General features: G+C 48.4%; 2 protein-coding genes across 7 annotated transcripts; both read left to right on the top strand.

Annotated features, from left to right (window-relative positions):
* Positions 1–10429: 10429 nt before the first annotated feature.
* On the top strand, positions 10430–17261 carry LOC112586910. 2 transcript variants are annotated; one of them, XM_044948672.2, is made up of 3 exons: positions 10430–10868; positions 16489–16618; positions 16807–17261. In XM_044948672.2, exons 1-3 carry the CDS (start codon positions 10813–10815, stop codon positions 16996–16998), a joined length of 378 nt encoding a protein of 125 aa, XP_044804607.2. In that variant the 5' UTR covers positions 10430–10812; the 3' UTR covers positions 16999–17261. The 2 variants fall into 2 exon arrangements, with proteins under 2 accessions (XP_044804607.2, XP_044804608.2); XM_044948673.2 differs by having other exon boundaries at positions 16489–17261.
* Positions 17262–24617: 7356 nt separating this feature from the next.
* Positions 24618–68433, top strand: SLC25A48 (solute carrier family 25 member 48). 5 transcript variants are annotated; one of them, XM_006078284.4, is made up of 8 exons: positions 24622–24904; positions 27978–28021; positions 32920–32991; positions 35215–35473; positions 50819–51076; positions 53756–53889; positions 65011–65140; positions 67679–68433. In XM_006078284.4, exons 1-7 carry the CDS (start codon positions 24811–24813, stop codon positions 65131–65133), a joined length of 984 nt encoding a protein of 327 aa, XP_006078346.2. In that variant the 5' UTR covers positions 24622–24810; the 3' UTR covers positions 65134–65140; positions 67679–68433. The 5 variants fall into 5 exon arrangements, with proteins under 5 accessions (XP_006078347.2, XP_006078346.2, XP_044803569.2 ...); XM_044947634.2 differs by having other exon boundaries at positions 24628–24904; positions 27921–28021; XM_025292658.3 differs by lacking the exon at positions 24622–24904 and adding an exon at positions 25300–25564.
* The last annotated feature ends 1958 nt before the right edge of the window (positions 68434–70391 follow it).

Below are 70391 nucleotides of genomic sequence, written 5' to 3'. Positions count from 1 at the left end.
TTGTGTATTATTTTTAGTAGGACTAAAATTTTTAAATTAGCAAAAAAGAGAGATGATAACATATACAAGTACACCAAAACATACGCATTCTGCATAATTTATTTCATAACCAAGCTGTCTTTCAGTTATTATATTATGACTCTTTTTCCATAGCAATGAACACATTTCTAATTTTAAACTAATTCATAGTATTTACCTGTGTGGATATAATATCCTTTATCTGACCAATCTCCCATTGTTCAGGTCAAATATTTGGTCAAATTTTTAGAGACTTTTTAAATTTTATTTTTCATAGAACTTATTTTGTTATAAACAACACTGTGATAAGTACCTTAAAGCCATATCTCTGAAAATATCTTCCAATTATTTTCTTAGGAAAAACTTTTTGAGTAAATAGCTGTTATCTTCTAGACTCTTATGTTTTCCTGAACTTAGATAGAGATCCAGTTCCCAGAACTGAAGATGTTTGTTTATTTGCTTGAAAGAGGGTTGAGCATCAACCATTTTTACCTCTGGCTTGCCTTCCATCCCTGTTTATCCTCTTGGAATGCCCCCCCCCTCCCTCCATCTCAGGCTTGGATTGGAGGGGGGAACAGATGAGAGATCCAAGTTCTCCACAACTCTCTGCTCTTAATATCTTCTCTGAGGCTCTTGCTGTAGTTCAGAGCTCTGTGTCCTATTTCTAACCCCAGATGTAAACCAGATGGGAAACGGATCCTGTGCCTTTCTCTTAGATTTCCCCCACACCCCTGCATTTGCCCAGTGAGTCTCTAAAGGTGGTTCTGCCTTTCTGGAAAAAGGTGCACAGGGACTCATGGGCCCCCCTTCCACCTCCATTGTCACTTATAAGCCTCTTCCCCCAGCCCAGAGTAGCCTGTGACTGTTTTCAGAAAATTCTTTATGGGCTTCAAAGAGTAATAGGATAGTTTTCTGGGATGCTTGCTAAAATTCTTGAATATATTTAAGGGATTTACATTTTCAAAGAGAGAATGTTTTCTGTTTGATGTTGAGAAGTTTCTTTTTTTTTTTCTTTCCTGTGAATTTAAATAATTTGGTTGACTTTCTAGTGGAAAGACCACAGAGTTCTTACATTCTGGATGTGGCATTTGTTAGACTCTTTAATGATTGACTGTGGGGAGTGTGTGTGTGTGTAAATGATTTTGAAATATGTTTTCAAACCAGTGGCCATCTGTAAGTTGTCAGCTTAAAAGAAAAAAGATGTCTTGCATGAATAGAAGTTTCATTTCTTTGAAAGAAATAGTCACACACACACAAATCAGAAATAATAGTTTAAAATGATCTTTAATGATGACCCAAAATGTGCCTTCCATAAGAAATGGAATCAGTCTTCCCCCTTGTGGATAACAAGTAAAGTACCTATTTTCCCCACTGAAAGTTACATGAAAGAGTTCTGAGGGAACTGTAGCGCATACGATTTTTCTTCCTTCTCATTTAAAAGTAATAGTCAGTACATTTTACGTAAAATTTGTGTTGAAGTAATAGAATATCTCCATAATATCTGATTGGCTTTATGACTGGTATTTTAAAATACACACACAAAATAAGTACAAAGGTTAATGTCAGATTATATGTATAATTTACACAATATTCCTTCCTATCTATCTGTTGGAGAAGGCGATGGCACCCCACTCCAGTACTCTTGCCTGGAAAATCCCATGAACAGAGGAGCCTGGTAGGCTGCAGTCCATGGGGTCACTAAGAGTCGGATGCAACTGAGTGACTTCACTTTCACTTTTCACTTTCATGCATTGGAGGAGGAAATGGCAACCCACTCCAGGGTTCTTGCCCGGAGAATCCCAGGGACGGGGGAGCCTGGTGGGCTGCCGCCTATGGGGTCGCACAGATCTATCTGTCACTTTAGAGATTCCTGACCCATGTCCTCAGAGCCCTGGCAGCCCTGTGGGAGAGGTCACTCTTCATGTCCCCATCTAGGTCTTGTGAGCTGAGAGGTTTGGGGTACTCTGAGAATGTGGACAAGGAGCCTGGGGACCCATGGGAGAGGTAACGGTAATAATTACTGTCACCTGGTAGGGAGGTTACTGTGTTCCAGGCACTCTTCTTATCATTTATGACTGTTCTCTACATTAATTCTTGTCACAAGCTTAGGCTGCTATTATCCCCACTTCACAGCTGAGGACTCTGAGACTCAGAGAGGGCTAGTGGCAAAGTCCCTGCAGAGGACAGGGGAGCACAGGAGCGGCTCTGGGAATCTGGGGAGGCAGAAGGAGGCCATTCTATCTGTGCACAGTCCAAGAAAGGGGGACAGAAGAGGGATGAGGACCTGTTATGAACCCAATTGTATCCCCCTAAATTCACATGTTACAGCCTAACATCTAGTACCTTCAAATGTAATTTGGAGATAAGTTCTTTTTTTTAATTTAAATTTATTTATTTTTAATTGGAAGATAATTGCTTTACAATATTGTGTTGGTTTCTGCCATATATCAACATGAATCCGTCATAGAGTCTTTAAAGAGACAGTGAAGGCAGAACGAGGCCATTAGGAGGGGCCCTAATCCATGATGTCCTTATGTGTATGCGTGCTCAGTCATGTCTGACTCTTTGTGACCCCGTGGACTGTAGCCCGCCAGGCTCCTCTGTCCATGGAATTCTCCAGGCAAGAATACTGGAGCGGGTAGCTATTTCCTTTTCCAGGACATCTTCCTGACCCAGGGGTCAAACCTGCATCTCCTGAATTGGCAGATTCTTTACCACTGGAAGCCCGTAGAGGCACATGACAGTCCTTATAAGAAGAGGAGACTAGGACATGGACAAGCACATGGGATGACACAGAGAGAAGGCACCATCTATAAGGGAAGGAGCAAGGCCTCAAAAGAGATCAGCCCTGCCTGGACCTTGACCTCAGACTTCTGGCCTCCAGGACTGTGAGAAAATAAATTTGAGTGTTTACATCACCCAGTCTGTGGGATTGTATTATGGCAGCCCTAGCAGATTAATACAGCCTCTGGGGTCACCTAGGAGGTTTCTCGGAGGAAGGCTGCTGGCTTGCTTGGGTGGGAGTAGAGCTGCCATGAGACAGCGACACAGAGGGCAGTGTGCCAGGTCTGTTAGGGGCGTCGCAAGTTCAGTTTCCCAGGGGGCACTTGGTTAGTGGAGAGAGGAGCTAGATGGTGAAGGGCCTAGAATGCCAAGTCAAAGAATTTGGATTTGGTTTCCTAAGCAAGAGGGAGCCATCCAAGGTATTTCAGCAAAAATAGTGATAGGATAAAATCAGAATTTTAGCAAGAGAGGTCTGGGAGCCGGTTGGGTTGGCAGGGGAGTATCTGAAGGTTGGGACCAGCTGAAAGAGGGTGCAGTTGTCTGGGTGAGAATTTTAAGGGTCTAAGTGAGCACGACTGGGAAACAGGTCAGAAGTAGATCCCCAGAAGGAACAGTTCATGGGTGACATGGCAGCCAAACAGTAGGGCTCCACATGGCACTGTCTGAGGCAAGAGGTGTAGGGGGAGGCCAGGGTCGGAGGAAGAGGAGGGCTTGGGTAAGAGTGATAGCACCCCTAGTGGTGCCTGTCCATTACTGTGACTGGTGTGTATAAAAGTTTATCTTTGATTTGACACTGAGCCATGTTAGGGTCTTGAGATCGGCCAGCTGAGAGTGTTTATACCAAGGAACCATCAGAGCTCGGTCGTGTTGTTTGCTTTTGAGAGCTGGTTTACTAGAACACCACTGAGCAAAGGGGATTTTAGGGGGATAATCAAACTGTTCTCTACTTTTTATTGACATATAGGTGATTTACAATGTTGTGCTAGTTTCAGGAGTACAGCACAGTGTTTCAGTTATACATATACACATATACATATTTTTTAAAAATTCTTTTTCCTTATAGGTTATTACAAAATATTGAGTATTTTGTAATGTTGCCTGTGCTATACTGTAGGTCCTTGTTGGTTACCTATTTTATATATAGTAAAGTGTATATGTTAATCCCAAACTCCTAATTTATCCTTCTCTACCCTCCTTTCCCCTTTGGTAAGCATAAGTCGGTTTTTCTATGTCTGTGGGTCTATTTCTGTCTTCTAAATAAGTTCATCTGTGTCTTACTCTTTTTTAGATCCCACATGTTAGCAATATTATGTATTTGTCTTTGCCTGGTTTACTTCACTTGTATGATAATCTCTAGGTTCCTCTTTGTTGCTGCAAATGGCATTATTTCCTTCTTTTTCATGGCTGAGTAATATTCTATTGTATTTATGTACATCTTCTTTATCTATTCATCTGTTGATGGACATTTAGGTTGCTTCCATGTCTTGGCTATTATAAATAGTGCTGCAATGAACATTGGGGTGCATGTATCTTTTTGAATTGTAGTTTTCTCTGTACATATATGTCCAGGAGTGGGATTGCTGGATCATGTGATAACTCTATTTTTAGTGTTTTAAGGAACCTCTATACTGTTCTTCCTAGTGGTGATACCAATTTGCACTCCCATAAACAACATAGGAGGTTGAACGGTTCTATAGTTTGATTAAGGTCAGATTAAATGTTGGTTTGTGTTTGTCAAAATTTGTAGATCTGTACACTCAATAGGGTACATTTTATTAACTAAAAGAGAGAGAGAGATACCTTAAAATATTTATAAATTAACATAAATTTATATGAAAATGCAAAGGACATACAATATGTTGATTTTTATATTTTAAAACTGTAAAATATTTTTTTCAAGACTAAAGCTGACAGACCCCCATAGCTTATTTCAAGGCATATAATACATTCATAGCAGTGGTTCACAGCTGAAGACTATTTCCCCCTCCCCAGGGACACTTGGCAATGTCTGTGGACATTTTTGGTTGTCACAACTCAGGAGGGATGGGCACTACAGGTATCTAGAGAGTCGTGAAGTCATGAAGTCGCTCAGTCATGTCTGACTCTTAGCGACCCCATGGACTGCAGCCTACCAGGCTCCTCCATCCATGGGATTTTCTAGGCAAGAGTACTGGAGTGGGTTGCCATTTCCTTCTCCAGGGGAATCTTCCCAACCCAGGGATCGAACCCGGGTCTCCCGCAGTGCGGGTGGACGCTTTACTGTCTGAGCCACCAGGGAATCTAGAGAGTAGATGCTGTTAAACATCCTACGGTGCGCAGAAGAACCCCCACAACAAAGAATCATCTGGCTCAAAATGTCAGTAGTGCCAGGATCTAGAAACTCTGATCACAGTAGTCGAGGCAGTGTGGTAAGTATGGATCAACAAAACAGAGCAGAGAGTCCAGGAAGTATGGACCTACTCATCTATGATTCATGTCTCACAAAGATGCTAAAGTATTTCAATGAGGGAAAGGAAAGTCTTTCCAACCAGTAGTGTTGGCATAATGAATATCCAAATGGAAAAATAAATCTTGATTCCTATCTCAAATCATATCCATTAACTCAAAAGGATCACAGACCTAATATAAAAGCTAAGGCTATAGAGCTTCCAGAAGATAACACAGAAATATATATTCACAGACTTGGGGTGGGCAGAGATTTCTAAGGATACCAAAAGCACAAATGAAAAAAAAAAAATGTATTTCATCAAATTTTAAAATTTCTGTCCCCTAGAAAGATGTTGTTAAGAAAATGAAAAGGTGAGGCACAGCTTGGTAGAAAATATTCACAATTCCTATTTCTGACAAAAGACTTGCATCCAGCACGTATAAAAGCTCTTACAACATAACAGTAAGACAACCTTACAAAAATATATATATTTCAAAAAGGAGGTTCCTGTGCGTGCATAATAGCATGAGTTTACTATAGTTCATTCCTCCCATTGACTGTAATTCAAGATTCTGAACAAGATACAAAAACCAACTACCTAAGAACTCTAAACAGTAGAAACAGATTGTGAGGAGAGTCCAAACTTGGACAAGTGATCCACGCAGGGATGGTTTTACCAGGCTCTTTTCTTTTCTCGATGTGTCTGTCTCTCTGCTTTGCATAGAGGGCCAGCTACAGTAGTATAGTAGCAAAAGCCTCAGTGGCAGGAGGTGGACCCTGGAAGGACAGAGAACATGGAGGAAATCCAGGAGGAGAGAGGGCCAGAAAAGAGGTCCTTTAAAAAAAAAAATAATAATTTTAATTAGAATATCGCTGCTTTACAATGTTGTGTTAGTTTCTTGCTGTACAGCAAAGTGAATCAGTCATACGTATACACGTAGCCCCTCTTTTCTGGATTTCCTTCCCATTTAGGGCACCAGAGAGCACTGAGTAGAGTGCCCTGTGCTCTACAGCAGGTCCTCATTGGTTTTCTGTTTTATATATAGTAGTGTATTTAGTGTTAAGTCTTGACCTAACCCCTGAGCTACACATGAGTGGGACAGACCCAAATCAGCACAGCCAAGCTTTGGGGCCAAACTCAGGTTTAAACCAGGTACATGAAAGCTTTTTAAAATGAGTTTTATGCTTTCAGGGACCCATCTTTTTAGCCTGTTCACTAAATAATGTAAGCACAGGATAGACCCAAACCACCACTGCAACACAACAAAGGCTTAGAAAACTGAACTCAGATTTGAACCACTGCATACAGAAGGTAAGACAGAACTTGCAGCTTGAACCTGAATTGATTGCCTTCTAAAACAAAAGCATCAGCTGTCTCCAGAGGATTCTATACAGGACCCAAATCTACAACATAATATTCATAACGTCCAGGACATTTCAAAATTACCTAGCATATAAAGAACCAGAAAAATGTGGCCAGTTCTCAAGGGAAAACAGATGCTAGTTCCAAGGTAACCCAGGTGGCAGTAGTGGTAAAGAAACCGCCCGCCACTGCAGGAGACATAAGAGACGTGGCTTCAATCCCTGGGTCAGGAAGATCCCCTCAGAAGGGCATGCCAACTCCAGTATTCTTGCCTGAAGAATCCCATGGACAGAGGAGCCTGGCGGGCTTCAGTCGATAGGGTCGCAGAATTGGACATGACTGAAGCAACTTACGAACCAAGGTAATCCATGTGTTGGAATTATCAAAGACTTCAAAAGATGTGATAACTGTGTTCCAGCAGGTTAAAAAAATATTGGAAATGATTAAAAGGATAGAAGTTCTCAACAGAGAAATAAAACTATAAAAAAGAACCAGATGGAAATGTTAGAACAGAAAAATTCAAAATCTGAAATTAAAAAGTTCACTGGATGATTTCAGTAGCAGATTGGTGATGGCCAGAGGAAAAACCTGTAAACTTGGAGAAATCAATAGAAATTAAGCAATCTGAGGAACAGAGAAAAAATAAAATTAGAAAAAATGAACAGAGCTCCAGGGATCTGTGGGAAAATGTATTTTTAAAAAATAACATGTGTGTTATTGGAGTCCCAGAAGGAGAGGAGAAGCAAGCTGGGAAGAAAATATTTAACAAATATTTGGCCTAAAGCTTCCCAAATTTGGTGAAGGAAAGAAACTGACATATTCAAGAGGCTCTACCAATTCCCAAAAGGATAAACTATGAAAAATAATCTATTGTGACAGAGAGCAAGTCAGTTGCCTGGGGATGGACCTGAGGGAGGGACAGAACAGAAGTGCAGGAGGAAATTTGGGGGGATGATAAAAGTATTTGTTAACCTGATTGTGGTGATGGTTTCTCAAGTGTGGATATAAGTGAAAACTTGTCAAATTGTACACTTCACTTTGAATAGATGCAGTTTACATTAATTTTTTTTTATTGCCATGCTGAACTTGTGGGGTCTTAGTTTCCTGACCAGGGATCAAATCCGGGTCCCTGGCACTGAAAGCCCATGTCCTAACCACTGGGCTGCCAGGGAAGTCCCAACCAGGACTTTAACAATAACAATAGAGTTGTTAGAGTTGGCAGAAGATTTGGAGAGATGAAGATAACACAAATTGACAACATGCCCGTGTTTGTTGTTCAGTCTCCAGGTCGGGTCCGACTCTGCAACCCTATGGACTGCAGCACACCAGACCTCCCTGTCCCTCACCATCACCTGGAGTTTGCCCAAGTTCATGTCCATTGAAACAGTGATGCCATCCAACCATTTCATCCTCTCTCGCCCTCTTCTCCTGCCTTCAATCTTTCCCAGAATTAGGAAAAGACCATGCACGTGAAAAGATGCTAAATATCATTAGTAATTTATGCAAATTAAAGCCATAAGGATATACCACTACATACCCACTAGAATGGCAAAATTTTTAAGTGATGGTGAGAACGTGGGATGGGCTTCCCTGGTGGCTCAGGCTTTAAAGAATCTGCCTGCAATTCAGGAGCCTTGGGTTTGATCTCTGGGTTGGGAAGATACCCTTTGAGAAGGGAGCAGCAACCCACTCCAGTACTCTTGCCTGGAGAATTCCATGGACAGAGGAGCCTGGCAGGCTACTGTTATAGTCCATGGGTTCGCAGAGTCGAACACGACTGAGCGACTAACACACACACAACACACAGGAATGTGAAGCAACTAGAACCTTCATACATTGCTGTTGGGAATGGAAAGATGGTATAACCACTTTGGAAACAGTTTGGCAGTTTCTTATTTAAATATGCACTTGCTATGTGACCAAGTTGGGTTTTTTTTTCATTCATTTGGTTTTATTTATTTATTTTTGGCTGTCTGGGTCTTCACTGCCGTGCAGGCTTTTTTCTAGGAGCAAGCAGGGGCTACTCTTTAGTTGTGGTGCGCAGGCTTCTTTTGTTGCGGAGCACAGGCCCTAGGGCACAAGGGCTCAGGTAGTTGTGGTTCCTGGGGTCCAGAGCACAGGCTCAATAGTTGTGTCACTATTGAGCTTAGTTGCTTTGCAGCATGTGGAATCTTCCCAGACCAGGGATTGAACCTGTGCTTCCTGCATTAGCAGGCAGATTCTTTAGCACTGAGCCACCAGGGAAGCCTGTGATCAAGCTATTTGAATTCAAAATATTTACCTGAGAGAATTGAAGACTATGCCCATGTTAAGTCCTGTATATAACTATTCAGAGCAGCTTTTTATTTATAATGGAAACAATGGAAATGCCTCTACACAGATGAATGGATAAACACATTGCCATACCATACAATGTTATACTGCTCACCGATAAACAGGAGCAAACTGTGCCACAGTACGAATGAGTCTTAAAATGTGGAACTAAAAGTCACATGTTAAAGAATACATATTGTGTGGTTCCATTTATTCTAGAATGTATCTTTACCATCAAAAAGCAAATCAGTGGTTGCTTGGAGTTGGGAAGCAGAGAGAGGATTACCTGAAAAGAGGTATTTCTGTATATTAATTTTGGGGTTGTCACATGGGTGTATAGATTTGTTACTGTTGTTCAGTCATGTCTGACTCTGCAACCCCATGGACTGCAGCCCGCCAGGCTTCCCTGTCCTTCACCATCTCCTGGAGCTTGCTCACACTCATGCCCACTGAGTTGGTGATGCCATCCCACCATCTCATCCTCTGTCTCTCCCTTCTCCTCCTCCTCAATCTTTTCCAGCATCAGGGTCTTTTCCAATGAGTTGGCTTTTTGCGTCAGTGGCCAAAGTATTGGAGCTTCAGCTTCAGCCTCAGTCCTTCCAATGAGCATTCAGGGTTGATTTTCTTTAGGATTGACGGGTTTGATCTCCTTGCTGTCCAAGGGATTCTCAAGAGTCTTCTCCAGCATCACAATTTGAAAGCATCAACTCTTTAGCATTCAGCCTTCTTTACGGTCCAACTCTCACATCCATACATGACTACTGGAAAAACTATAACTCTGACTATGTGGGCCTTTGTCAGCAAAGTAATGTCTCTGCTTTTTAATATGCTGTTTAGGTTTGTCATAACCTTTTTTCCAAAGGGACTTCCATGGTGGCTCAGACCCAAAGAGCAAGCGTCTTTTAATTTCATGGCTGCAGTCACCATCTGCAGTGATTTTGGAGCCCCTCCAAATAAAATCTGTCACTGTTTCCATTGTTCCCCACCTATCTGCCGTGAAGTGATGGGACAAGCTGCCATGATCTTAGATTTTTGGTGGACCATGTACTTTACAGTGTATATAAATTAGACCTTGATTTTTTTAAAGATGATTATATAACATGAATTAAAATTATTATCAAACTAAAGAGATCAAAATAATATGGCATTGGTACCAAGCAAGTCAAAAGAGAGGGACAAAACAATAATTTCAAGAAACTAAATTGAGTTTGAAACAGTTAAGAACTTAGAATGTGGGTTATGATTTGGTATTTTAAATCAGGTTGAGAGAGAAATGATGTATCCATAAATGATGTTGAGTCAACTGACTAACCATTCAACGTATAAAAATTAGACCTTATCTGTTACCACTTACAAAAAATAAATTCCATATGGATTCAGGAATTGAGTCTATTAAAAGATAAAAGCTGACAGAGAGATGGGGGAGCCCTGCCTAGGCCTAGGGGTCCACTGAGTCACACTTTGCTTGGAATCTCCCATTGGGTAAACCTGTGGTCCTGGAGACACCCAGGCCTTGTGCCCCTCACCTCCACTCCATGGTGGGCTGGGGATCTCCTGTCTTGAGCCCTTAGGCTAAAGACTAACTCTGAAGTCTGCTTCTCCAGGCTGTCCTAGTACTGAGGCTCAAGTCTACAATCTGTACAGTAGCCTAATAGTGATGCACTTTGCAGCTTGAAAGTCTGTAGAGAGGACTGTGTGGGAATCATTCAGTGGGGTAAGAAACTAGGCAAATGATGACAAATGCCTGTCTCTTTTCTCTGAGCAGGAGCACCAGGCCTGGGAGAGAAGCTGAGGCTGCTGGCTCCGTGGGAGAAGGTAGACGTTTGGCACAATCAGTCCTTGCACAGCCATCTCACTTCGTGCTCACTAGTGACCAGGGAAGAACAATATAAGAGGAGCCACAGAGATGGAGACCAGAGATTCAGGCCTTGGCTGCATTCCCAAGGAGCCTGAGGCATCCAGGTAAGGAGAGGTCCAGATGGTCCCAGGCAGCAGAATAGATACTTTAGATCCCTCCTCACCTTTTGCTGGAGGCCCTGGGGGACTCTGTGAGTCTCCGGGCACAAGTCTCCCAGTGAGTTCACTGGACCCGTCATGGAGAACTGATCTGATTTCCGGAAGATGCCTGCCTGCCCTTTGTCCCCCTGAGCCTCTGGGAAGGCTCTGGATTCAGCTGAATTAAGAGGCAGGTGAAGATCACAGGTGTTGGGTGCTTGGGCAGGAGTCTCCATGGTAACAGAGCCATCTGGCTTTCTTGCCTGGCACCAGGCCTTGTGACTTCATGACGGAATCTTCTCTGCCAGGCACAGAGGTTTCCCAGGGGGAAGAGGAGGCCAGGAGGAAGGGACCTTCTGAGGAGGCTTTGTCTTTTCACCCAGAGTTTGAAGATGAAGCTTGATCTTATCATGACTCAGGGCTGCTGCTGACTCTCCAACGGCCGCTGGAGGTAGCATCCGGGGGGAGATAGTGTAAACAGCATTGTGCACTGGCCACCTTTGGCTGAGCCCCTTGGAGAGTTAGTGGAGGCAGCTCTGACCTCCTTCAGTCCAGGCTGGCTGGTGGAGTGGAGCCAGGACCCAGGTGGGAAAGGCTGAGGTCTGGGAGAGCTGTTGGCCCACCACTGGGAGGTCCACACTGGGCCAGCACCACCACATGGCAGGAAGGGTAAGGCCTAGGTGAGCCCAGCCCACAGAGGGGCCCGTGGTCATGGCGATGGGCCTCTCCCCACAAGCTGCTCGCCAGAAGAGCCCTGCCAGTCTTCTGTGTCAGAGCCCTTCATGCACACAACCAGCCATCCAACCAACCCGTGTGAGGTAGTGTCCTAGGCCGCTGAAATAAGTCAGTGCACGCCGGGTGGTTCACACAGTACACACTGATTCTCTCACAGTTCTGGAGGTCAGGGGCCAAAGTCAAGGTGTGGGCGGGGTCCTTCTTCAGGGCTTAGAAAGAGAGTCTGTTCCTTGCCCCTCTCCTAGCTTCTGCTGGTTGCTGGCGATCCTTGGCATTTCTTGGCTTGTGTCAGCATTGCTTTGATCTCTGCCTCCATTGTCACGTGGCATTCTCCCTGTGTCTGTGTCCAAGTGTTCTTCATCTTATAAGGACACCAGTCATTGGATTTGGAGTCCACTCTAATCTAGGATGACCTCATCTTGACTCGGTTCCATTTGCAAAGGGCCCGTTTCTAAGTAAGGACTCATTCACAGCTACCAGGGGTTAGGACCCTCCTATCTTACAGGGGACGTGGTTCAACTCTCGATGCCATGTAAGTCACGGTGAAAAGGCTTCAGAGCAGGGCAGGCTCAGGCTCAAACCCCGGCACCACTGCTAGTCGGTCCTGTTTTCTTGACCCAGCAAAGCTGGAAAGGCGAGTCTGTCCTCATGTGCTTCTAAGGACTCCCAGAGAGAGAGGACTCTCTGGGAGTGCCCATGGGGTGTCTGGGGAGTGGCAGAAACTCAGCAAAAGTGGCTTGAGTGGGGCATGTGTGACTCAGAGGAGGGCCTGGTCCCCTGTCTCCAGGAGCTCATGGTCAGCAGGGTAGCAGGCACTGACCAAGGGTTAAGACTTGGGATGGGGACCTTGTGCTCAAGCTGTACACAGGAGTTGGGGCAAGCATGGACCACATGGCCTGTGGCAGAAGGTGGCACTCCAGGCCCAGAGGCCCCATCAAGGATCAAGAAGGCCAGGGTCAGAACACAGTAGGTCCCTCCTGTGTGACCCAGAAGCCACGTGCGCAACCCACAGACCCCACTATATACCCATGGTCCTGACAAACAAAGGTGGAACATGGGCTGGCCTTTCACTGACAGGTGCTCTGGGTACCTCTGTCCCCTCAGGGCCTGGACAGCAATTCCTCATTCTCCACCCCACCCTGCCCTAAGACATGGCTTCTCCCTCCTGGTGACATTGAGTCTGGAAAGGACTTTTTCCTGGCCAAGCCCAGTTCAGCATTCTTTCTTTTTCCCTCTTTCTTTCACTTCAACCTTCCTTTTATTCTTTCATTATTTGGTATCTGCTGTGTGTCAGGGCTGTTGTAGACTCCAAGGATATAGAAGACAGATGGGCCTTGCCTGCTGCTGCTTCTGCCTAGGTGGAATTTATAAACAGTGAGATGAAAGGCATTAATCAAGTAATCATGCAGATAAATGTTTCACATCAGAGGAATGGGTGCTCTGAAATGAGACGTTCCAGGGTGGTGGGAGTCAATGGTAGAGTGACACAACCAAGCCAGGAGTTAGGGAAGAGACCCTAAGCCAGGAGCTGGAGAAGTTGTCAACTAGGAGAAAGGAGAGGGGAGAGAGTCCAGGCAGAAGCGTTAGCACATGCAAAGGCCCTGTGGCAAGAGGATAGTTGGCAAGTAAGAAGGACCTAGAGAAGGTCTGCATGGCTGGAGTGGACAGAGTGTAGGGCATGTGCACGTGTGCTAAGTCTCTTCAGTCAAGTCCAGCTCTTTGCGACCCCATGGACCATAGCCCACCAGGCTCCTCTGTCCATGGAGCTTCTCCAGGCAAGAATACTGGAGTGGGTTGCCATGCCCTCCTTCAGGGGATCTTCCCAACCCAGGGATCAACCCCACCTGTGTCTCCTGTGGCTCCTGCATTGCAGGCAGATTTTTTTTTACCACTGAGCCACTGGGAAGTCCGTAGGGCATTCTAGATGCACTGAAAGTCAGCAAGTTAGACCCATCACTTGTTGGAAAAGTATCAGTTGAGTGAGAAAAGACTGCTCACACATGGAGCAGGCAGACCTCTGATCAAAAAAACTCTTTCAGTGTAGAAGTGAAGGGCGAGGTGATCCAGAGTCAGCTGGGGGAGGTGGGGGTTGGAAATGCTCCTCTTTGCTGAGAGGCTAAGAGCAGGTTTGGGCACAGGCTCTGGAGCAGGACCTACTTGTTATGACTGTAGGAAGGACAGAAGGCTGACTGGTGTCTCCAGGAGGGAGAAGGAGGCACTGTGAGACTGCGGGTCCAGCAGGCTGGGTGCCCTGGGGCTTGTGGGTAACCTGACCCTGGCTGGGAGCCACCCTGGGTTTAACCAAGCAGAGCCGCATTTGGAAAACCCCTCTAGCCTCCAGCGTTGGCAAGAGCAGGGGAGGGAAAGCTGGAGGGGCTGAGGGAGTTGGGTGCCATGACAGATGGAACACCCTTCTCTTCCCAGATGTCCCAGGAGAGCTGCAAGGCTGAGCCCAGAGTCTTGTCCTCTCCAAGGCTCCTGGAGGAAGACAGCCCAGAGCCCCCATCCCAGCAACTGCAGGCCACCAGTTCAGGGGGCAGCGAGTCCCTCGGCAACCTTGACCTCTCCCATGGGCCCCTGGTGGCCCTGGAGTACCTGCCCTTCTTCCGCACCTACGGGCAACTCCTGGCTGAGGAGGAGTTGGCCCCACGGCCTGAGGTCTTCAGGGACCAAGGAGGAGACCAGAGTGTCAGAGAGGAGGACTCAGAGCTGCCCAGCGGCTTCTTCCCCTACTATCGCTCCAAGGAGGAGAGCTTTCCCAGCCTGGCCCTCCCTGGCAGGTCACGTGCAGGCTCCCGGGGCCCTCCTACCAGGAGAGAGGCGCAGGTCTGCCGCTGCTGCACAAGGACAATCAGCGGCGACGGCTCTGTGAGTCAGGGAGACACAGAGGGTGTGCGGGGCAGCACTGGGCACCCTGGGCCCTTCAAGTCAGGGAGACTACAGAGGGTGTGCAGGGCAGCACTGGGCACCCTGGGCCCAGGGAGACACAGAGGGTGTGTGAGGCAGCACTGGGTGCCCTGGGGCCCTTCAGACCTCTCCCAGGGCCCTGACCCCAGCAGGCTTGGCCAGGCCCCCCAGGGCCAGCTGGAGCAGTGTGTCATTTGTTAAGAGCACAGAATCTGGAGACAGACTGCCTCACTCAATCCTAGCTCGGCCACTTACTCGGAAAGTAGCCTGGGAAATGTGTTTTAAGCTTCATGATTCTCAGTTTCCTTATAAAGACAGATAATAGTGGTAGCTACTATTTGTTTAGTTCTTAGGCTCCCAGACAAATGATTCATGTGTGCCATTTCATTTTTCCTAATAAGACTCCTATGGGGTAGGTGTTATTATTCCCATTTTATGGAATGAGACTTGGAGAAGTTAAGCAACTTGGCCAGAGATGCTGCTATCAAGAGCAGTCCTGGGATTTGACCTAAAGCCCATGCCCCACAGAATCCCTAATAGCCACTTCCAGCACCATGAAGCTGGCACCGATCTCTGTGCCTGCAAGATGGAGGTGGTGGGATGAGTGGGTTCTAATCCCATTTGGGAGCCCTGGGCGGGGGGTGGAGGGGGTGACCTGCACCACTGAGAGCTTCCCTTCTGTAGATCAGGCACGCCTCTCCCTTCTGCTCCTAGTGCTACTGTGGAGTGGAGGCCCAGGCCAGCCCTGGGTGTCAGGCAGAACCTGGAAGCCTGGCTGACCTTCTTGTCTCCCCCTGGCCCAGGCTGGCCCAGCAGACCTCACCGCTGGGCGCTCTCACTCAGCCGCCTGCTGCCCTATCCTGCTAGTCTCAGCCGGGCATTCCCATGACAGTGGCCTGGACACCCCTCTCTCCAGCAACACTGCCTTCGGGCCTCAGTTCCTCCTTCATGCTTCAGGATTTGTGCCTTACTACAGAAGCCCCGAGGAGGGGCTACACATAAGCCCTGGGCCCCCTGCCTCTCCACTGTGGGGCCAGGAGTCCACAGGAAAGCTGCCCAGGCCCAGGGCAGCCACACTGTGAGGGAGCAGGAGCTGGTGGTGGCAGGAACCACCAGCAGACAGCCCCCAGCACCTGATGATCAGCACGCAAGAGGGGAAGTGACTGGGGGCAAGGCTCCAGGGCTCAGCTTGTCGTGGGACTGGAGCTGGCCTGGGACCGCAGCCCCCAGGCCTTCATTTTCCCCTCTGGAGGGAGGCACCCAAGCCCAGGCTCTCCTGTTGGTCTCGAAAGAAGACCCTGCACCCTACTAGTGGGTGGCTTGACCCTGGGGTCTGAGTCAGCAGAGGAGAGCTCAGCCTGCATCCCATGTTCAGCCACACACCCAGGAAGTGACCCTGGCTGCTCCCACTCCTCTCTCCTAGCTGGAAAACTTGCCCAATGGAGGGCAGCTGTCCCAGGAGTGCCTCCACAAAGGGGAGGGAGCAGGGTTTGCCCGAACACTTGAGAGGTGCAGAGATCAGAGACTGGTTTGTAAATAAATCATTCCACTCCCAGGGTTGGACTTGGTGCACTAACTTGATGCTTTGGAATAATACTTGTGGCTTCCATTTATGGAGCAGGTACTATATGCTAGGCACCTCACAGAGATCATCTCCATAATCCTGAGGTGCAAACACTGGTGTCATCTGCATTCTACAGCTGAAGAAACAAGCTCAGGGAGGTCAAGTAATGTGCCTGAGCTCACACAGCTCATAGAGAGCAGAGCTGCGATTCACACCCAGGTCCATCTGACCTGGGACCCTGAGCACTTGAGCACTTGCCCTCATGCTCCTCCTCAGGGAGTCTTGACACAGCTGGGGAGAGTCAGCTGCTGCCCGACAGGCTGCCCTGGACCTGCCCCCACCTCCCTCCTCCTCACTGCCCCTCTGCCTTTCCTTCTCCAGCTCCCTGCTCTTTGGAGCAACGTATGTCTGCCGAGCCCCTGCCTACCTGGACCGCGTGGACATGTTGTCTGGTGCCCCGACTCCAGGTTCACCCCGTGTACCGCAGCAGAGGGCCCTGAGGCTGAAGCAGGTGGGTGCGGACCGTGTGCTGCACCCGGGGCTGTGCACGTGGACGCTGGCCCCTGTTGAAACCGTCCTCTAGTGCCCGGTCACGCCCGCCATGCCCCATGTTCACAGCCACTCTGTCACGCAGTGCTGGCTCCCTGTCCCCTTCTCCTGACCCACACACCCCGGTGGCTGATTTCTGTTCCTGACTAGGGGGATGCCTGCACCTGCTCCCCACTCTTCCTGAGGATGGGGAAGTTGAGGAGGACGGGAAAGAAAGCAGTCACTCATACTTCAGGTACATGCAAGAATTTCTTCTTAAAAAAGGTTTTGTTTGTGTTGTTTTCTACGATTTCCCTTTGGGCTGGGAGACTTGGGTTTGGGAGTGTGATGGATGAAATCTAGTGGCCTTGCTGGAAGACTCCTTGGCTTGGCCTGAGGGGATTGGCCTGACCCCCTGTGTGTTCCTCAGAGCCCGGTCTGGGTGAGTCTGTGCTGGCTGGGCATCCTTGAGCCCTCACTGCCCTCAAACAGTTAGGAGGTGTGTCTGGGTGTGTGTTTGAAACCAGGGCCACCCCCTCCTGTGCTTTCTGAGCTGGGCCCCAGGGATGACTCCCTGGTCCTGCGTGTGGGGCTCCTAGAGTGCAGGTCAGGCTGGGAGCCCTGCCGCCAAGCACCATCATCTCCAGAGCAAGCAGGCGGGACCTCACTTGCTCATGGGGCTGAAGAGACCCTGGAGCTTTTCAAGACTGGGAGCTCTCTTGAGGGAGCGGTTTGAAGGAAGGATCTGGGGCAGAGAAGTCCTGGGTGGGATGGTGGGAGGGCTTATCTTCAAGAGCAGGTTGCTTCTCATCCATCCAGCTAGCACCAGCCGGGAGCTGCTCTGGGTCGACACAGACATGAACACAAGTGAGAACACAGAGGCTGGAACAAGGTTGAGAAGTAACTTTCGTTGAGTGTTTATTGTGCGCCAACCACAGTGCTGAGCACTGTACGTCACGCAACATATTGATTTTGAGTTCAGTGCCACTTCAACTAGGTACTGTTAGCAGCTCCATTTTACAGAGAAGGAGGTCCAGGCACAGGGGGATTAAATGGCCAACCAAAGAATACAGAGATGGAAAGCTACAGTCCACAGGGTCGCAAATAATTGGACACGACTGGCGTCTGAGCACGCACAGAGCACAGACACTTAATACAAGCACAATAGTTATGAGCATGGACTCCAGAGCTGGGTAGTGTTTTGATCCTGGCTCTAATGCTTTCCAGCTCTGCATTCTTTGGCTGGCCATTTAATCCTCCCGTACCTGGACAGCCTCCTCTGTCAAATGGGGCTGCTAACAGTACCTAACTGAAGTTCTACCGAACTCAAAATCAGCATCTATTTCCATGTAATATATTGGGCTTCCCTGGTGGCTCAGATGGTAAAGAATCCACTTGCAATGCGGGAGACCTGGGTTCAATCTCTGGGTTGGGAAGATCTGCTGAAGGAGGGCATGGCAACCCATTCCAGTAATCTTGCCTGGGGAATCCCCATGGAGAGAGGAGCCTGGCAGGCTATGGTCCATGGGGTTGCAAAGACTCGGACATGACTGACCGACTAAGCACAGCACATGTAACATATTATCTCAAAGCTTAGTTATGTTTATGTTATGTTTGTTAGCCGCTCAGTGGGCTTCCCTGGTGGATCAGATGGTAAAGAATCTGCCTGCAACGCTGGAGACCCAGGTTTGATCCCTGGGTTGGGAAGATCTCCTGGAGAAGGAAATGGCTACCCACTCCAGTATTCTTGCCTGGAGAATTCCATGACAGAGGAGCCCGGCTGGCTACAGTCCACGGGGTAGCAAAGAGACACCACTGAGCGACTAACACTTTCAGTAGCTTAACATAACAATAAACATGAATTTTCTCCCAGCATCAAGGTTCTGGAGTCTGGGAGCAGCTTGGCTTGTGGCTTGGGATCTCTCATGAAGCTGCAGGTAAGATGTTAACCAGGGCTGCAGCTGCTTGAAGGCTTGACTGTGGACTGGAGGATCTGCTTCCTGCCTCACGTGGTTGGCAAATCTGTGCTGGTTGTTGGCAGGAGGCCTCCGCTTCTCACCCGTGGGCCTTTCCACAAGGCTACCTGAGCAGCCTCACAACATGCTGACTGGCTTCCCCAGAATGATGGATCCCAGAGACAGAAACTGGGATGCCTAATACAGCTGAGCCTTCAAAGTCATATAGTGTCACCTCTGCCATACTCTGTTGGCCACACAGGTGAGCTCTAATTCAGTGTGCAAAGAGACCTCACAAGGGTGTGAGTGGTCAGAAGACCATCATCTTGGAGACCGGCTACCATAAGATATAGTGCCAAATTCTGGGGGTTCATGGGGAGAAAGGGCTCATTCACCGGATCAGTCTCTGTAGTTAGGGTAGGAGAGTCAGAGGGAAGTAGTCTTAACTCTACACTTGGGAGGAATGTGCTAGATAATGATTGTATCCCCAGTCCCCAGATTATACTTAGTTTCTGGTAGGTTCAGTTCAGTTCAGCCACTCAGTCATGTCCGACTCTTTGCAACCCCGTGGACTGCAGCACGCCAGGCCTCCCTGTCCATTACCGACTCCTAGAGCCTGCTCAAACTCATGTCCATCGAGTCAGTGATGCCATCCAACCATCTCATCATCTGTTGTCCCCTTCTCCTCCTGCCTTCAGTCTTTCCCAGCATCAGGGTTTCTGGTAAATACTCAGAGGTTAATTGTTGGATAAAGCATCAATAAGGCAGAAAAGGGGCCCAGTGTGATTTTATGTGTCTAAAGCTAGGGGAGGAGTGGTCATTATGAGGCACCTGGGTGGCAGGCAGGAGGGAGAAGGTGGAGACCCCCTTAGGGCAGTGTTCCTGCAGTGGAGAGAGGGCTGGAGCTTGCCTGCTTTGCCAGGAGACCTGGCTTCAGCAGAACCATGTAACCATGGGGCAGTGGGCAACTTCCCTTCTGCCCACTCCCCTGCAAATGAACTTGAACCTCATTTAAGGCTGGTTCTCTTCAGCCTTCTCCCTTGGCAAATCATTTGTCGCTTGGGAAGTCTCTATTTTGGAGAAAATCGAATCCATATGGTTTTGAGATTTTATTCTTTGAAGTCTTTTTCTTTGTAGTCGCATCAAAAATGAGATGTCCTGGGAGTCCTTCACATCTCCCCTCTCTTAAAAACAGGAAGTTGCTCTTTGCCATGTTCATGCTCACCCTGGAGCAGAGAGCCATGGGTTTGGGTGGGTTCAGAGCTGAGTTTGTTACCCAGACTCTTTCTTCAAGGTGTGGGGTCTTAAGTCTGGTCTCAAATTTCTTTTTTTACTTTTAAATATTTATTTATCTACTTAGCTGTGCCAGGTCATAGTTGCGACACACAGGATCTTTGATCTTGGTTGCGGCATGCAGGACCTTTAGTTGCAGCGTGTGGGATCTAGTTCCCTGACCAGGGATCAAACCTGGACCCCCTGAATTGGGAGAGTGGAGTCTTAGCCCCTGGACCACCAGGCAAGTCCTCATCAGGCCCCTGAGAGGTTCACTCTGGCACCCTCAGACTCCTCCTGAGCCTCCGTGTCAGCACCTCTTTCAGTGCCCAAGTGTATACTGGCTCTGACTGCCAGCCTAGCGCCAGAGAAAGTAGGCCAGGAACCCCTCCCCCTTGCCACAGGTAAGCCTTTCTTTTCCTCGAGAGCCCCAAATGCTGTGCAGCAGCGCCCTCTGCTGGCGTGTATTAAGAAGACATCCACCTCTGGCATCTTCGTGATCCAGAATTTCAGACTTCTGCTTTGCTACAAAAGGCAGAGGGGAAATTGAGGCCTGGACCCGCCCAAGGTGCTCCCAGTGAACAGCAGCACCAGAAGCAGAGCCCAGGCAGCCCAGCATCCTGGCAGCTGCTTGGCCCTCCTCACTTCACGGCCAATCACCTCTATTTTTTGACTTGGAGCATCAAATTGAATGGACCCTAGACCCAAATACAGTCAGAACATGGCTCTGAATAGACTTTCTCAGAGAACTGTAAGTAAAGTAAGGAATCCTGCCCCAAATGAAGAACTTCAGTAGCACCTTGAAAATCAGAACCAGACTCAGGGATGGGACCCCAGAATTCCCATTATCCGAGGCTGGCACAGAGTGATGCAGGAGGTACAAGCACCCAAAGAAGAAAGACAGCCATGCCCATGGCTATGGGGAGTTATTAAAGGTCCCTCAACAGAGGGGAGCAGGGCCATCTGAGCAGAGGTGCTGAGTAGAGGAAAGACAGGTGGGAGACAAGGTTGTGGGGGTTGTGAGCTGAGAGATGACGGATGTAGCTGGGAGAGGGCCAGATGAGGGCCCTGAGGGTCCCCAAATGGAAAGAGGAGCAGGGGATGAACTCTGAGGATAGAGAGAGAGCAGGGTCTTTGCCTCGGGGGGTCAGGCAGGAGAAGCAGCTGGCCCAGGTATAGTAGGTGGGTGCAGGCAGGGGACCTGGGCTTGGCCTAGAGTGTTGAGGATGTAGAGACCCGAGGCTGGAGAGACTCAGGGTGCAACCAGGAGGTTCCCATCCTGGGGGCCTTCCCTGAGTTCTGCCTGGCATACAGCTCGCCCAGTGTTCTCACATTTGCCCCCTGTGGCGCCTCAGGCGAACAGTCCCCTCTCTGACAGAGACCTTCCTGAGAGCAGAGACTGATGCCGACTAGAAAGGACAAGTGAGAAATGGGATGTGCACCACTGATTGTCAGAGCACCGCCCATCTGCGTATCCTCATTGCCACTGTGGTGGAAGCTGCTCTGGGGGCTACCTTTGGGGAAGGAGCTGAGGAAGAAAGGAACTGGGGGATCTTTCTGGCCCTAGCACCCCAGGGAGTTGACATCTCTTTGCCTCAGTTGCTTTACCTGCTCTCTCCCAAGGGTGGCATACAGTGTGCACGGCAGCACCATAAACACTGCTCCAACGTAGGGATGCCAGGACTAAGCAGCAGCCCAGAGCCCTCCCAGACTCAGCGTCCTGCCGGGTCTAGGGTTCTCTGGCCAGCCCCCGGCTGCCACGAGAACCGGGTCCTCCCCACCTCCCTCAGTGGGGAGCCTCATGGGCAGCTCTGTGGCCCACGTTTGGGGATGGAGCACAGAGCTTCCTTCTGGAAAGGAGCTCACAGCCTTGGCACTGCTGCAGCTCATTAGCAGTTCAAGCAGCTGCTTTCTGGGCTCAGGAGGCTGTCCCAGGGCTCCGGGGCCTCTGCCTGCCAACTCAGGACCTTCCCGTTTGGTGCCAAACTGAGGGACTGAGGGAATGACAGCACCCCCTCCCCTGGCACCTGCTGGGTGGTCCTCCAAAAGAGTGGACCTGGGGGAACTGGCAGCCTTGCCACCTGTGGATGGGCTCCAAGGTGAGTTCACAAAGTGACCACTCTTTGGAGACCTTTGATTTCTCATAACTGCCCTGGCACGTGTCCCAAGCATGGCGGGGCACAGTTTGGTTGGTTGCTACCGGTAGCCCTCACTTTTCTCGGCCCTTTTAGGATCAAGCCTCAGTGGCAAACTCTGTCTTGCTTTGGAGGAGGGAGCCCTGGGCAGCTGTCGTGCCATGTTGGCCTGGAGGATGTGACATCGCTGTGTGTGGGGGAGAAGGGCTGGGCCCAGCAGAGACCCCTCCCCCAGACCTTACCCCCTGCCATTTCCTGCAACCTCAGGTGCTAAGGCCAGGTGCCCTGCTGGGAACTAGCAGGACACTGGGGATGCCAGGGAGCCCTCACTCCACATAGCTAGATCATGATTCTAGTAAGCATGTGCCTCCAGCTGGGGCCTGGCTGGGTGCAGGACCTGCCTCCAGAGTGAGATTGAGAGAGAGATGACTGTCCCCCCCCACCCCCGCCTTTCAGGCTGGACAGTGCAGGCTTGAGCTTGAGCCTGGAGGGAGCTGGGTCCCTGCAGAGTTTGACATGACCTTGGACCCCCAGGTCCTGCTGTCTCTGGGCCCAGGGCACTGAGTGGGACACAGCTGGGATGACAGTAAGCATCCTTGCCTGGGGATGGACAGGGAAGAGAGAGTCCGTGGCTGATGGGGCTCAGCACAGGCCCTGGGAGACATGAGCACCCCACTGCCATTTTGAGGCAAGGGGCTGGACAGGAAGGTGGGAGGGATGAGAAATGTGTGGAGAAAGGTCAAGAGCAATCTGTTAGGTTGTTCCTAGAATGCCTTCCCAGCTCACAGCTGACCAGATAGGGTCTCATTAAACCTCCCTACGCCGTCTATGAGCTGCCTTGTCTCTGTTTTACAGGTGTACACAGTAAAACCAGCAGGAGATTCTTTGTGACCTAACGGTAGGGTCTGGCTGAGCAATGTGAAATCTGCAGGGCATTCTGGGAGGCTGGAACCACTCGTCTGCCATGTGGAATTTCTTCCTCAGGGAAACCTCCGTGTTGGATGAAGTTTGCTCATTTATGAAGGATAAACTCCCTGACCTAAAATCAGTTGGCCGCCACATCCACAAATTCGCTTCACAGCCACACCTCGATCAGTGTTTGATGAAATCACTGGGTACTGTCGCTAGCCAAGTTACACCTAAGAGTGACCGTCGCTGGGGTGACACGGTGCCTCCTCACAGCTCCTGTGAGGAGAAAGTGAGACTGTGCATAGACTCTGGCTTGAGCACGTCTTCAGGGCAAGGCAGCACGGGCTCCATGGGCTTGTCTGGAGTGTGTGGGCAGAGACAGAGGGGTATACATTTGGGGGTGGCAGGAAGTGTCTCAGTCAAGGTGGCTGGGCTGGGTTTGGGCCTGCTTGTCTGCTGGGGATGGGGGCTGGTCCAGACGGCCTTGGGGGTGAGGCGTCAGTAGCTTCTGGGACCTGCGAGGTTCACACTTCCAGAGGCACTGTGTGCTTGCTACCTGGCCACCCAGACATCATGCCTAGGCAGCAGTCAGAGGAAACTTCCAGGCTCGCCTCACCCCTCCTGAAGGCCTGGCCAGGGACAGGCTGAGAGTTTCCAGGGCCTTAGAAATTCCTACCTGGCCCAGGTGCTCTCAGCAGGGGACTCTGTGCCCTCAGTCAGGGGTGCTGCCGGACCTTCAAATCTGGTGGGTCTCCCCTGGGTGGGCCACTGTGGCAGCCAGGTCTTTGGGAATAAGCTCAAATCTGTCTATGCACCGCTAAACTTAGAGTTCAGGTGTGACAACTTTCATCTCCTAATTTGACCAGTTTTCTAAAAGATTAAAATCTATGTACAATTTATGTGGCATACAATCATTTTCCTAGGAATGGGAATAGTGGTAACACCTATTTCATAGGGCTGCTGTAGGAGTAAGCCCAGGTACAGTGAAGATGCCTGATTTCTGTGCTCAGGACATGTTGGACATTATTAAGATAGTATTTAGAGATGATTTGGAGCCCACCTGGGCTAGGTATTTTCCACACATTATTTCAGTGATTCAGGAATAGACCAGATTTTGAAACCTGGGGGCTTGCGAAAGATGTGGAAGGTGGGGTGGAATAGAGCCCCTGACTGCTAAAGTTGTTATGGAAAATTGTCCTTTGTATTTTATTGCGAAGCTGTCCATGGCTTTCAATCAGCTCACAGAACTGAGAACTTCCGGTTTAGATGAAAGTTGGATGTGTGTGCATGCTAAGTCGCTTCAGTCATGTCCGACTCTGTGACCCCATAGACTGTAGCCCACCAGGCTCCTCCATCAATGGGATTCTCCAGGCAAGAATACTGGAGTGGGTTGCCATTCACTTCTGCAGGGGATCTTCCCAACCCAGGGATCAAACCTGTCTCTCCTGTAACTCCTGCGTTGCAGGCAGATTATTGATGACTGAGCCACCAGGGAAGCCCTGATAGTTGGGCATTCAATTACAATTATTCCAGCTCTGTTTTAGCTGAAAAGATGTGTCCATCCAGCTAAATAATTCAGTCACAGAGTGACCTTGGTGTTTGTAATCAAATACTTCCCGACCTCAGATAGGGCCTTCCTCTTTACCTCTTGTCATTTGAAAAAATGTCCCTGAAATAATTTCCAGTGTCTCAGAGACGTGAATAACTGCAGGTGGATACTCCCTCGCCGGCCCGCGCTCTGTGCCTTTAAGGTCCACTGGGGGCGTGATGTCAGCCGCCCGCGGGCACCCGAAGCGGGGAGTGGGGCAGCCCGGTGTGGAGGAGGACCTGCCTGCAGGGAATCCGTGTCCCTGACTTCACCCGTCTGGCGCGCTTGCCCGCAGGCCCTGTCCAGAAGACATTGAATGGGCACTGACCCAGCTCCAGGAAAGCCAGGCGCCGCGGCCGGGGCCATGGGCAACTTCCAACTGGAAGACTTTGTCGCGGGCTGGATCGGAGGTGAGCGCAACCCAGGACGGGAGGGATGGAGGGACCCCCAGAGGTGAGTGTGGACGGGGACAGTTCTGCGCGACAAGAAGAGAGCGAGGCGGCGGGCGCTGCACGGGCGGAGTCTCCACGCGGTGCCTGATTCGGGAGCTCAGCTACTGCCCATACACTACCCAGGCGCGCGCCGCCCGCCGCCCGGCTGGTCTTGCGGCTCCTCGCCTGCTGCCGCGAGCCCCACTCAGATTCTTCCGGAGCCTGCGATTGCCTCAAACTTCGGGTTTACAAAACTTGATTCTGATCCGTAATGATTAAACCGCCCATCAAAGTGGACAGCCAATGGAGCATCCCGGCGCGTACACTCCCTTCGGCGCCCCGGTGCGCACCTGAATTGGGGCACTCCTGGGAACTTGTAAGTGAGGGTGGCGCTTGACCACCGCACGCTCCGCGCGCAGGATGCGGAGCCCAGCACCACGGTCAGGCTGGCTCTTCGGGCGTCCGGCTGTTGGGGGAGCTGGAGCACAGAGCTGGGGACACAGTACCGGCAGCAGACGCCCCCTGCCAGACAGGGGAAACCCTTACGGTTTTCAGCTGCTGCCAACTGTCACACCTCTCCTCTGGCACTGTTGGGCCGGCTGATCCCTACCTACCGCTCCTGGAGCCGCTGTCTGCTGGGTGTGTTTGCTTGGGCAAGAGTCACATCCATTGCCTCCCTTCTTCATTCTTCTCTGTCCAGTAGGGGGTCGGTCTGTCCCTCCTCTTTGTTCAGCTATTGAAGGTTTGAGAGACTTCGCTTATTGTAAAATACAGTCTTTCTTTTGGCTCCATCTAAGAGGATTATTGGGCTTCCCTGGCAGCTCAGCAGTAAAGAATCCACCTGCAATGCAGGAGTTGCAGGAGACATAGGTTTAATCCCTCGGTTGGGAAGATCCTCTGGAGGAAGGCATGGCAACCCACTCCAGTATTCTTGCCTGGAGAATCCTACGGACAGAGGATCCTGGAGGGCTACAGTTCATGGGGTCGCAGAGTCAGACAGGACTGAAGTGACTTAGCATGCATGCACACAAGAGGATCATCAGAAAAGAAATGTTGATGAATACAGCCACTCCCCAAAGACAAAGTAAAATACTGACATGCTCAGGTAGAGGCTGTGGCCATCGTGTTTGTGCCCCACCAAGTGTCCTAGGTGAGGAGACCAGGAGACTTGTAGGAAAGGAAAAAACAGAAACAGCATCTGGAATCGGTGGTTCCTCTTCTGGTGGCCCCTCCCACCTAGCAGGAGTCCATGTCTGTCCCCCACAGGTGGCTGTAGGGCTCCTGTCTCTCACCCTCCCAAGCAGAGGTAATTTCTTTCACTGGGGACAGTTCTGTTGCACAGGCTCCCTTGGGTAGGGCTAAATTTACCAGTCAAGGGGCTGTGCCCAGAGACCCAGTGGGCACATCCAGGCCCTCTTCAGACAACCTTTCAGCTGTTGAGAGGGAGAGACTTTCCTTGACTGCCCCTTCAGTAGTCTGACCAACTTCAGTAGGGCCGCCCGGGACGTGATTTGAGAAATGTCCTGGTGGATGAGGCTACCAGAGTGGCTCAAAATTTCTGATGACACAAAGACTGTCTCCACCTCACATGGCAAGTAGTGGGTCATCCTTTATTCTGAGATTGGCCTTACTTTGTTTACGTCAACAGAGTTTTGCTTCCATGAAATGAAGATGAATGTAGTAGCAGGGAATACTTAATAAGTATCAGGTGCTGTCGGAGAAGGCAATGGCACCCCACTCCAGTACTTTTGCCTAGAAAATCCCATGGACGGAGGAGCCTGGTAGGCTGCAGTCCATGGGGTCGCACAGAGTGGGACACGACTGAAGCGACGCAGCAGCAGCAGCATCAGGTGCTGTTTAAATGCTATCTGTATGCCCAGTTGCTCAGTTGTGTCTGTCTCTTTGTGACCCCATGGACTGTAGCCTGCCAGGCTCCTCTGTCCATGGGATTCTCCAGGCAAGAATACTGGAGTGGGTTGCCATTTCCTCCTCCAGATGATGTTCCCGACTCAGGGATTGAACCCACATCTCCTGTGTCTCCTGCACTGGCAGGTGGATTCTTTACCACTGTGACACTTGGGAAGCCCCTAAATGCATATGGTTACTTTTAAAGTAACTTTATTGAGGTTATTTTACATATCATAAAATCCACTCACTTCAAGTGTACAATTTAGTGATTATTAGTAATTTTACTAGGTGGTGCAACCATTACTGTAAGTTAGCTTTAGAACATTTAACCCCCCAGTAAGATCCCTCACACCTATTTATTGTGAAACCCCATGCCATTCCTCTCCCTCTGGGCAACCACTAATCTACTTTCAGAATCTGTTATAAATCTATAGTCATGGAGATTTCCCTCCATGTTTTAGTATATGATTTCTGTAGTTTTAGTGCTTCTGGATAGGTCTTTGGTTTCTTTTGAGTTAACTTTGTATATGGTATGAAAGTGAAAGTCGCTCAGTCATGTCCAACTCTTCGTGACTCCCTTGGATTATAGAGTCCATGGAAGTCTCCAGGCCAGAATACTGGAGTGGGTAGCCATTCCCCTTCTCCAGGGGATCTTCCCAACCTAGAGATCAAACCCAGGTCTCCCACATTGCAAGTGGATTCTTTACCAGCTGAGCCACAGGGGGAAGCCCAAGAATACTGGAGTGGGTAGCCTATCCCTTCTCCAGCAGATCTTCCTGACCCAGGAATCAAACCAGGGTCTCTTGCATTGCAGGCAGATTCTTTACCAACTGAGCTATCAGGGAACCCCCTATATGGTATGAGGGAGAGGTCTAACTTTATTCTTTTGCACTGATACCCAGTTATCCCAGCACCTTTGCCTCCCTTTCTATAGCGTACTTGTCCTGGAGGCAAAGCCCAAGTTTTACTCCATTCTCTTTGCCTTGCTGTGTGTGTGAGCCCATGCCTGAGGGTCCCTTCTGATGACTGGGCATGGACCGAGCAAGTGAATGTAAGTGCCTGGGTCCTCTGTTCTGTCTTCGAACAGCTGGTGCAAGTTCGAAGTCCAGGGGCTGAGTAACCAGCAAGTCTTCTTGATCCCCAGGTGCAGCCAGCGTCGTCGTCGGCCACCCTCTGGATACAGTCAAGGTACGGTAGCCATGTCACCACTACCTTTTGGAAAGAGGCCTGGAGCTAGTCTGCGTCCAGTAGTGTGCCTGCTGCTCTGATCCCCAGAAGGTCGCCAGCCCAGGGCCAGCTCTCTGTGCCAGTCCATGGGGGTGGAGAGCTAGGAGGCCCGGCCTGGAATGCTCTACCCTCATTGCTTGGCAGGGATTTTGTTTTCGTGAATGCTCCGTTTCTGCCTCTAGGTTCTCAGGATCTTCAGGGGAGGGGGCGAGGGCACTGGAAGTATTCTCCTGTTAGCCTCTGTGAAACTAAGGAACCAGAAAAGGCTTCCAGTGTGAGGTGGCATCTGAACCAGCATCTAAGGTCAGGTGATTGGAAAAGATATCCCAGGCACAGAGAACAGAACAGGCAAAGGCACTGAAGTGGGGAGGCCGCCTGGGGGTCACACTTAGGAAAGGCCAACATGGCCAGTTTTGCTGATGCCTCAGGTTTCTGAAAGCAGCTACGGATCAGAATCCAGGAAGGGTAGGTGGGCAGTCAATCCTTGTAGGCCTTGAATATCAGCTTAGGACTCTGGACCTAGGTTGGGAACGGGAAGCCACGTTAACTTGATGGAGCCAGCAAAGCCCCTTAGCATTGGAATCATCCACGCCCCTTGTTCTACAGGTGTGGAAACTGGCCCAGAAAGGGGAAGGGCTCACTCCAGGTCACGACAAGTTGAAGCACTGAGAAGTGAGGTGCTACAAAGGGACATCTGATTCCACCCCCACCCCTGCCTCCTGTCCCCGTGCTAAGCAGCACTCACAGTTATACCCTGAGAAGGTGGCCACTAATAGTGCCTCCTCACCCTGACTTTCACGTGCGTATCTAACGCTCTGCCAGGACTGTGCACAAAGAGGAACCTCTCAGGCCCTCCTACAGGGGCCACTGTGGCCCCCTTTCTCCCCATCTTCCTCCCCATGTGACTGTGGGCCCCTCCTCCGTCAGAGCCCAGGCCTGCTGTCTTCTGATGGGGAGGCCAGCCTACATGTCTAAACAGTTGAAGGTATTTCCTGGCTCCTTGAGTCCCTCACACAAGCCCAGCCTTTTGCTCATATATCAAACACATCCTGGATGCTTTCTCCAGGGCAGAGGTGGTGGACAAAGCAAGTCCGGTCCCTGCCCCTGCAGATCTAACAGCCATGTTTTTGACCCAGGCAGCCACAACCAGTGTGTTTCCCCGAAAGAGTATCCTTCCCTCACCCACAGCCTGGTCAGGGGCTGGTAGAGCCTGTTTGGAAGCCCCATCCTCATCTCCTGCCCCTGGCGTGGTAAGCCTGGCCACCCTGTGCCACATGTCAGCTGTAAAGGATAAGACTCTCCTCCTTTTCTCCACTCCTCCCCCTGAACCTCTACAGGGAAGCTTTCCCAACACATAAAATCTAGTCTTTGTTCCACCTAAGAACCTCTCTGTTGAGAGTACCAGCCTGATGATGCCACCTTCCATGGCTGGCCTCTGAGTCCAGCCCGGGGCTAGCCTGGGGCCCTTGTTTCTCTCTAGAACATTTTCCTTCCGGCTGGCATTTACTCTAGAGTTCCTATTCACTGAGAAAGGTCTGGGCCAGAGTTCTAGAGTCAAAATAGCCTGGAGTCCAGTTCCCACTTCCTGTATTTTCTCCCTTAACCTCCCCGAGCCTCAGTTTCCTCATCTATAAAGTGGACAGTGAGCCTCTTCCCCCAGTGGGACTGTCATGAAGACTGTCACGTTGGCAGTGAGGGTACAGCAGTGAGTGAGCCTTTCTGTCCTGAAGAGCACACGTGCTGGAGCGTGGTGATGCAGACAAGCGGCTTGTCCCAGGTCCCCAGGCTCCCCGCTGAAAGAGCCAAGCTGGAAGGATCCAGGCTGCTGACCTGGGGCAGAGACTCCCACCCTACAGGTGGGAGAGCCAGGCTGGCTGCTTGGGGCAGCAGGGCTGGGGTCAGGATTCACTGCGGGCTCCTGGCACACCTGGTATGCTTAAAGTTTATGTCTGATGCAGTGTGACCAGGGTTTTCTAATCAGGGCTCAGCTCTCTATAGACCAGCGAGAACACTGTAAGAAAATAAATTTGCATTGTTTTAAGCCACTAAATTTATCATATTTTGTTACGGCAGCAATCAGAAACCTACACAGGGAATCAGCTTTTTCATCAGTGAGGTGGGGACAGTATCCACACCTCATAGCATTTGTGGGATTCTGTGAGATAAGTTCCATAAGATGCCCAGTATTTCCCCATGTATGCAGTAGGTGCATATTATGTGCTAGCTCCTGTTGCACTTGGAGAACCTAGAGGCTTGAGCTGTGCTGCTGACATGGGTGTCAACTTCCTCAAGGGCTGACAGATCTTTGCTCTGGTCTAGGCCCAGGGTGAAATATGCCCTGGGCTTTTCTGTGGCCTTACTCAGACCCTCTGCCTGTCTACAGATACCTCAGTCAGCGAAGTCAGCCTCCATTAGAGCACGCCACCATCTCATCCTCCAGCCCCTCGGTCAGTCAGTGCAAAGGGCCGAGTGCCAGGGCCACGCCCTGCTTCAGGGATGAGAGGAAAATACAAGATGGCCCTGTTCCACAGAGGGAACCCAAATACCCTACAAAGCCAACGGAGGTGACAGAATTCCAGCAGAGCTATTTTATATCCTAGCAGATGATGCTGTTAAAGTGCTGCACTCAATATGTCAGCAAATTTGAAAAACTCAGCACTAGCCACAGGACTGGAAAAGACCAGTTTTGTTCCATTTCCAAAGAAGAGCAATGCCAAAGAATGTTCAAACTCCTGTACAATTGCATTCGTTTCACTTGCTAGCAAGGTTATGCTCAAAATCCTTCAAGCTAGGCTTCAGTAGTTATGTGAACCGAGAACTTTCCGATGTGTAAGCTGGGCTTCAGAGAGGCAAAAGAACCAGAGATCAAATTGCCAAAATTCATTGGACCATGGAGAAAGCAAAGGAGCTCCAAAAAAACCATCTACTTCTGTTTTATTGACTATGTTAAAGCCTTTGACTATGTGGATCACCACAAATTGTGGAAAATTCTTAAAGAGATGGGAATAACAGACCACCTTACCTGTCTCTTAAGAAACTTGTATTAGGGTCAAGAAGCAACAGTTAGAACTGGACATGGAACAACTGACTGGCTCAGGATTGGGAAAGGAGTACGTCAAGGCTGTGTATTGTCACCCTGCTTATTTAACTTCTATGCAGAGTACATCATGCAAAATGCTGGGCTGGATAAAGCACAAACTGGAATCAAGATTGCTGGGAGAAATATCAACAACCTCAGAAATGCAGATAATACCACTCTAATGGCAGAAACTGTAGAGGAAGCAAAGAGCCTCTTGATGAGGGTGAAAGAGGAGAGTGAAAAGCTGGCTTGAAACTGAACATTCAAAAACTAAGATCATGGCATCCGGTCACATCACTTCATGGCAAATAGAAGGGGAAAAAGTGGAAACAGTGACTGATTTTATTTTCTTGGGTTCCAAAATCACTGTGGAAAATGACTGCAGCCATGAAATGAAAAAAAAAAAAAAAGTTTGCTCCTTGGAAGGAAAGCTATGACAAATCTAGACAGTGTATTAAAAAGCAGAGACATTACTTTACCATAAAAGGTCCATGTAGTCAAAGCTATGGTTTTTCCAGTAGTCATGTACGGATGTGAGAGTTGGACCATAAAGAAGACTGAGTGCTGAAGAATTGATGCTTTCGAATTGTGGTGCTGGAGAAGACTCTTGAGAGTCCCTTGGACTGCAAGATCAAACCAGTCAATCCTAAAGGAAATCAGCCCTGAATATTCATTGGAAGAACTGATGCTGAAGCTGAAGCTCCAATACTTTGGCCACCTGATATGAAGAGCCAACTCATTGGAAAAGACCCTGATGCTGGGAAAGATTGAAGGCAAAAGGAGAAAGGGGCGGCAGAGGATGAGATGGTCAGAAAACATCACTGACTCAATGGACATGAATTTGAGCAAACTCTGGGAGGTGGTGAAGGATAGAGGAGCCTGGCGTGCTGCAGTCCATGGGGACACAAAGAGTAGGATATAACTTAGTGATTGAATAGCAACAACAGCAAAACAGGCAGATCACATCATTGGAGCACTGAAGTTCAGACCCAAAAGATGAGCTGAAGAAGCTGAATAAAGAGCCTTCTAGGGGAGAAATGTAGGTAGAATGTTCTGGAAGCAGGAAGAAACTGATGGTCCAGGGTCCAGGAATGTGTAAAGCGACAGGCACAGCAGGTGTGGAGGAAATTGCCTGGAAGTGGTGAGAGGCACCACAGAGGCACCACCCAGGACCTCTGTGGTGCTGGTTCAGGGTGGGATTTTTCTGATTTTGGAGGGAGGCCTCTGCAGAGCTTGATATAGCAGTGACAAACATTCATCGTTGTTTGGAAAAGATTAGTCTGACTGTTGTGTCGATACAGAAAAAGGAGTGAGCAGGGGAGCAGGAGGCCATCGAGGAGCCCAGTGCATCACTGCAGGGACAGATACAGGGGTTCTGTATCTATCGGGAGGTGAGGTGAGCAGGCCACTCTCGGGAGTATTTGGGAGGGTAGGGTGCTGGACAGCAGACAGATCGGAGCCACAGGTTAGCTCTTGTATTCAAGATGCAGCAAAACCATATGTCTCCAAACCAAACCAGTGTTGTTCTTGTGCAACAAACTGGCCTGTCTTCTTCTCTCAGCTCGAGGGGCCTCCTGCTGCATTTAGCAAGGGGCGAATGGGACGTGTAGGGAGGCGGTGCGGGTAGAAGACGGAAGGCCAGCCAGGCTGGGACAGGGTCACAGGGGCAGGCCTTCCCCTCTCTGGGGCCCCGTGCTGGGAGCCCAGTATCGTGGGAGTGGTGGGAACATGACCTGTCTCCGCCTGGCCCTCAGGCCCTTGCCTTTGTCTCTCTCCGCAGGCTCGCCTGCAGGCTGGCTCTGGCTATGGGAGCACCCTCAGCTGCATTCGCATGGTGTACAGGAGGGAGAGTGTAAGTGCTCCTGGCGGGAAGGTTCTCCTGGGGACCAAAGTCACCGTCCTCACCCCCTGTTCTTGACGCTCATCGCCTTTGGCTCAGTGTTCCCTGTTCATCTCACACCACTCCTCAAATATTATGTATTACCTAAACTTAACCCTGTCCCCGGGTGCAATATTATTGAGGAAAAATACTGTGTGTCATCTCTCTGGAGAAATTTTGAGGCACTTAGGAACATGGAGTGGAAAATTCCTGCAAAAACGGTGACCTGTCAGGTTTTGAAAACCAGATGAGTGGCAGGGAAGCCATGTGTTCACAAGCTCCCTTTATTCTAGAGTGGGGCGAGGGGTGGGAGTGGGGTGATTCTTCTGGTCCCAGACACCCAGAGCAGGCTTGTATCACACGTCACTCCAGACCAGGGGACCTAGGGATTTTCTCTGCAGAGGGGAAAATCTGAGTAACAGATTTTGTAGAAGCATCAGGTGCCATTCTTGAGAATTAGTATGTGCTTTTTGAAGACTTTCCAAGACTCCTCCTTGGGGAATTTTCAATAAATTTTAAAATTTAGGATTAAATGAACTATTAGTTTAAAGAAATAGGCATAAGCAGACAAAGAACAAATATATGGATACCAGGAGATAAAGTGGGGGTGGGATGAATTGGGAGATTGGGATTGATATATATATATATACACATTACTATGTATAAAATAGATAACTAATGAGAACCTCCAGCATAGAACAGGGCACTCTACTCGGTGCTCTGTAGTGACCTAAATGGGAAGGAAATCCAAAAAATTGTAGGTATATGTGTACGTATAGTTGATTCACTTTGCTGTAGAGCAGAAACTAACACAACATCGTAAAGCAATTACACTCCAATAAAAATTAATTAAAAAAAAAGAAATAGGTGTAAGCCCTGTGGCAGCACTGGGCTTTTCCTTGAGTCACTGGGAACATGACCCCCTTATTGACCTCTGTCCCCACCAGGCTCCCTCCTGGGAAGTGGCCTGGAGCTCAGGAGGCTCCTGCTTGCACCTGGAGTTTCTTCTCCTTGGTTGAAGTGTGTCTTGTGCCTGCATGTTGTTCTGATTCTCTGGATGGTCTGCTCAGGGTGAGCCCTGCAAACCCAGCACTAGCTGTTCTGGTGTAATGTTGTCCTACTCCTCCATCCTCTGAATGGCAGCTGTTGATTCTCCTTTTTGGGACATGTGCCCTGGGGTTTCCATGGGGACTGTTGCCATTCCTCTAAGACACGGTGGTTCAAAGCTAAGCGATGTCCCGAGTTATCTGAGGGGCCTTGAAGAGGAGGAGTCTGGAGTATGGTGAATGCATGCACGTGTGTTTGCATGCACATGCGTGTGGACGCTTGTGTGAGGTGGTGTCCAGGCTCTTGTAAACAGGGTGCAGGCATGCAGGACAGGCTGAACTGGCTTGAGTACAGCCTCGAGTTTTTACAATTGCTTCCCAGTGCTTTTTCACCTTTGGTGCCCTGTATGTGGCCCTGACTCTTCCAAGGGCCTCTGGAATTTTCCAGGCTCAGTGGCACATCTGTGGTGTCTGCTGAGAAGGCAGGATGTGTGTACAGAAGCCTTTCATGCTGTTCATTCGGGGATTCTCCCTCTGGCTCTGTCCCAACAGACGCACATGCTCAGGGGCACCCAGCTACCTGCTGGCCTAGGTGCCCCTGGCGGGGCTGTGGGACCCTTCACACCCCACCACTACAGACTTAACGCATTATATTTTACTTGCCTGTCAGTCTGTCTGCCTGGGTCCCCTCCTCCCCCACCTCCAGATTGTGGGCTCAGTGCAGGCGTAAAGTGCTTCTTTCTTGTCCTGCAGGGCCTGGCGCGTGCCCAGAGAATGCTTTTGTTGGAGTGGCGCATGAGCAGGGAGCATGTGGTGCTTGGCAAGCCCACTGCCCACTGGGCCTCCATGGGCTGCCCTCGGCCACAGTCCAGGAACACTGCCGCTCTGGTGACAAATGCATGTCCCAGGCCCAGCACACCATGGCTCAAGAAACAGCTTCATGCAGAAGCCAGTTCCTCCTCAGGGCAAGGATGCTCTCTTGCTCCCCTGTTTCTCCTTTCATATCAGCGCCCTCTTATTCTTTCCACTGACATACTGGCTTGCTTTTCCTGTGGTGTCTCCCCAACCAGGCCGTGGGCTCCAGGAGGGCAAGGTCTGTTCCAGGGGTGGCATAGGCCCTCATGCGTCCTCCTCCTGGGTCTCCCCACAGGTGTTTGGCTTCTTCAAGGGCATGTCCTTCCCCCTTGCCAGCATCGCCGTCTACAACTCGGTGGTGTTTGGGGTCTTCAGCAACACACAGAGGTTCCTCAGCCACCACCGGTGCCGGGAGCCTGAGGCTGGCCCACCCCATGTGCTGTCTGACCTGCTTCTGGCCAGCATGGTGGCCGGTGTGGTCTCTGTCGGGCTGGGTGCTCCCGTGGACCTCATCAAGATCCGGCTGCAGATGCAAACACAGCCATTTCAGGAAGGTAAGAGGCTGGGGAGGTGGCCTGGTGTCTGGGCACCTGTGACCCTCTCATGGCTTCCTAGCTCTGGGATTTGGTTAATATCCTTTTTATGGAGCGGGGCATCTATGTCAAATCATTTTTATTGATAGTGGTTAACTCTCACTGGTCAAGGGTTTACTATGTACCAGACGTTTGTGAAGAGCCCCACATATGTTCTCTTAATTCATCTTCAGAACAATTTCCTGAGGCGGGAGCTGTGGTTGTTTCCATTTTGCAGATAAGAAAACTGAGGCTCCCAGAGGTTGAGATACTTATTCAAGGACACACAGTTCATGACTGGCCAGTCAGCACCAGCTTTATAGTTGGTAGCCCCTGGCGTGAAACAAAAATAATATCTTGATTACAAATTAGTAAGAATTTTAAAAGGGCAAGAGCAGAGCATTAAGTCAAGTGAGGGGCCCTGTGTGACTGTCCAGGTCTCAGAACCACACCTGCCCCTCACACCAAGGAGTGCAGCCAGGAGGCCTTGAGCTGGATTGGCTGCTGCTTCATGAAGTGGGTGCCCCCCACCTTGCCATCCATATTCCATTAGTTTCATTTCTTATCTGCTGTGTAGCTAGCTACTCTGCCCCATGGTGAGCTGGAGCTGACATCTCCTCCCTGCTGGAAAGAGGTGCCCGCCTCTTCTCCTGGGACCAGTTTTGATAAAGGAGGTTGGAAAGAACGAGAAGGCACTTACTGTGTGGACAGAAAGGGCCAGCTGTAGAGAAAGGATGAGCTGGGAGCTCTTAGACAAATTCCAATACCTTGGAGTTTGGTCCTTGGCTCTCATTTTACTCTACCTCCTCAGGGAAGATACCATCCCTTTCTGGGCCTCAGTCTCCTTATCTGTATGATGGAAGGACTGCGTCTTGGTCCTTCCTGTGACCTCAGAAATATACCTAACAGATGTTGTGGATAAGACCCCTCTGCTTGGCCACCTTCTAAGTCGCCTCCCTGTGAGCCTTCTGCCCACAGAGGCTGGGTGGGGAGTCAGCTGTACTGGCCCATGGCTGAAGCCCCAGAAGGTCACTCAGGAGCATCCTGGGCCAGTGCCTCTCCTCCCCCCACTGCTACCCAGGCTCCTTGGTTCACCTGCCCTCCCTGCTCAGCTGGGCAGGTGTCCAGGGCAGGTCTGCACACACTCCAAGCATGGTGCTGCTGCTGCTCCTCACAGGGGCCCCTCCTACCCCAAGAACAGGAGTCACAGCTGCTAGGTGCTCAGTGCCCCAGGGCCCATGGTCACTGTGAGCATGCAGGGAGATTCAGGGCAACACTGAGATGGTTCACCCAGAGAGTCACAGAGCGCGCCCCCCTGGGGGCCACCGAGGAGATGCAGCGCAGGGGCATCTGCATCCCCACCTGCCTTACACACTGAGTCATGTCTTGGTACTGTTCAGTTTGACCAAAGGGTTGCACCTCTGAGAAGAGTTCGAAGCTCACTGATCTGGTCCTGTGTCAGAGGCAGAAGCAAAGATGTAGAGAAATGAAGGGGCATTGTGAGCAGGCCTAGAGCGCAGGAGTCCTGACCCCCAGGCTGGTTTTTTGTGCTCTCCTGTCTACTTTCGCAAAGTTGTGTTGGTCTAGGGTGCAGAGTAGGTCTCTCTCCATAAGCCTTGGAGCTCTTTGGGGTCCACATGTTGGATGAGTCTCAGTGATGGGGCTCCTCGGTTCATGGGGGCAGCCCTGCCCACTTCACAACCAAGGCGCCTCATCCCGGGAAGGGGAGGAGAGCAGGGCAGGTGTGCATGTGTACCTGTGAGGGCCCCCAGCCAGCCTGGACACCCAGGGAGAGTGCTGGGACACAGGATGCCGGGACATTCGGAGACAAGTTCATCGGTGAACTTTCTTGACAGTGTTGGGTTCCATCCTCTGTTCTTCCCTCGCCCACCTACACTTTCCCTGAAGAGGGTTCTAGAATGGTGGCTGACTTAGCAGGCTAAGGCCTGAGCTACAGGAGTCCTGAGGCCGGACTAGAAGCCTCCGCGACTAGAGGAAGGACGGGAGCAGCTCCAGAATAGCCAGACCCAAGAAAGGCCCCACCCCTGGGTGTGCAGGAGCCTGACTTTTAGGGGGCGGAGCAGCCTCCGTTAGCAGCTGCCAAAGCTGCTAAGTGCTCATCGTGTCCTGACACTGTGTTAAGTGCTGTTTACGCGTGGCCCCATTTAACATCCACCCAACAGTGTGAGGTTCATTTACCCAATACACAGTAGTTATGCACTTGCTGTGTGCCAGGCCTATGGCTAAGTGCTGAGACCACAGTGGTGGACAGAAGACTCTGTTCTGTTTCTCTTGCAGCTCTCCGTCCAGCAAACAGGCAGACAGGCATTGGGCCACTCCAGATAGGGTGGGGGAGAGTGGAGGAGGTTCTCAGCCAGGCTGGGGGTCAGGAAGGGCTTTGGGGAAGGTGGTGGGAGGGGTCAAAAGAGGGCCTGGAGGTCAGGACTGGGCACCTGGTCAAGGCCACACTGAGGGCCACCTGTGCCTGCTCGCCTGGGCCCTGGGGGCCTGGGGCAGAACTCCCTAGAACTGCCATCTGGGACGTCAAGACTCTTGTGGAGCCCTTGTTAGCTGGATAAGCCCTCTGAGCAGGGAGGATGTGGGAACGTGCGGCTCTATTCCTCCCCAGCATCTCATCCTACTCCTGTATGGATGGGGACCATGGCCCAGGTTGTAAGTTTATCTGTGATACCAGAAGGAAACCGGTTCTTAAGCAAACCCCTTGAGGCAGCCACAGAAAATGAAAATGCACTTGTTCTGTCCTTCCCCGGGTGCCAGGAAGCTAGCCTTTAGGGAACTCAGGTAAGGCTCTTAAAAAGAGACCAGCGGAGGCCCTGCACACAGAAAAACTTTTCTCAGCCCTTCTAAGCTCGAAGTCATTGGCACCTGGTCCCAGCGGGTTATCTGACAGTGCAAACACAAAGGAGTTGACCTGAGTGTGTGGAGAGAAGGTAGAAACCAAGGCTGGAGGGTCCCCCCTCAGCTGTGCCCCTAGAACCTCCAATCTGGACTAAGGCAGAACACTCCTGGCCATGGGGGCAAGGAGCCAGTGTTTACTCAAGCTTACCATGTGGCAGGCACTGTGTGAAGAGCTCATTGTGTTTAATAGTCACAAAAACCCAGTTCCTGGACATTTACAAAGGGGAGACAGAGGCACAGGGAGATTCCACTGCCTGCCCGAGGTCCCTGCCCAAATTGGGGGTGGAGCTGGGACGAGGGCCCAGGCAGGTGACTCAGGACCACTGATGCTGTTTCTGCTTCTGCCCCCAGGGTTTTGTAGAAGCTGAGGCTGCAGCGACTTTGGTAACATCTGGGCCTTTGCACAGAATCATCATATACAAAACCAATTGCAAACTTTGAGGGAGGGAAGGGAAGTGGGAACTTGACTCTAAAATGACATTGTTCAAGTAGTGGGCACAGCCCGTGGGCTCCAAGGGGTGGGTCTGAATTCTGTGGCTTTGGGCAGCTCTTCTCTGCATGGCCACTCTTCCTTACCTCCCTCGTCCCCTCAGATGCTCGAGAGAGGGGGCTTTGGTGACTATGGGTGCTGGGCAGGATCAACTACTGGGGAAAAAGCAGGGGAGGCAGGTGGTGGGTTACCAGGCAGTTCTTTCTGCCCGGAATCCCTCCAGAAGTAGAGGAAGGATGTGGTTTTTCTTTCACTTGTTCCTCAGAAACCCTCTAGGCCAAAGGTAGGGGGTAGTCTCGCTGGGCCCAGGCAGGAAGCATCAGTGAGCACGGGTGTCTGGAGAATGCACCCTTTTCCATTGTTTGAATACCTGCAGCCCTCTGAGCCTGTGCTTCATTTTCCCCCTTCTTATAGAAAAACAAAACATGCTTACTTTCCATGTCACTCTGGTATTAGAAATGCAGTCATTCAGCCTTGGTGCCTGGGAGGCAATGGGGAGTGATGGGAAATAGTTGCAGGTTGCCCAAATCCTCTCTAAGGGGGTGACTTCGACTCTGCTCCAGCTGACTATTGCCACACAGCCTGGATCTTAAAAAAAAAAAAAAAAGAAGAAGAAGAAGGCAGAGAGCTAGATTTTCCCAGGGTCTTTTAATTGGAAATTGTCAGATAATTCAATCAAAACCGAAGTCAAATGCAAACCAACATTAACACCATGCAGCCCAGACCATTGTGTGGACTAGACAGTGTGGACTAGTGGTTAGCTGCCAGCTTGTGGTCTCTGCTCTGAGTCAAGCCCACTCTCCCTGACAACTGTGCTGAGATGGGTAAATTTAGGCTGTCTTGTGCGGGGCTTGTGGGATTGCTCATGGCTTGCGGCTTTACCCCAGAATTGCCAGTCCACTTCCTGGGTGGTGACAATGGGGGTCTGTGAGAGACCACGCTCCATACTGAAGGCTGGGGCCAGAGGCCTCTGGCTTCCCTGTTTGGGGGCAGATGTCAGGTGGAATGCAGGCCATGCTGAGGTGAGAACCCAGCTCATCTGGTTGGAGAAATGCAGATATAAAGCCATTGAGTTCATCCTGATTGTCTGAATGTGGAGGGAAAGAGTTTAGCCATCCAACCAAGTACAGTCACCATTAATACATTAGTATATTTCTTCTTCCTTTTCCATGTGCATAGATGAAATGTTTTAAGAGGTTTTACTCATGTTATCGAGACAGTTTCATATCCTGTTGTTAACAGTGTAACGAACATTTTCCATGTTACTAAAATAACATTATAAAATGAAAATAGATGGGTAATATTTAAAACAGATGTACAATAGTCCATAAAATACACACATGTATTTTGAAAGGGATGATATAGCGTGGTAAGAATTCAGTTTCTGGGGTTAGACTACCTGCTTCTATTATCTTCACCGATCGTCAAGAAGCCTCAGTTTGTGTGCTCTGCTAAGTCGCTTCAGTAGTGTCAAACTCTTTGCAACCCTACGGACTGTAGCCCGTCAGGCTCCTCTGTCCATGGGATTCTCTAGGCATGAATATTGGAGTGGGTTACCATTTCCTACTCCAGGGATCCCTGGATCTTCCCTATGCAGGAATCAAACCAGCATCTTGAAGTCTCCTGCTTTGGCAGGTGGGTTTTTTATTTGTTTGTTTTTTACTACTGGTGCCACCTGGGAAGCACAAGCCTCAGTTTCCTCATCTGCAATATGGGAATAACAAGAGTAGCTCATTCATAACTGGGATGGGATAGAATCATGCATAACACACGAAGATCTGAGCACAGTGTCTGATACATTGAAAACATGAGATAAATGTTAGCAATACAGTTAAACTTATTATTTAGAAGTCTTCCTACTAATGTAAATATAGGTTGTTTACAGTTTTTCCTCTTTTAAAAATAGTGATGTGATCAGCAAATTTGTCCATAAAGAGTTGCCTTCATTTACAGTCATTTCCCTAAATGTGTGGGCTCTTTGATTCATGAGTAGGCCAAAGAGTATGGTCATTTTTAGGATTCTTGGTACGTGTTGTGAAATTTGTTATATAGAGGGGTTTTACCAAATGATATCAGCATTTACCGAAGTTTAAAGGGAATGTCCATTTGGCATTGCCCACCCCTCATGAAAACTCCCCGGACGGCAGTTATCCTCATGAAAACTCCCAACTTCACGGAGGTTTTCTTCCCGGGGTCTCTGTCACTTGGCCTGAATTCTTTCAGATCTGGCCTTGACAGTAAGGTGAAGGTGCTCTTTTCAAGTTACCATTCCCACGGGCATGAGCTGCACTAGGCGCCCTGCTGGGCCCGTGCTGGAATTCAGGGCTGAGGTCCAGGGCTAGCAGTCCTACCTGGGCCAAGTCACATCCGAGAGCCCAGTGGCCAGTGACACTCACTCCTCCCCATCTGGGAGCTTTCAGGTCTGTGTTTTCATTAAGAACCTAATTAATGTGCAGATCACAAAGCCCTTAACACCACAGGAGGCCGGGGTTTGGGGGACTGGAGGAGGACTCAGCATTAACTCTGTGCTGACCTTTGCAGAAATTCCACCAGGCCCAGCTGGAGGCAAAGGGCTGAGTGTTATACCTGCTTAAATCCTCTCTTCCATTCATTCATTCGCTAGCATTTTCCCAGCTTCTGCAATGAGCCAAGCTGAGTGGGCACATCAGGTATCAGACACACACAGCCCCTGTGTTCATGGAGCCCTCAGTCTGGTGGGGAATCAAATGTGCACCGGAGTGAGAAAGGCCCGTGGAAGACTCTGGAACCTCAGAATCTGGCTCTGCACACCAGGAAGGCTCCAGAGAGGAAGTGGCTGTCAATTGGGTGCTTGAATACTGGCTAGGATTTGGAGGTGGGGAGGGGGAGGTGTTTTAGACTGAGGACCGATGGAGGGAAGAAGTCAGGGGCAGGAAGGGTGGGTCTGTGTGGGGATGAGTGGGGAAGGGTGGAAGATGCAGGGTCAGGTATGAAGAGCTTGGATTATTAGCTGAGTATGGGTTTCTGTGCTATTCTGCAGGCAGTGGGGTGTCTTAGATACCAGCATGACCTGAGCAAAGCTGTGTGGCGGGAAGTAATGAACCTGACCTTCAGAGAAATGGAAGGGGTGGGAATGGTAGAGGTAAGGAGGCTGCTGCCACAGACCAGGCGAGAGGCTGGGAACCTGTGTCAGGGCCATGGACTTTGGGAACACAGGGGAGCGGTAACTGAAAGAGGCATCGATAATGCAGAACCAACAGGCCAATAAGGAGAGAAGAAAGTGTCGAAAATGACCCAGGATTTCAAAGTTGGGTAGCGACGAGGGAGGCGGTACCTCCTACACAGGGAATGAAACAGCAGATGAAGCCTGCGAGCCAGAACTTGGTGGGAGTGGGTCAGCACGCATGCTTGTTGTTGCGGTTGACGGTTTGGATCCCGGCTGGAGAGGCAGTCTCAAGTGAGAGTGTGGAGACTTGGCCTTGGTTCCTGTTCTTGGGGAGAGGGGGACTCCAGCTGAAATGTTAGGGCAGGAGATCTAGACAGGAATGTGACAGACATAAAAGTGACAGCTGAAGTCATGACATTAGGTGCAAATGCCAAGTTGAGCTGCAAAAACAAAGAGGGGACTGGCAATGAGAAAACGCGGTGAAGAAGTTTGAGAAGGAGCTGTACTGACGCTAATAGCTATAGTTAACAAGTGCCGTGCCTGGCCATGCGTTCTGTGCTAACACACACCCTGAGATTCAGTCGCCACAGCAACTCTATGAGATACGCATTGTTAGTCTCCATCTGGTGGGTGGGGAAACAGACGCTGGGTTTAAGTGACTTACCCATGCTCTCTGGGCTATTCTGCCCCAGCCTGTGCAGTTCCACACCCTGGAAACACAGTCCTGAGAGACTAATGTCACCGTCGTGGGGAAGGAGAGGGAAGAGGGGAGAGCTGCTGAAGTCAGGGTGACAGTGAATGGAGACCAAAGAAAAGGACTTTTCTTTTCCAAATTGGGAGAGAAGAAGGAAAGAGATAATTGAGAGAGAATTTCGAGGCAAGAGGAAGGAAGTTGAGGGAGCCTGACTCTGCTGCTGCTGCTAAGTTGATTCAGTCGTGTCCGACTGTGCGACCCCATAGATGGGCTCCCACCAGGCTCCCCCGTCCCTGGGATTCTCCAGGCAAGAACACTGGAGTGGGTTGCCATTTCCTTCTCCAATGCATGAAAGTGAAAAGTGAAAGTGAAGTCACTCAGTCGTGTCCGACTCTTAGTGACCCCATGGACTGCAGCCTACTAGGCTACTCCATCCATGGGATTTTCCAGGCAAGAGTACTGGAGTGGGGTGCCATTGCCTTCTCCAGAGCCTTACTCTACCAAATTTAATATAATCTGATGGAATGAAGGATAGAGAATGTAGCCAGGATTCAAGGGGGAGAGGGTCCTAATATCTGGATGTGCCGAGAGAGGACATGCTGACAAGGGCTGGGTTGGATGGTAACAGTGGGGAGTGCCAGCCGAGGGGTGATCATCACCCATTCACCTGAACACAAAGCCCATTTGAGTTTGGAAGTTTGGAGCTGTCTGATGACAAAATGGGGTGAAACCATTTCTGCAATTTCCCTGGACCTTCAGAAATGTCTGACTGGGAAGGGCAGTAACTGTGCCTCAGAGGCCCTGACTACATCAGTTTGTCTCTTCGGCAACATAGTTTTATTGCTCCCATAAAGATGTGTGGCTGCTCAGAAGCATATTTATCTCTAGGCAGGTTATCCATCTGATACTTTCTAAGAATTTCGTAGTTCAGGGTAGGAATGATTGATGCTAAGCTCTGTAAAGAGATATATGTTGCTCCATCAGTTTCTAAAGAAGGAAGCCTATGGGAAGGCAGGAATTCTTGGAATGTGACAAGTGGCACAGAAACCACAGTTGGGGCCTTCTTCTCAAGTAGGCTGTATGCCAATAGGAAGTGAGGGCTGGAGCAATGGCAGCCCAAAAGTGGAGGGAGGCGTTTTGTGAAGAGGCCAGGCATATAGCCATGCAGTTCCAGAGGCACCCTTGAGTTCTGGACAGTTTGAATCTTTTTCAAGCTGTGGTCTCACATAGCTTGCCAAAATTAATGAAAATGTACACAACGTAACACACCATTGTACAAGTTGCATACAGTAAATAGGAACACACCCATTTGTTCTTTCAATTGACAAGGGCAAATATTGTCTTGATTTCTACTTGACACTAATGTTGGTAGCTCTCAGTGCTGTGTGGGTATCCACAGTCTTCCATAGGATGCTTGGCAGGTCATGGCAGGTCTCAGCAGGGCACAGCTGCCTGAGATTGGCAGGTCTGGATCTTCTGCAATCTGAAATTACATCAGGACAAGTTAATAAAGACAAGAGCAATAACTATTTGCCTCAAGTAAAATACATTTGCACAACACACATTTTGGTAAACTGTACTTGCCAAAGTGCATTCTCAGTTAATTTTCACAAGAGCCCAATGAGGATATGGAAAGACCTCTTATTCTTCCCCTTTTGTATATGACAAGGAGACTGAAGGCTACTGTTGGGGAGTCTTTTTCACTAGGTTGTATAGAAAATAGCAACTGAGCAGCGGAGCAAACCCCAGCTGCTCCTAACACAGAGCTCTTTCTAGTAAACCATCTGCCTATCATGGACTCTTTAGATCATGAGAAAACTGCCATACCCTCTACAAACAGGAACCAGGCCAGAGCTTCCCATTGGTAATATCCTGAGGAGGTGAACCCAGGGTCCCCCAGCCTGTTCAAATCCAAACCACAGAGGTTATACCCAGCCTGTCTATTGGAGGATGTCCATCCATAGTACTGGATGCTTCCACAGCATCTTAGGCCAGTGTGGAAGCTTATGCTGTGAATTGGAAGTGTCTTTTAGTCTCTGGCACAAGGATCAGACAGGGCTGGGCTTGGAGGAACGTCCAACATGGGAGATGCGGCTTTGGGAGGCCCCACTGCTAGAGCAGCCGATCAGATGCTCAAGTGTTCTCTGAATGGTGTTGAGGCACATAAAGCCCGCAGTGTCAGGCACAGGGTCACAGGGCCTGGGACACATCACAGTGTGTGGTTCCAATACCAGCAAACTCACTGAGCCAGTTAGGGGAAAACCACGTGCTCCAAAAACAGAAGCAACCAAAACAGACCATGACAGGGGTACAGCCTTGGCAGGCACTAGGGGTCCTGGTTTTTTCTATGAGTACCTTTTTAAAAAAATCATATATTTTATTTGGCCATGTTGGGTCTTAGTTTCAGCCCTCTGGCTTGGTAGTTCCGGAACTCAGGCTTAGCTGCCCATAGGTATGTTGTGTCTTAGTTCCCCGACCAGGGATCGAACCGAGTCCTGGAAGGTGGATTCTTAACCACTGGACCACGAGAAAAGTCCCTACAAGTACTTTTTAAATATACGAAATGGAGTCCAACCCATAGAACAGTGGCTTTACTTAGTGTCCATGATTAAGAAAACACATATGATAAGAAACTACTGTGGATTATCAGTGTATTTAAGTAATTTTTATTGAGTTCCCACAATAGCACCTACACATGTGAGAAAAATGGTCAGACGTGTATGAGATATTTGAGGAATTCTATCCGTCTTCAAGGCTTGTGGATTGGTGGGTCCCTTGAAGTAACCCCGTGCTCCCCGCTTGCACTTGAGAGCCTGCTGGCCCAGGGGTATTTGAGCACAGAACACTTGGTGAGCCTGCACATTGTCGACTGGGGACCAGCAGGGCCTCATCTGTGGGTGGCTGACTTGCTAAGGATTTTCAGGAGAAACTGATGTGTTAAGAAATGGTGTTGTGTCCACCTCCAACCCCCACCAGCAAACAGAGGAGATCTGGTGGTGCTCTCCCTTCCAGGGAGCGGTCAGTCCTTTGTGTCCCTGAGGCCTGGGCTCTCCTTACTTCAAGTGGATCTGTGACTAGTCACTGTGCTTCACCTGACTTTCCTGTCTCCAAGGCCATGACCCACTGAAGACACTGAACAGCATTGCCTGAGGAAGGAAAGAGTTAAAAAGTGTTTGTGTTTGTGTCTGGGAAGGGTACCATGGGATGCTGCAGCAGGTCCCTGGGTTCTCAGCAGAGGGGTGCCAGAGAAAGATCTATAGGGACCTCAGCCTGTGTCTGGGCCAGTGCAGCCTCTCTGAGGCAGGAGGATCCCCCAAGGAGTGACTGTGTGGGTACCTGTGAGGACTGGCTAAACCTGGATGCCCCCATCCCCTGAAGAGTTCTCTGAAGAGGCACCTGCCATCAGAGGGGCCTCCTGGCCCAGGCAGGAGCCAGCAAGCCAGGCGCCAGATGCTGCTGCTGAGCAGTGGGGCCAGATGGCCACAGCGTGTGGTCCAAGGAGCGATGCTGCTGCTGAGCAGTGAGCCACATGGCACAGCGTGTGGTCCAAGGAGCGAGGAGGGGACTCGGCCGAACAACGCAGGGGAACCCCGAGAAGGGGTCTTTTTAGAACTGTGGAGGCTTCCTGTGCTCTTAGGTGAAGGTGAGAAGCAGAGTGGGAGCTGATATTACTGACTTTGACTATCCTGCCTGTCTTGTGGGCTTGAGTTGATCCTAAATGAATTTAGGAAAACAAAGAAAACCACAGACATCTTGAGTGTTACTGCATCTATTATAGTAAAAGGCTCTTAGTTTAAAGAGGACAGTAAAAAATGGCCTCAATAGCAAAGCAAATAGCAAAGCATTCAGGGTAAGAAATAATCAAAATTTGATTCATCATCTTATCCTTACTTCAGAACAAAAAGTTCTCATGAGGGAAACTAAATACATTTCACCCTAGAAGGAAATATACCTAATGTGAACCCCTCCACAGGCACGTGTGCACCCCCAAGCCCAAGCCCTGGAGGTTCCTGAACAATAGGCTGAGGGGAGGTTCAGTGTGAGCAAAGTACCCACCTCCTTCCTTGGGTTCTTTGCACAAAGACATACAAATTCACATGTATTGGTTGTGTATATTTCTGAGGGCTGCTTGCCAGCAACCTCCCAAGTCAGTTTTTAAGGGTCACCAAAATGTGTTTTACCCAGACTAAAATTGGTCCAGAGTTAGAGTTACCGGAGGCTCCTATTCAGCGCTTTTCTAAGTCTGGCTGCCAGGTCTCCCTGGCAACACCTTCCCCAGCTGAGCCATGGAGCATCTTGTGGTTTGAGCAACTGATCAGAATGCCTGCCGTCTTCTGGCTCATGGTCCTGTATGAACTGTCCATACCACTACACTAAAGTAGGTGGGCCTGTGACAGCTGTCACCTGAAAGAGATTTGCTTTTCGTCGGGTGACACGTCGTTGACATCACAGAATCCTTTAACCTTGAAAAGCAGGAGAGGCTAGGTAGCCTTCACAGTTTTGCTCTGCCTGAGTGACCAAAATGGCTTATTTCAAGCATAAGATGTCATTTTCTCAGTAGGATAGGGTACTGGTGCATGTCATGGTCAAAACTCACCAACTGTGCACTTACCAGCTACACCGTTTATGGGATGTAAATTACACCTCAGTTGAAAAAACAAGCTAATTAAAACAAGTAGAGGAGGCTAGAGAAGACAAAGGGAATCTTGAGGTTGATTGGTTTTCATGGGAAAAGAGATGAGACTGGAGAATGGGGAAGAAGTCCAGCCAAGGATGCATCATCTCAGTGTAATAACAAGGACACATCAAACAAACCTCAGATAAGAGGAGTTCTGTTAACAAGAAGGGGGTGGTGTACTCATAAAAAATGTCATTGTCATCATAAAAAAAAAAAAATAACAAAGCAAGGCTGTGGAAATGCTCCAGATGAAAGGAAGCTACCAAGACATGACAACGAAATATAATACCTGATGGACTGGATTGTGTCATGGGGGTGGGGGAGAAACACTCTAAAGGTCCACGTGAGATCACCAGGAGCGTGAGCACAGGCAGTACATTAGATACGAGGATTGTCCGTGTGATTATGAACCTGGCTCCTTTCCCACAGCGTGTAGGACGGCATCCTGATTCTTAGGAAACGCAGACTGAAGAATTCAATGGTAAGGGCTATTTTGTATGTAACTCACTCTGAAATGGCTCAGAGAATAAAATTACATGTTGTATGTATGGGCCAGAGAATTTCCTTCTTCCTTATTTTGGGAGAAAAAGAATGAAAGTACAGATCTGGTGCTGGGTTGGGTCTTGATGACAAGGTTGGCTCTCGGTTTGGCCAAATGTTTTTCCCATTTTATCAGACTCTCTCATTCTATCAGTAACTCCTGAAAGTCACATCGTACCCACAACTGATTGATGAAAACCTTGACTCCAGGTCGGGTCACTGTTACCTGGAGCTGAACCAGGCAAAGTTTAGGAACTGGGACAAAGGCATCTGTTCAGTTTAATTGCAAGCCCATGTTTGAGTGAGGAGTGGAGGAGGGGTATGGGCAGGGAGGGAGGGAGAGGACACACAAACCATAAAACAAATAAGGTAAAATGTTAAAAATAGGTGCGGGGTAAATGTGTAAATATAGGTGCGGGGGGTTCTGTGTAAAATTTTCTCTTTTTTTTGTACTTTTTTTTTCAAATTTGAAATTATTTCCAAATAAAAAATTTTTTACAAATGTCAGGGATGAGCTGCAAGGAGTTGAGGGCTTCACAGTATCATCTTGTTTCCAGAAGGCCCTGACAACCAGCTCATACTCGTGTCAGTGTTCCAGGTCAGAATTATAATTATATTGATGTAATAGTTGTAAATGGATCATTTTCAAGCAATTAAAGCTAGATTTCTTATGTTATAACCCTATAAGAATATGAGAGGATTTCCTTATTGCTTATCCTGAAAAGAAAAGGAAAAAAAGGGCAGATTTTTTTGTTGACAAAGCCAGTTGGTGGTTGGACAGGTTTTTTTGTTTTTTTTTTTTTAACATCTGTACCTCCAAACAAGCTCTCCTTCAATAAGTAATTTTGAGCTCTACATCATACTCATAGTTGATTCATGAAAACTTTGACTTTGGGGACAAATCACTAGTACTTCCATGTGAGCATGGCCCAGGCAAAGTTTATATGCTGGGACAATTACATCTATTTGGTTTAATGCCAAATTTTCCCAGGATGACCCTGGTGGTATCCTAGTGGCTTTGGGAGAGAAAGGGGAGTGTTCAGTGATCTCTCAGAGTGCTCTCAAAGACTGCAGTGTCTGACCTTGCCCTGAGCTCGGAGTGCCCTGTGCCCCTAAACGTGGCCGCCACACCTGCTCGCTCCCTGCAGGATCCGTTGTAAAAGAGAATGGGACTCGGCCTCCTGCAGTTGGCCTAACACACATGGCCATTATCCCTCTCTTCCCCCAACATGGAAAGAAAATACGGGACTAGTTTGTTAAAGCAAATTTTCCAGGCAAATAGAAACCTCCCCCTTGACCTTGTCTACATCCAGGACAAGTGAAAAGGACAAATTGTACTTAACTCCTAAATTTCCCGTTTGGACTGTGGCATCATGAAGCTGAGTATTCTTTCCTGACCTTCATCTAATAAAGAAAGGGCTAGTTAGGGGGCTTGGAAGTTTACCTGTGTAATGAAAATGATCTGTCTTTTAGCCAGCATTCTGTAAAAACCCAAATGAGCTGGTGCTTCCAGGGAATTGAAACCAGGTGACAAAATGGGCATGTGGTCACAAGAAAGCTCCATTCTGTTTCTGTCCTGATCATGTCACCTTAGTTCTCCAAGAAGGAAAAGTTGAGAATATGATCTGCTTTATCTGCACTGGGACTGGGTGGTCTCTCTGGCCACGAGTCAAAGCTATGCCAAAGGTCTGTAGCAGAGTAGATGAGCATCAGACAGGGAGATGAAAGGAGCCAGGTGGAAGGATTAGAGTCACTACTTTCTGTCTACATATGTCCTGAGAAGACACTACCGACGTAACAACCAGACCAAGACCAATGGTCTGCCAGCAGAGATCCCAGTGGTCAGAGAAGGAGACAGCACTCTGTGCCCTGGACTCTGAGGGGCCAATGGCACAGTTCTGCCCTACAGTTGTTTCAGGGCACCGCCTGGCCAGGGCTGGAGTGAGTCAGTGAGACCATGTCCAGCCTTCCAGCCCGTCATCTGGTCTCAGTAATGCTCTGGTGAGACCACTGCACCCCTACAATGTTCCTAGCACCATGCTGAGTTCTTTATAGGTCTTACCTTGTTTATATTCACAACAGCCTATTCTCATTTTTATTAAAAAAAAATACAATTTCCTAACTTTATTGAGATACGGTTGACATATAGCTTTGTATAAGTTTAGGGTTCACAGTGTGATGGTTTGGTGCACATATGTGTAGTGAAATGATATCAAGATAAGGTCAGTTTGCACATCCACCACCTCACATAGTTCGCATTTTGTGTGGGTATGTGGTGAGAGTGTTTAAGATCTACTGTGTTAGCAACTTTCAGTATGGGCTTGTCCTCTTTTCAAAGGTAAAGAAACAAAGACTTGAAAGGTGCCTACCAAGGTCAGAAAGTTGGTAAGCAGGGCCAGGATTTGGAGCCAGGACAGTTTAGTTTTAAATCTCATATGATTTTTAGCATGCTATGTACAAGTAGACACACACACACATACCCACAGTGTGTTGGACTTTACAGCCTGTGCTTCAAGACAGAGCTTGGTCTGGCTCAGCATGTTTGTTCTGAGACATCGTGCAGTCACACCTGCTCAGAACGTCATAGTGATGGTTGATGGAGAACCCCGGGCGTCCTAAGGCAACAGGTGTTTTATCACCAGGTGGGACTGCCTCCAGTCTGGCGGCACATGCTGGCAAGGGCTCCGCATTGGGACTTCAGAATCCCCATTTGAGCTGCCAAGACAGTCAGAAGGTTTGGTAAAAATCAATTGGTGACGTGAGTGGGAACTCTCAATGGGCTGGGCTGGATTGCCTCAGTGCCAGAGATGGCCAGTCTCCTGCCTTGGGCCACTTGCCACCTTTTTGCTCTGTCTTTGCAGCCAACCTCGGTTTGAAGCCCAGAGTGGCAGCTCTTGGGGAGCAGCCAGCCTATCAGGGGCCTGTGCACTGCTTCACAACCATCGTGCGGACAGAAGGCCTGGCGGGGCTGTACCGGGGAGCCAGCGCCATGCTGCTGAGGGACGTTCCAGGCTACTGCCTCTACTTCATCCCCTACGTGTTCCTGAGTGACTGGATCACGCCCGAGGCCTGTGCAGGCCCCAGCCCCTGTGCTGTGTGGCTGGCGGGCGGAATGGCGGGTAAGGGCAGCATGGTTGATCCCTGACCCTGTGCTGACCACCGCAGCGGGACAGTGGGGCAAGGGCAGGGTTCATCCAGCCTCTCTTCCAACAGTTCTTTGTTAAGTACCTGCAATGGTCAGATCTGGGGCTTCCTTGGTGGCTCAGTGGTAAAGAATCTACCTGCAAAGTAGGAGATGCAGGAGACTTGGGTTCAATCCCTGGGTTGGGAAGATGCCCTGGAGCAGGGCATGGCAACCCACTCCAATATTCTTGCCTGGAGAATCCCCATGGACAGAGGAGCCTGGCAGGCTACAGTCCATGGGGTTGCAAAGAATCAGACATGACCACAGCGACTTAGCACACACATGCACTCACACACACACACACACACGCATGCACATACACATGGTCAGACCTAGCCAGGCGGAGGAAGGGCTAGGGATGGGGAATGGCCCCTCTCTTTCTCCCCGCACCTTCTCTGAGTCCCTATTTGGGCTCTTTCTGTTTTCAGTTGGAAGGTATATTTTGAGCACTCACTCTGTGTCAGGTAGTGCTGAGCTTTGAAAAGAAAATCTGTTATCATGGTCCACCTTTTTAAAATATTGGCACCCTGCAAATCTTTCTAACATGAGGATTTAATTCTCCCCAGAAGGTAGGAATCACTCTCCCCATTTTTCAGATGAGAAAACTCAGGTTCAGAGTGACCAACCCAAAGTCACACAGCTAATGCAGACAGTGTAGCGGGGACACTGCCGTCAGAAAGAGCCAAGTTCAAATCCACACTTAGTCACGTTGTGGCCATGGACTGGTTATTGAACCTCCCTCCTCAGAACCCATACTGCATCTCCATGTCACTTCAGCTGGAAGTCAGCGACCTTGCGGTGGTTTCAAGGCCATCAGCATCTGCTTGTTACCTTTCTGCACACCTTTTCTGCTCATGTCCCCTTACTTAGTTCAGTGTCAGTCACACTGGGTCCATTTCCTGCAACTTGGCCGTGCCTGGCTCCCTCTCCACCACAAAGTCTTTGCACTTGCTATTCCCAGGGCTTGGATTTAGCAACACATAGGCCACCAGTGACTTTGACAAGATTTGGATGAAGAGAAGGGTGTGAGAACCTGACTGAAGTGGGATCAAGAGAGAATGGGATGAAAGAAATTGGAGAACCCAAGTACGCACAACACTTCTGAGGGATTTGACTGCACTGTACTGGGGAAGAGGGAAACACAGCTATAGTCAGAGAGGGGATAGAAGTCAAGAGAGGATTGCTTCTTAAGAAGGCTGATAGCCTGGTATGTTTGATATTGACAGGAAAGATCCACTGGAGAGAAGAAAATTGTCATGACGTCCCTGGTGGTCCAGAGGCTAAGACTCTGAACTCCCAGTGCAGGGGACCCAGGGTTCGATCCCTAGTCAGGGAACCAGATGCTGCAACTAAAGATCCCGTGTGCTGCAACTAAGACCCAGTGCAGCCAAATAAATATTTAAAATAAAAAAAAGAAAATTGTCATTCTTTCTCCTCCTCATCATAACCAGCTGTGCTTGAAACAGGAACTACATAACAGAGCCTACATCTTAGCCACCAGACCCCAGTGTTCCCCATCCCCCTGCATGTCTGAGGCCTGGCCTGTGCCAGCTCCCAGTAAGTGCTCAGTAAGTGCCTGTTGGCTGAGAGGGCAGACAGGCCCCTACTGCTCTCATTTTTGGTGAGAACAGATGCATGTAGCCTGGCAGGCAAACCTGTTTTTGTAATGCCCAAGCCCATGGGCTGAGAACAGAGGGGTATGCCAGGGCAGCACCTGGACTGACTCCAGGGAAAGCAGCCCCATTTATCCTGGCAGGAGGCAGGAGACGCCCAGAGGGTTCCCAGAGGACCAAGGCTGGGAGGCCAGGACGGGCAGGGAGCTGGGGACAGGCTAAGACCTCATTTAGGAGCTGCTGGGCACCAGTTACAAAACTTTGCAAACCAGCTGCCTTGGACTTTGGCATCAGTTTGTTTTTGTCTCCCCATCAAAGAATGTGCCAATATCTGTGTTTACACAATAACCTGGTGCTGTTTTCTTAGAGTCCTTTAAAGTCACAAAAGTGCTCAAACCGGGACACCTGAGCTTTATCCAATGAAGACTCAGTGGCACATGGTCCCAAGGGTTCTCCTATTCCATGTCACTGCAAAAGATAAGAGCTCTTTAAAGACCTGCCCCTCCCCTCTTTACGATCCCTCAGCTGGCCAGCAGCCTATCTCCAAGTGTTTGTTTAGTGTCTCTGTGTTCAGAATAAATTGTGCCTGTGGGGAGCTACCAGCCTTCAGCCTCAGGCCTCACCCTGGACTCCCTCCCCTGTGTGTGCTTGGAAAGTACTGGGCCTTTTCTTCCAATAAAAGCTGTCAATACAGGCTTCTGTTTACGAAGCACTAGCTATGCACCTGGCTCTGTGCTAAATGCTTCATTTGCGTTAGTTCATTTGTCCTCACAGCAATCCCACGAAGAGAGGTGCTGCTGGCACATTTTACAGGAGACAAACCCAAGGCCTAGAGGAGGCAGAAAATTTCTGCAGAGTCCCACACCATGTGGTGAGGGAGGGTCAGGGACCCCTTTCCTAGGCCCTGACCCTGAGCTCTTTCCAGAAATCTACAGGGAGCCAGTGCCCCTCCAGACCCTGACCAGCTAGCCCCTCATAGCTATTTGTCTCTCTCTTTACAGGAGCAATTTCTTGGGGAACAGCAAGTCCTATGGACGTCGTGAAGAGCCGACTGCAAGCTGATGGGGTTTATGTAAACAAATACAGAGGTGTCCTGGACTGCATCTCCCAGAGTTATCAGAAAGAAGGTCTTAAAGTAAGCCCCGCCGCAGTCACGTGTCAGTGACGTCTTGGGTCAGTGTCAGTGCCCCGAGGGCTGCTGCTGCTGCTGCTAAGTCGCTTCAGTTGTGTCCGACTCTGTGCGACCCCATAGATGGAAGCCCACGAGGCTCCCCCGTCCCTGGGATTCTCCAGGTCAAGAACACTGGAGTGGGTTGCCATTTCCTTCTCCAATGCAGGAAAGTGAAAAGTGAAAGTGAAGTCGCTCGGTCATGTCTGACTCTTTGCGACCCCATGGACTACAGCCTACCAGGCTCCTCCGTCCATGGGATTTTCCTGGCAAGAGTACTGGAGTGGGGTGCCATTGCCTTCTAGTGTTACACTATTACACCCATTGATCATATATCGAACTATACATTTGATCAACTGCTTCAAGGGCTGCTGCTGCTGCTGCTAAGTCGCTTCAGTCGTGTCCGAGGCAGGGTCAGACAAATGCAGGGATGTCAGACTTTAATAGAGTAACCAAAGTGCTGGCGGTTACCATTTACCGAGCACAATGAGCACTGCCTCTGGGGAGCTGCCAGCCTTCAGCAATGGCCTCACCCTGGACTCCCTCCGCTGTGCATGCTCAAAAAATACTGGGCTGAGAGGTTCAGAGAGGACTGGTAACCAATCTGAGGTCACACAGCTGACGTGTGATAGAGCCGAGGCCTGGACCCACCTCCGAGTCGCCAAGCTTGCCTCCTTATCCAGTCCTGTGGAAGCTCTATAGTCAAATCCCACTGGCCTTCAAAGGCAGATTCCCTGGGGATTCCCAGTTCTTTTGCCAGATCGCCAGGCTGGGAAGCCTGATGTGGGGCCTAGAGCCTTCACAACGGTGGGAGAAAATCTTTGGTATTATTGTTCTCTGGTTTGTGGGTCGCCCACCCGGTGGGTATGGGATCTGGTTTTATTGTGATTGCACCCCTCCTGCCGTCTGGTTGCAGCTTCTCCTTTGTCCTTGGATGTGGGGTATCTTTTTTTGGTGGGTTCCAGACTCCTCCTGTTGATAGTTGTTCAACAACGAGCTGCGATTTTGGTGTTCTCACAGGAGAAGATAAGCACACATCCTTCTACTCCACCAACTTGAGCCAGTCCCCTGCCTCCTCAGCCAAATAGGCTGGGAACTCCTTCCTCACTCCCTGCTCAGCACCTCACCCTCACCCCTTTGCCAAGTAAGAACTCCCAGACCCGCCACAGTCATCACATCTCACAAGTTCCAGTTCCCCGATCTGTCTGCTGCTTTCCACCCAACGCCAGCCAGAGTCCATCACCTCTGGTCTCGGCTATTGAAGTAGCCTCCAGCCTGGGCTTGTCTCCCTTCTCCTGAACCCAAAGGGCTTATCCTAAATCCTAGCCTCTTCTTGCCTCTAAACTATCTCAGAATGAAGATTAGGTTTCTGCATCTAGTGTCTAAGATTATAAACTAATTCATCCCTATCTATCTTGCCTCCCGTGATACCTCCTAGCCCCCTCATACTTGCTCTTCCTTGAATGGGCCCCTGGCTTTCTTGTAGTGCTTCTTAGAGGCTTTCCTGGTGGCTCGGTGGTAAAAAAAAAAAAATCTGCCTGCCAATGCAGGAGACGTGGATTTCATCCTTGGGTCAGAAAGATCCCCTGGAGGAGGAAATGGCAACCCACTCCAGTTTTCTTGCCTGGGAAATCCCACAGACAGAGAAGCCTGGCAGGCTACAGTCCATGGAGTTGCAAAGAGTCAGACATGACGTAGTGACTAAACAACAGCACAACTTGAATCAGCAGACTTGAGTTCCAAACCAGGTCTGGCTACTTGTAAGCTAGGGGAATCCAGGCAAGCTTTATCTCTCGAGTCCTCAATTTCTCCTATGATAACCATCCCTACCATAAACAGAAGAGACATTTGAAGGTTACATTAAATGAGGCATATAAAAAGTGCTCAGTTTAATGCATAATACATAAAGAACATTTAGAAAGAGTTAACTTTTTAGTATTAGCATTGGTATTTGTATTTATTAGTACTAATTTACTACTGACCTCAAGGCCTTATCTAATATGGCTGCCTCATCCCAAACCCTCCATTTTTTACTAACTGCCATCCAAGTGTGTTCAAATTTCTATTTTTTTGCTCCAGTGGAGGGCCAGAACTTCTCCTCCAGAAACCTGGACTTCCACAAAGGCTCTGTGTGATACTGCCCAAGTCAGTGTTCTCCAAGTCCTATAGCCAAGAGTGGCTGGAACCTTTTCACAGGCCACTGCAGATTTCACTGCCAGGACTGAGGTCTGTCTGCCTATTAGCTGACGCACAGGTGGGCAGGATCCTGTTGGGTCCCTTGGTGTAAGGTGCTGGATCCCACAACTCCCTAGAGGCACCTTTGTTCATGGATGGTTGTTTAGTTTTTGTTGTTGAAGTAAGGGTAAAACGAAGGGTGTCCTGTGCTACCACGATGCTGGTGTTACTCTCCCTGTGTGTCTACCGATTGTGAGATTTTTATTTCTTCATACACCTTCACATCACTGTCTAGTGATAGTTTATTTCAGCCTGCAGGACTCTATTGAGCTTTACTTACAGGGCAGTGTTAGTCACTCAGTCGTGTCTGACTCTTTGTGATCCCTTGGACTGTAGCCTGCCAGACTCCTCCATCCATGGAATTCTTGGGGCAAGAATACTGGAGTGGGTTGCCATTCCCTTCTCCAGGGGATCTTCCCGACCCAGGGATTGAACCCAGGTCTCTTGCATTGCAGGCAGATTCTTTACCGTCTGAGCCACAGGAAAGCTCTTACAGGGTAGGTCTAGTGGTAATGTACTCCTTCAGCTTTTATTTATCTCTCGCTCTTGAAGGATAGTTTTTCTGGATACAGAATCCTTTTTCAACAGTTTTTATTTTCTTTTAGATCTTGGGATATATTGGCCCATTGCTTTCTGATCATCGAAGTCTCTGATGAGTAATCTGCTGAAAGTCTTATAGAGGATCCTTTGCATATAATGAGTCACTTCTCTCTTGCTGCTTTCAAGATTCTCTCTTTGTCTTTCAAAAATTTATTATAATGGGTCTTAGTGTAGATCTCGCTGAGTCCATATTACTTGGAGTTCATTGAGCTTCTTTGATATTTACATTCATGTTTTTCATCAAGTTTGGGAAGTTTTTGGCCATATTACTTCAAATACTCTCTGCCCGCCCCCCTTCTTCTTGGACTCCCACAATATACTGCTCTGCTTCAGAGTTTCCCACAAGTCCCTTAGGCGCTGTTCACTTTCCTTCAATGTTTTTTCTTTCTGTGTCTAAGACTCAATGATTTCTCTTGTCCTGTCTTTGAGTTTGCTCATTCTTCCCTCTACCTGCTCAAATAAACCTTTGAATCCTTCTGGTAAATTTTTTTCATTTCAGTTATTCATTCAGTACATTTCAGCTCCAGAATTTGTCTGTTTTTTTTTTCCGGGTTTTCTATTTTTTTATTGATATTTCTGTTTTGTTCACATGTAATTTTCTTGACGCTGTCCACATCTTTAGTTTTTCAAGCATCTTTAAGAAGGGTGTTTTAAAGTCTTTTTCAAATAGATATGCTATCAGGTCTCTTTGGGGGACATTTTCTGTTGATTTTTTTTTCTTTGAGTCGACCATACTTTCCTATTTCTTACATGCCTTGTAATTTTTACATTGAAAACTAGACATTTGTGTCTAATAATGTAGTAATCTAGAAATCAGATTCTGTCTCTTCCCCAGGGTGTGGTAGGTTTCGTTTTTGATTGTTGTAGGCTATCTCTGTGCCAAAGATCAACCTGAGGTGTAAACTTAAGGTTTTCTCAGGTTTTTTCTGAGCCTGTGCCTTTCCCTGGGCATGCACGGTCACTTTTAATTTTCCCCATACATGCAGTTGCTTTTGAATTTCCTAGCCTTTAATGTCTGGCTCTCAAAAGAGGAAAAAGAGAAAAATGAAGGGAAAGGGGCCACCATTCCTTTAAATTCCCTGGAAATCACTTCAGCCCAGAGGAGGAGGGGCTTGCAAAATGAAGGGGGATGTTAAACAAGAATGACTGTCTTCCTCTTTGCACCTCGTGATCAGAAACAGCAATCAGTGGCCAGGAGCAGATGTCCAATATATTCAGAGGATGAGGTTTTCATTGCCCACCCTGGTTCCTGCAAGCTGTGTGCAGGTTGCTCCAGGAACATGTGCACAGCTGCCTGCCAAAGGGCTTGGAGTAGGGGATAGGTAGCTGCTACTGTGCTGAAAGCTAACATTGACCAAAATTAACCATTTCCCAAATGCTCCCCTGGAACTTGGAAGCCTTCAGGAAACTCCAGGGCTCTAAAGTAGTTACATCAGACAAATTCTGTCAGTGTAATAGCTGTCTAGGTGAGGAGACAGAGTCCTGACATCTTCTTAGAATTCTCACTTCAGTTTTTTCCCTCCAGTTTTATTGAGATATAATTGATGTACAGCATTGTGGATGTTTAAGGTATACAACATAATGATTTGACTTACATATATCATGAAATGATTAACACAATAAGTTTAGTGAACATCCATCATCTCATACAGATATAAAACTAAAACATAGAAAAACATTTTTTTTTCCTTATAATAACAACTCAGGGTTTCCTCTCAATCACTTTCATATATGATGTATAGCAGTGTTGATTATATTTATCTTATTGTATATTACATCCCTAGTACATATTTATCTTATAACTCAAAGTTTGTGCCTTTTGACCACCTTCATCTAATTTCCCCTCCCACCACCCTTCACTTCTGCTGCTAAGTCGCCTCAGTCGTGTCTGACTCTGTGCGACCCCATAGACGGCAGCCCACCAGGTTCCCCCGTCCCTGGGATTCTCCAGGCAAGAACACTGGAGTGGGTTGCCATGTCCTTCTCCAATGCATGAAAGTGAAAAGTGAAAGTGAAGTCGCTCAGTCGTGTCCGACTCTTAGCGACCCCATGGACTGCAGCCCACCAGGCTCCTCCATCCATGGGATTTTCCAGGCAAGAGTTCTGGTAACCACAAATCTAATGTTTCTTTCTGTTTGTTTGTTTTAGAAGTATAATTGACCTACAGCACATTGTTAGTTCCTGGTACACAGCATAGTGATTTGATTTTCCCGTACATTTCAAAATGATCACCATGAAAAGTCTGGTCACCATCTGTCACTGTACAAAGATATTACATAGTTATTGACTATATTCCTCATGCAGCACATTTTATACCCATGACTCATTTATTTTGTAACTGAAAGTGTGTACTTGGTAATTTCCCTCACCTATTTCTCTCCTCCTCAACACTCTTCCCCCTCACAACCACCTGTTTTCTCTCTGTATCTATGACTGTGTTTCTGGTTAGTTATGTTTGTTCATGTGTTGTGTTTTTTAGACTCCACATATAAGTGAAATCATACAGGTTTTGTCTTTGTCTTATTTCACTTAGTATAATACCTTCTAGGTTCATCCACGTTTTCACAAATGTCAGGATTTAATTCTTTTTATGGCTTGGTGATATTCCATTGCACATATAGGTATCTTCTCTATCCATGCATCAATTGATACACACTTAGATTTCTTCCATATCTTGGCTACTGTAAATAATGCTGCAATGAACATAGGCGTGCATATATCTTTTATAATTAGTGTTTTCATTTTCTTTATGTAAATACCCAGGAGTGGAATTAGTAAATTGTGTGGTTGTTCTATTTTTTAATTTATTTGAGGAATTTCCATACTATTTTCCATAATGGCTGCGCCAACTTACCATTATCAACACTTTTCTCCACATCCTTGACGACATTTGTTATTTCTTGTGTTTTTGGTAATAGTCATACTGACTGGTGTGCGGTGCTATCCCATCATGGTTTTAATTTGCATTTCCCTGATGATTAGTCATGTTGAGCACTTTCTGTGTGTATGTTGGCCATCTATATGTCTTCTTTGGATAATGTCTATGCAGGTCCTCCGTTCATTTTTAAATCAGGTTGTTTGGTTTTTTTGATGTTGAGTTGTATGCGTTCTTTGGATATTTTGAATATTAACCTCTTATCAGATATATCATTTGCAAATACCTTCTCTCACTCATTAGGCAGCCTTTTTCTTTTGCTGGTAGTTTCCTTCACTGTGAAAAAACTTTTTAGTTTGATGTAATCCCATTTATTTATTTTTGCTTTTGTTTTCCTTACCTGAGGAGACTGCTCATAAAATATTGCTAAGACTAATGCCAAAGAATGTACTGCCTTTGATTTCTTCTAGAAGTTTTATAGTTTCAGGCCTTACATTTAAGTCTTTAATGTGTTTTGCATTTATATAGGGTGTGAGACAGTAGTCTAGTTTTTCCAAAACCATTAATGAAGAGGCTGTTTTCTCCCCATTTTACATTCTTGGCTCTTTTGCTGTAGATCAATTGCCCATATAAGTGTGGGCTCATCTCTGGGCCCTCTGTTCTGTTCCATTAATCTATTTGTTTGTTTTTGTACCAGTACCATACTATTTTGATTACTGTAGCTTTGTAGTATACTTTGAAAGCAGGGCACATGATACTTCCAGCTTTGTTCTTTCTTAAGATTGTTTTGGCTATTCTGGGTCTTTTGTATTTCCATACAAATTTTAGAATGATTTGTTCTAGTTCTGTGAAAAAATGTCATTGATATTTTGATAGGAATCACATTTAATTTGCAGATTATCTTAAGGAGTATGGTCTTTTAAATAATATTAATTTTTTTAATGAGCATGAGCGTGGTGTATCTTTCTACCTCTTTGTGTCATCACTGATGTCTTATAGTTTTCCAAGTACAAGTCTTTTACCTCCTTAGTTAAACTTATTTCTGTGTATTTTTTATGCAACTGTAAAAAAGACTGTTTTCTTAATTTCTCTTTCTGTTAGTTCATTGTTAGCAACAAATTTCTGTATATTAATTTTGCATCCTACAACTTTACTAAATTTATTGAAGAATTCTAATAGTTTTTTGGTGGCATCTTTAGGATTTCCTTCGTGTAGTATTATGTCATCTGCAAACAGTGACAGTTTTACTGCTTTTCAAATTTAAATTCCTTTTATTTCCTTTTCTTCTCTGATTGCTGTGGCTAGGACTCCCAATACTATGCTGGATAAAAGTGGTAAGAGTGGATTTCCTTGTCTTGTTCCTAGTCTTAGAGGAAATGCTTTCAGCTTTCACCGTTGATAATGAAGTTAGCTGTGGGCTTGTTATATTTGACTTTGTTATGTTGAGGTATATTCCCTCTATACCCACTTTACTGAGAATTGTTATCACAATTGGATACTGAATCAATTGTCTTTTGTATTTTTTTTTTAGCAGAAGCACAGTTTGTGGTTCAACCAACAAGTACAAAGGGAAACGTAAGAGAGATTCAAAACAGATGCTCAATTTTTGAGATATTCTGTTTTCCCAAGTATTAATGTGTCATATTTCCAAAAAGTCTGCAGAAGCAAAATATATTGCTGATATCATTTCCTACAAAATGTTACTGTGTTGTTAAACGCAAAGTCCTAGAAAACAACTGAGGTCAGATGATTGATTTCTTAATCTCAAAAGTGTCTGACCCACAGTGTATATTCAGACAGGTTTTAAGTCATAATAGCAATATTAAAGCTGATTAACTGCATTATTGATGGAGATTAATTATTTTTATTAATTGGTTAAAAATATTATAGTATTTATAATATAAAAATAGGAAGCTTCAAAAGGTATAAGAGGGACACAAGAGTGTTCCTCCTGTGACCCCCAGTCTTTTCTCAAAGGCAATCAGTTATGAGTTTCTCGTGATATATTTTCAAATATTCACAAACTATGCAAGTATATATGCATGTATATATATTTATGTGTGTTTGTATAAGTGTTTGCATATAAACATACATAGTAACATGAAAAAAATCCTACACATCCCTGGAAAGTTAGGTAGTCTCACCATCAGATCCCCAGCAGGAGCAGGAAGAGCACCTTTTCCTAAAGCCTGGGGCTGCCTCCAGTCCCAGTGGGCTTGGTGCTGGCTTTATGGAGTCCCCATTCCCAAGGAGTTCTGCTGCAGCTCACTGAGGCTGCAACCTGTTCTCACTTCCCTATGGAAGAAGAGCTCGATGTAGGAAAGAACTGGAAAGGACTGAAATAAAGATGATGATGCCCAATTTTAGTAGCCCCTTATAACTCAGTGATTACCAGGAAAGTAGTCTTGATGATGGGGGAACTAGAAGTCCATGGACTTCGGGGGCAGCCCCAAGTCAGAATGGTAGAAAGGTGGAGTAGTTTGGGACCCATTCTCTGCCTGCTTTGAGGATCATCCTGAACCACATGGGTCATAGCTCACACTTGGAGACCTGTCATCTGCAATAAGGAGGCTGAAGGAGTGACTTGATGTCCTCTAGCTCCACAGAAGTGACTGCTTTGAGAGGGATCAGGACAGTTGGGTGAGACTGGATGACTCTAAGGAGAGATGGAGAGGACCATTTGTAAGTAGACAAGCTTCCTGAGGCATCAGGGTTGGTTGCTCTTTGGTTCTGCCACTTGGGGGATCTGGAACCTTTCTTCTGCTCTAGGAATCCCCCTTCGCCACTACCACAACCACCACCAGGACTCTTTTGGCTCAGAGACTGTTGTTTTTTCTCATTAAGGAATTTGTTCATGTGTTCATTCACTCATTCCTTCACTCATCTGCCCATCCAACTAGCCATTGATTCATTTAATAAGATTTATAGACGATCTTCTAGACCAAGCACAGTGCAGGTGCTGGGGATTCAAATGGGAGCCATACACATAGCCCAGCTCTCACTACTCTGATTAGGACTATTAATGAGTGGATAGACAAGTCATAGGTGATTGGAGGATGGTGTGAGAAGGGCTGTGATGGCAGAGATACTGAGGGCACAGAAGGCAATGGGTCATAATCCTACTTGGTGTGGCCGTGGCAGGGCTACCAGAGGGTAGAACCGAGTCTGGAGGGCATCCCAGCACCGGGGACCAGAAGAGGGTCAGTGGTGGGAGAGAGCTGGCCCGGCAGGAGGAATGGCAGGCCAATATACTGCCCACAGTGTCAAGTGTAAGAGGCAGCTCAGAGAAATGCAAGGAGCATGTGGGTCCTGGAAGGTCAGGGAAGGGTATGGACTTGATCTTGGGAAGTGGGGAGCCATTGAGGAATCATGAGGAAAGACTGTCTAGTAAGAGTTGTGTTCCAAAAAGCCAGGGTAAAAGCCAGCAGGTCTGCACTCTGCTCGCCATCTTTGGGCCTCACAGCAGAGCAGGCCACAGCTGCGGGGAGGTCCTCTCTGGCTGTCTGAAGTGGCCCACAGCTCCTGCATGGCCCAGTGCTGTCGGGGAGGAGGATCCCACTCCAAGCTGGGTCCTGCCTGGCCTGCCTTGCCTTGTGGAGGTGCACACGGGAGCCTCTGTGTACACCCAGCATGGAATTTTCCTCTCGGAGCCTGACCCAATTCCTTGTTGTTATTCAGTCACCCTGGGTGAATTCCATCTCTGTGGAATTCCAGAAAGGTTAGACATTAGAGAGGAGTGCTAATGTTACAAGGAGCCTGCTTGCCCCTACCTGAACGCTTCACTGTTTGTCTTGGCCACTTGCTCATCTCTGTGGATCTTGGCACATCAGCTCCCTTCTCTGGGGCCAAGTCTTCCCCCCAACCCTGGGTATACTGAGGCCCTTCTCTCTTCTTCCTGACAAAGCTGCATGTCCCAGGCTTCCACGAGTGTCACACTGCAGACACCTCTCCTGAAGGGATGTCACCTGATGTCCTGGCCCATGACAGTGGTCTGCACCTACCCTGACGCTAGAGTCCCACAACTAAGGAAACTGGGGACATGCAAAGGGCTGGACTTCTACCTTCTGAAAATTAAAGTACCGAGAAGTTCTATTCACAGACTACAACTGTGAACAGTAAATTATACAGGCATCAGTTAACAGGCTTACCTCTTACACCCTACAGTTCTCAGGTCATTCATTTGTGGGTAGCAATTTGCCTTCAGACGTGTCATCTCTCCCCAAAGAAGACATTTAATGACAGCTCCTCCCCACCCTGGGGCTTCCCAGGTGGCGCTACTGGTAAAGAACCCTCCTGCCAATGCAGGAGATACAGGAGATGCAGGTTCAATCCCTGGGTTGGGAAGATCCCCTGGAGGAGGGAATGTCAACCCATTCCAGTATTCTTGCCTGGAAAATTCCATGGACAGAGGAGCCTGGAGGGCTACAATCTATGGGATCACAAAGAGTCGCTCATGGCTGAAGCAGCTTAGCACACCTCCCCACCCCACCCCTCACCAAGGCCTTTATTTGTTTTCATCATGTTATGGGTTACACTGCAATTATTCCTGAATGGGGCTTATGTCGCTTAGTAGGTTATAAACTTCCCAAGGGCCGGGACCACATCACATAGATCAATGTCTACCCAGCACCAGGCAGGAAGATTCACAGTGGAGGGGCAGCACCGTACCATGTTCCCTAGGGGTGATAAATTCAGTCTTCTTGTACTAAAGGCAGAGTTTAGCAGCTCAGTACAGACACGCCTCAGCATTCATGACGGAAGTGGAGTGCTACTCTGTATGAAGTAGTGATTTCATACACTATTGTTAATAAGGATGGTGTGATTTGTCAACAGTTAAGGAGTGCTTACTGCAGGACACGCACTGTGAAAATGCCTTTAAAAGCAACATGTCATTTATTCCCTCAACAACTGTAGGAGGTTAATAGTATTATTACCCCCATTGGACAGGTGGGAAAATCGAGTTCTAGAGCCTTGGCCAATTTCCCAGGTAACATAGCTGCTAACCGGCAAAGCTGTGCCTGGACTCCACATCTGCCGTCTGGAGCATGGCCTGAGTTAGCTTCCCCTACCCTGCCCCTTCTGGGACGTCCAGTGAAGCACCTGTCACAGTGCTTGGTCAGGGCCTGGTGCCCTGTCTACCACTGCAGAGCGTATGGAGCTGTAACTTGCAGTCCCAGAACCAAGCATGTGTTCGCGTGCTCATGAGAGAGAGCACAGTTTTAAGCAAGCGAACGTGGTGTTCACCGGACTCACGTGTGAGCTGGTAGTATCTAGCGCATGCATACTGGGCCTGCGAAGAAACGTGCCTTCAGAAGTGATGTGGATGGGGGCGGAGGGTGCCGGTCCGTGTCCTGTGATAACCCCGCCTCCTGCCAAAGGTGTTTTTCAGAGGCATCACGGTCAACGCCGTGCGGGGCTTCCCCATGAGCGCAGCCATGTTCCTTGGGTACGAGCTCTCGCTGCGGGCGATCCGTGGGGACCACGTGGTGACCAGCCCCTGAGCGCCAGGTCAGTGCACCTCTTTCCCTGCCACTTGTGCCCTCCCGGAACTTAAAACCCCTTCTTTGCGGTGAAAGTGGTGTGGACTTCGGAAATTTCCGTTTGTTTCCTGTTTAATCTGTGTTAGTTCAGGACTAGAATTGCCACCCTTGTCATCAAAAAGCTCTTCTGAAATGCCCACCTGTGGCTGCTCATGAGCTAGGCGGTCAGTAACTGAGGCCCGCCCAGAACTTACTGTTTGTAGCGAGCTCACCTGTCTGTTTCCCATTCAGCCCTTGGAGAGAAGTGCATTAGCTTCACCATACAAATTCAGTAACCCAAGATAGAGGTCTCGAACCAGGGTGCCCACCCTCTGGTACACTGTCTCTCCACCTCACTACTGAATAGGCTCCTAAAAAACAGCCTTTGCCACCATCCCTGCCTCCCACACCCTCTCTTTTTCCTGTTCTCATTGTAGAAAAGTCACTGCAACCAAAGGGATCTGAAAACTGAAGTCTGAATAAGTGACTCCCCTCGCTCCACTGCCCTCGATGGCCCCCGATTGCCCTTTAGGTTAAGTGTCAGTCCTTAAAGCCCTCGTCCTCAGCAGCATCCTAAACATACCATCCTCACTCTTGCCTCCGGGCCTTTGTGCATGCTCTTCCAGCCTGGCACCCTCTCCTCAGACCTTCCTCTTGTCCCTGGCCTCACCAACTCCTCTTTGTGATCCAGGCCCTGGTGTAGGAGCCTCCTCCTGCAGGAAGCCTGCCCTGATGCCTCGGCCAGGAGGAGCTACACCTGCTATAGGCTCTGCTCCCAGTCAGCTGAAGGTTCCAGGGGAGCTATAACTGGTTTTTCTCCTTTGTATCACTAGTGCTTCCCACGAAACCTGGCGCACAAATGGTCGCACAGAAACATCATCGAGTAGATGGATGACCAGCTTCCAATATCCCCTCAATTCCTCCTCCTCTTCTTCTCTCTTGTTTCCCCTTCTCTTGTGTCAGAGCTCAGAAGACAAAGTGGGATGAGTCACTGAATTTTCTGGGAAACAAGAGACCATTTTGCTTCAGTCATGGCGACTGCAGATTCTCTTAGAAAGGGTGGTTGGTCCTCACTAGGAAGGTCTAGCCAACCTGTCTGCTGCCTGTCCTGTATAAGAGCCCAGCTAGGATGCATGGATGGGGCCAGATCCTAGAGCCAGGGGAAGGGCAGGATGGATGAGGCTGATGAGAGTGAGTCCAGGCCCTGCCCTGGACGCTTGCTTTAGTCACATGCTTTAGCTTTTTATTAAAGCACCTACATCCACAGCCTTCCTGGCTTTTTGCCCTCTCTTACAAAAGGGAAAGGGTAGCAACACATTTTGCATAATTAAATACCCTGGGTAAAGAGTCACTGTTACTTGGGTCATGTTCAGGACAAGGAGGATAAATCTGGTTCTTAAAACTTTTCAGATACTGACCACATCCTCCTTTTAACAGATGAAAGTGGCTTTAAAAAAATCCTATCCTAAAATCAATGCATTTTAATGTAGGAAAACATAGAAAATGCAAATAAAAAGAATAAAATAAAAATACCTTTAATCCTATGGCCTTGTTAATATTCTTCCAACTTTTTTTTTTATCCCCCAAATGAGATCCAATGTTATACAATGTTTTATAGCTCACTCCTCCCATTTAATAGTTCAGGACCATTTTTCCATGTCATTAAACTTCAGCTGCAAAGGGTTTTAATGCCAAGGCTTCACAGATCCCAGAGTTGCTGGACGCTTGCCTGAGCCATGGCCCCCTGCCACTCACGGCCACCCTGGTTTGGCTACTTCAGGAGGAAGGAAGACGTTTCCAGCAAGCCCAATTCTGATTGTCTTGGATTTGGCCTTTCAAAGCAGTGACTGGAAGTTTTTCCTTCTGAAAATGCTCTGATAGGACAAAGGGCACAAATGTCTGTGTGTCTTTCCTGTGCAGGGGTGGGTGGGGCTAGTGCCTCTCAGGTGGAGGAGGGGGTTCCCAGGAACTCTTCTGGAGCCTCGTCTTGAACAAGCCTCACCCAGAGAGTTCAGCTTCCTGCTCTAACCCAAGAACACCAAGGCCCTTCAACAAGTCCTGGATCTGAATTTACCGAGTAGCGCTGAGATCTCTGGCAGCAGTAGCAGCCATGCTTTGAAGACAAGGGAGTCAATTCCCTCCTTGTAGCCTAGACTGAGGACAGAGTGGGGTGAGGCAATTAGAGAATTAGGGAGCCCTGCAGTTCCTAACAAGTGGTGGGATGCTGTCTATCTTGAATGATGCTGGCCCACCATCTGCTGTGACATTCGAACTTCACTGGCCCTCTCTCAATTTCAAGAAAAGTTCACTTTCAAGGCAAGAAGATACATTCCCCTCCCCCCCCCAGCAATGTCTTTCATTGAACTTTTACAAAACAACCCTGGACAACCTCATAGCCCCTCCCCAGTCTGTTCTCACCGTAATTCTTTGCCCAGTGTTGCTTCACAAAAGCAATTTGACTCCTAGATCTTGCTGACTGATAACCCCAGTGAGATGACAGTCCTAACCTTTCCTCCTTTTTCCCCAGGTCCAGCATCACCTGACCAGGACCTCATTCCGCAACAGCCGATGCCGATGGTGGTGGCGTCTCCAGAGCCTGCAGTGGTGAATTGACCAAAGAGAGAAAAGGCCTCCGCGCTGACCCTAAGCCAGCCGGGCTCACCTCGAAATCCCTTCTTGCCCAGCATTGAGTGCAGGTGGGGTGGGCAGTCTCTGGGCCTTCTTTTCACGTGGAGAGCAAAACAGAACAAAGTGAACTCCTGATCCACAGTCTGATTTCCATTATGATGTCATTAATCTAAATTTGACTTCTCACTGGAACCACGCTGGAACCACGTGGGGGACCACTGCTCTTTTGCTATTATGTGTCCATGACGTCACTCCTGCTTCTGTGCCCACCAGAGACTTCCCTCATCAGTCCTGCAGCCCCTTCCTCCTGAGGTGAATGCAGTTTCTGAATCCTTCTCAACACGGTGCCCTGGGGAGCTACCATCAGCCAGCCTGATGCATCCGTTCCCAGCTAAATCCCCGTGGGGAAGGTATCTTTAGATTCTGAACCCCCCACCCTTTTTCCCTCCTTGAAAGGGTCTTCCTTGATTTCTCCACAGCCCCCCATCCCCCTTGAGTGATTAAGAGCATGTCTCTGAACATCCCCTCTCCTAACAGACCCAGTGCCAGGACAAAGCATGGCTCTGGCACAAAGTCGAAATGTTCAGTCTAGTCAGTTTATCCTGTTACTGTAGCAAAGGGTTCCCTGCTTGAAATAAAACCCTTAGTATGGTCTCCTTGATTTTTCTCCTTTACTACCGCTGGCCCTGCAGCATCCCAAGGCAGCTCTACAGGCTGTGGTCTAAACTCTCCATCCCGGCAACACCAGGGTGTTTGCTCATTCCTTCAGTCATCAAACATTTTTGAGCCTTTACTCTATTTCAACGCTGTCCTTGATGTTGGGGACAGCCTTGAGGGTCCTCCGTGGTTCTTCCGCTCCAGAGTATGAGAGGCAGTTCTGTTTACACAAGAGTTGGGTCTGCATGCATCACTGGGCTGGGCGGGCACTGTGGATGCTGAAGAGAGGATGACTGGCATCTGGTCCATTACCAGGGGAACCTGAGGTGTTTTCTGTCACACAACCCAGAGCATGTTAATTAAGTCCTCCTCAGTTGGATCATTGCCTAGTGCTGCTGCCGGTTGCCAGTTTGTTTGGAAGTAGTGTTGTATTCGCTGGGCCAGCTGGGGTATTCTCTTGGGTGCTCCTGATGAGCTGAGATCCATAATAGCCTTCTTCAGGTAGAACCTGTCCCAGAGTCTCTGGATCATCTTGGCTCTTCTCCATGATTGAAGGAGGTAAGTTAAAATGGAAATATGATGTTGGCAGTATATTAAGTGCAAAAATAAAGTAGCAGGATAAAATGTGTGATGATATTCATTTTTAAAAATATGTTATATAATATTTAAATATGGATAATTACATAGATATTGAAAAGAATCCATAAGGAGACACATCAAACCTAATAGTGGCTATTTTGGAAATATGGAACTGGGGGAAGACTTTCAATTTCTACTTTGATGATAATGGTGATTTCTCTGTGCACCATTATAGTATTTACATTTTTTTTTTTACGAGTGTATATTGATTTTGTACTTTAAAAAAAATAAAGGTACATTTATTTTCAGAGTCAGGTTCTGTATTAGGCACTTACTTCTCAGGTTCCTGCTGGCTCGGCTGCACTGGCCAAGCTCACCCAGGCTCTGAGCAACAGCTGTCCTCTGCCCATCCTGTCCTGTCCACCCCAGGCCCGTTGTACACAGCCTGCAGCACACTTTCTGTGTACATACACGAACACACACACAGAGGAACACCTGGGCTGGGAAAGGATGCAACTCTACCTTAATGAAGGCATTTGACCCCAACCCAGACAAATCTGGTATGTAGCCAGTCCTGGAGCAGTCACCAGACAATAGCCTTCGCTTTCTCTTAGATTCTCCTGGAGGAGATAATATTGGGGAATAACTGGGGCCAACCGTTTGGGGGTTTTCCTTAGTCCACACATAGTAGCCTTTCTTTCACTCAACCCCCAAAAGCATGTGTTGAATCTGACTCTGCTTATTGCTTGTGCTAAGTGGTGGGTGACCAGGCAGGGACCCTGCCCTCAGGAGACTTAGTACAGGCTGATTCTGTGTCATCATTTGCAATATGTTTACCAAAGAAATTCCACTTTTAAGGGAGGCTGAAGAGAGAATTTCATGTCGAGCACCAGGTCTGGTGTCTGCATCCTGGGCTTGAAGAACTTCAGACTTGCCCTTTTGCCTTCCTGGGGACAGCGAAAATAATGCCAGTGACTGTTCCTCGACAACAGAGGTTCTCCACCATGCTCCTTCCACCCTGCAAAACTATGGAGGGCTGCAAGGGATTTTTGTTTGTGTAGATTATAACATTTACAGAAACTAAAACTGATGATTAAAAAAAACTTTTATTGGAGTATAGTTGATTTAGAGTGTTGTGTTAGTTACAGGTGTATAGCAAAATGAATCAGTTATATTTATACACTGTCCACTCTTTTTTTTAGATTATTTTCCCATATAGGTCATTACAGATTATTAAGTAGAGTTCCCTGTGAGATGCAATAGGTCCTTATTAGTTGTCTATTCTTTTTGTAGCTATATGTAGTATTGTAGCTATTTGTAGCTATATGTAGGTCAGTTTCAATCTCCCAATTTATCCCTCCTCTCCTTTCCCCCTG

This window comes from Bubalus bubalis, chromosome 9 (assembly GCF_019923935.1).
Source record: "Bubalus bubalis isolate 160015118507 breed Murrah chromosome 9, NDDB_SH_1, whole genome shotgun sequence".
NCBI classification, from domain to species: domain Eukaryota; kingdom Metazoa; phylum Chordata; class Mammalia; order Artiodactyla; family Bovidae; genus Bubalus; species Bubalus bubalis.
This window is presented reverse-complemented; position numbering and strand designations above follow the sequence as displayed.

Coding starts and splice junctions, on each gene's coding strand:
- LOC112586910 (XM_044948672.2), top strand. CDS start 10,813: ATGGAGACCAGAGATTCAGGCCTTGGCTGCATTCCCAAGGAGCCTGAG. Junction 10,869..16,488: donor AAGGAGCCTGAGGCATCCAG/GTAAGGAGAGGT, acceptor TTCCTTCTCCAG/CTCCCTGCTCTTTGGAGCAA. Junction 16,619..16,806: donor GGGCCCTGAGGCTGAAGCAG/GTGGGTGCGGAC, acceptor GTTCCTGACTAG/GGGGATGCCTGCACCTGCTC.
- SLC25A48 (XM_006078284.4), top strand. CDS start 24,811: ATGGGCACTGACCCAGCTCCAGGAAAGCCAGGCGCCGCGGCCGGGGCC. Junction 28,022..32,919: donor ACCCTCTGGATACAGTCAAG/GTACGGTAGCCA, acceptor CTCTCTCCGCAG/GCTCGCCTGCAGGCTGGCTC. Junction 53,890..65,010: donor ATCAGAAAGAAGGTCTTAAA/GTAAGCCCCGCC, acceptor CTCCTGCCAAAG/GTGTTTTTCAGAGGCATCAC.